Genomic DNA, 72,089 nt, shown 5'->3' on the forward strand with positions numbered 1-72,089 from the left:
CAAGGTAACTTCTTCTAGCTGATCTTCTACAGGGTGATTTGTTTGTAGCTGAATTCTCTACAGGGCGATTTGTTTGCTGCTGAACTCTCTACATGGTAGTTTCTTTGTAGCTGAACTCTCTACAATGTAATTTCTTCTAGCTGAACTCTCTACGGGTGACTTGTTTCTAGCTGATCTCTCTACAGGGTGACTTGTTTCTAGCTGAACTCTCTACAGGGTGATTTGTTTGTAGCTGAACTCTCTACAAGGTAACGTCTTCTAGCTGATCTTTCTACAGGGTGATTTGTTTGTCTCTACAGGGAAATTTGTTTGCAGCTGAACTCTCTACATGGTAGTTTCTTTGTAGCTGAACTCTCTACAATGTAACTTCTTCTAGCTGAATTCTCTACAGGGTGACTTGTTTGTAGCTGAACCCTCTACAGGGTGATTTGTTTGTAGCTGAACTCTCTACAAGGTAACTTCTTCAAGCTGATCTTTCTACAGGGTGATTTGTTTGTAGCTGAATTCTCTACAGGACAATTTGTTTGCACCTGAACTCTCTACATGGTAGTTTCTTTGTAGCTGAACTCTCTACAATGTAACTTCTTCTAGCTGAACTCTCTACAGGGTGACTTGTTTGCAGCTGAACTCTCTACATGGTAGTTTCTTTGTAGCTGAACTCTCTACAATGTAACTTCTTCTAGCTGATCTCTCTACAGGGTGACTTGTTTCTAGCTGAACTCTCTACAGGGTGATTTGTTTGTAGCTGAACTCTCTACAAGGTAACTTCTTCTAGCTGATCTTTCTACAGGGTGATTTGTTTGTAGCTGAATTCTCTGCAGGGTGATTTGTTTGTAGCTGAACTCTCTACAAGGTAACTTCTTCTAGCTGAACTCTCTACAGGGTGACTTGTTCCTAGCTGAACTCTCTACAGGTGATTTGTTTGCATCTGAACTCTCTTACATGGTGGTTTCTTTGTAGCTGAACTCTCTACAAAGTGGCTTCTTCTAGCTGATCTATCTACAGGATGACTTGTTTCTAACTGAACTCTCTACAGTGTTATCTGTTCATAGCGAAACTTTCTACTGGGTGATTTCTTTGCAGCTAAACTCTTTGCATGATTGTTTCTTTGTAACTGAACTCTCTACAAGGTAACTTCTTCTAGCTGATCTCTCTACAGGGCAATTTGTTTGTAGCTGAATTCTCTACAGGGTGATTTATTTGAGCTGAACTCTCTACATGATGGCTTCTTTGTAGCTGAATTCTCTATTAGGTACCTTCTTCTAGCTGATCTGACTACAGGGTGACTTGTTTGTAGCTGAATTCCCTACAGAATAACTTGCAATGTAATATAACTGTGTAAATTATACATGCAGCTGAATGCTTTATTAGGGTGACTGTTCTATTAGAGTATCTCGATCTCGCATTTGCTGCACGTAGTTTCCTTTCGAATCATAACTCAGTGATTTGTAATCCGATTCTTCTGTACTACTGCAAGAACTTTCTATTATGATTATTCCAGCTACATACTGATTTTCAGCTCGTTGCTCTAAGCGGTTTGCCTGGTAGACACGAAAACTAATAGTTTTTTTATTCATAAAAATCGATCGCGTAATTTTGACACAGGTTGGGTTTTGTGTCATATCTCCATGGTCTTTATCCCGATTGTTTTCAAACCACAAAAAGGCACTCCTACGATGGTTGCTCCATCTACATATTAATTTTCAACTGATTCCTCCAAGGGGTTTACCCTGTAGGCGTGACAGACCTTCGACCTTATTTTACGCAAATAATCGGTCATAACTCCGTGAATGTTCATCGGATTCCTACCAAAGTTGGTACGGAGATCCGCCTTAATGAGCCCTTTAAGTGTGCCAAATGTTAGCCCAATCCGAGCACGCATTCGTGTTTTATGGCGAATTTTGCGAAGTGTGCGAAATGAAGAAGATGAAGAAGAAAAAAAACGAAGAAATTAAAACGAAATTTTGTTCGCTCGTATCTCGGAAATGGCTGGAGCGATTTTCTTCAAATTTGGTATGTAGACTCCCCTAACTGGGCGGCACGTCTCTAGCAAATTTGGTTCCAATCGGATAAGGGATCACAGAGCTACATAGGTGTGAAAATTGCGTTTTCTTTCTTCCTGTTAATATACTCACGGTGTGGCGCGCCGGCTTCTTGGGCCGCACGACACACTATCGTGTGTCTTGATATATACAGTGTACATGTAACTTAAAAGATTAATGTTTACTTTTCTTGTTAGCTTTTTTCACCCAATAAATCACACACAAAACTATGCTGGTAATAACAATCAAAATGAAAAGGCTTCCTGCTGTTCCACTAATGATTCCAATATTCCTTCTGTCATTGCTATGTGCTGAAAAAGTACAATTATTATGCATATAATATATACAATTCGATTGACTGTTTGTATTACATATTGTACGTAGTAAATAAATAAATGTTCGTATTAGATTTAAGCAAACCTTCAAATGTATTAGCTTTGAATGTTGTTCTCAACATTCAAAATTAGTGGAAGAATACATGAGATTAACATAACTGCAAAATTTGAGATTCTTTTAGTAATACTGAACTCACTCTACATTAACTGGGCAGTGACCTATAGATGACTGGATTTGTTGGAGCAGGTATTTAACCTACCAATGCTCTCCCGTTGATCTACCACTGTCTCATAAAGTTGATAATTTTGAACTGCTTACATCAGTTTGTTTAATTGTACATGCATTTACTGAATACACTGTATATGACAGTTTACCTGGGGATTAGGGTGAATGTTTTACTAGGTTGTCTCAATTTTTATGTTTAACAACTGACCTTCTGATAAAGCTACCCCATCTAATAAATCAATAAGAGGTATGGTCCCAGTATTTTATTTCCTGCAGCAAAACTGTTATAAATAAAACTGTTCAATCCGTTTTGTAAAGTGTAAAAGCTAGCTTATGATAGTTACTCAAATTTAACAATCATATATATTTTAGAAATTATTTGATATGTACGAGGCCATAACAAAAATAATATAGAAGGTCACCACTGCTTAATCATCTCAGTGACTGTTCTATAAGAGTATATTTAATACATTTTACATGCTATAATGTTTCACTTTAAACATTATAGCCATCTTATAATATATTATAAGTTACTGTATGCTTATACTAACAATCAATATGATAACAAGTAAAAATTACATATATACTTTAATAGAACAGTCACTGAGACGATTGAGCAGTAGTAACCTTCTGTAAACTGTTGTTGATCTCGCACATCTTAAATAGGTAAATACATAAATTATATTAAATTTGAGTAATCCTATGTTGCTATTATAAGCCTATTGTATTGTAGCTACATGATGTACACCCATAGCTACTATTTCCATCTTGAATTGATGAAAATCACCCTGTATAAGTGCCAAAATAGCAGTTTTTAAACGTTTCTGAACTACTGCTATATATGCTTAAACAATAAATCCCAAAAATTTCACTCTGTCCAAAATTATAATTACAATTTGATGTCCAACATTATTGTGAACAAGTTACCATGCTCCGGAAACAGGCGATATCTGCAATCCCAGTTGATAAAATCTAATCTGCTTATATCATGGGATAACTCATGGATAGCTCTACCAATCACTGCCACACAATACCATATAAGTTGCATAGGAAGGGTAGAGATGGCAGCATTTGAACGAACATTACATTGTCCGAGCATCATTTTTTAGACATTGGCTTTCGAAGGTCATGCAGTCACCAGTTATTTATACATGAAGGTTATAGCTAGGTATTCATACATAATAGTGCCATGAATGATCAGGTCTCATTGCTTTTCTAGGAAATACTGCATTAATTTTGATAAAACATATGTTGGCTAATAATACCTGAGGTACTCTATAGCATATGAATGACATTTCGAGAGTCCTATAGCCCATGTTTTTAACTACCATTGATATTAATATGTAGACAACTACAATCAACATGCATTGTGTGAATAATTTTATATGTGAAGATGTGCATACCCATTATATAATTTTATTATGTAATACATAGTTACAGATACTATGCCCACGAAGGATTTGCCTGACATATGCCTGAGGGCTTGGGCATAATAATTATATACCAGTCAGTGGCCATGGAATAAGCAATACATAAAATAATCCAATAAAATAAATCTATCCACACTTACAACACGTACATTATAATGTATGCATAAGCAAATTTATAATTAGTACAGTATACATAGATGCTGTACCAAATCCAGCAGAATGCATAGTAGTGAAATTTCCACAAACTGGTTCACCAACTTCTGTCTTATAAGCTGCATAAATAGCAGTAAGACAAAAATTGTATGTTGTTCCACTTGTTAGGTTAGTGAGTGCTATTGATTGACTAGAAAAAGTTGCATTGATGTGTGAAATATTTCCAGTAGTAAATATTATATACATAGTAACATCACGGTCAGTTGTAGAAATACTGCACAAAGAGCACTCTAATCCATGGGAAGCATTGGTTAGTACACACACTAGTGTAACAGAATTATGGCGCACATCTTCTTCATCAACAGTTGTTAGTATATTTATTTCTGCAAAAATGCAATGCACTATATAAGTAATTGATATATGTACAAATAGCAAATACTGTTAAAAATTAAAACAGATGCGGAGTACTGTACAGTTAAGATATGTACTCATTCATACTGTATTTATAAGCAACTTTTAGTGGTTGAGTGACAATGTTACAATTTTAATCCAAACTATATACCAATACCCTTTTCTTCTGTTATACATACATACATAAATGTATGTACGTGTACAGTTTAAGTGGAGTATGCATGCATGTATGTATGTACAGTGGAACCTGGGGAAAGGGTGTTCGAATAGTATGTAAATTCGAACTTCCATACACTTATATACAAAGCTTTACTCAACTACTCTAATGAGGCATACACTTGTTGACAAAATACTCTAATTGAGTAGTCAATTTAGTGCTTGGATGATCGAGTGTTCGGTTAATCAGTGTTTGGATAATTGAGGTTCTACTGTACAGTAGAACCTCAATTATCAGAACACTGATTAACCAAACACTAACTACATGTGTTGGGAACACAAGAAGTGCTTGGAGTCAAGAAGAAGAAGTGCTTGTAGTGCTTGTAGTTAGAGCTTGGAATCATCCAAGCACTAACTACATGCATGCATACACACATATGTATGTACTACATACATATGTGTGTATGCATGCATGTAGATTGTGTAATAGGGTTATAGACATGTCCAAAGTTTAGGAATAGGGATTGCTGAATAAATCCACAAATCAAAAAGAGATGGCTGGAAAGATCAACAAGTATTGTGGTTATATCAAATAAACCCAATATTTAACTTTGCCAGCGTATGTACTTTGGTACTTTTGATGACACACGATTCTTCTTGGTTTATGAATTTTTCAGTTTCATAATTGTTGAGGTTCTACTGTACAGTAGAACCTCAATTATCCGAACACTGATTAACCAAACACTAACTACATGTGTTGGGAACACAAGAAGTGCTTGGAATCAAGAAGAAGAAGTGCTTGTAGTGCTTGTAGTTAGAGCTTGGAATCATCCAAGCACTAACTACATGCATGCATACACACATATGTATGTACTACATACATATGTGTGTATGCATGCATGTAGATTGTGTAATAGGGTGTGGGCAGATAAAAAGTTCAGTGTTACAAATCAATTCACTATGCCTGTGTACATGTCTGTGTCTGTCTATCCATCTGTATGTATGTGTCTATGTATGTATGTATGTATGTATGTATGTATGTATGTATGTATGTATGTATGTATGTATGTATGTATGTATGTATGTATGTATGTATGTATGTATGTATGTATGTATGTATGTATGTATGTATGTATGTATGTATGTATGTATGTATGTATGTATGTATGTATGTATGTATGTATGTATGTATGTATGTATGAATGCATGCATGCATGTATGTATGTATGCATGTATGTATGTATGTGTCTATGTATGTATGTATGTATGTATGTATGTATGTACGTATGTATGCATGTATGTATGTATGTATGTATGTATGTATGTACATACGTATGTATGCATGTATGTATGTATGTATGTATGTGTGTGTGTATGTATGTATGTGTGTATGTCTCTACGTCTCTATGTGTGTATGTCTCTATGTATGCATGCATGTATGTATGTACGTACGTAGGTATGTATGCATGCATGTATGAAAATTATGTTATATATATATATATATATATATATATATATATATATATATATATATATATACATAAATACATTGTACACATACAGCATAATTTTCAGCTGCAATACATACAGTACTTATATAAATGTATGTCTGTGTATGGTTCTATTGGCATGACATACAGTGCAGCATTCTTGTAGTGTCCAATGTGGATCATCAAGTTCCATCTAAGTACAGGGATGCATCATATGGATTGCCTTTTATTACATACAATTGTCTGAATTTGTGTAGCTGTTAGATACTCTTACAGTGTTGGCACTGGAGTATTATTATTATATTATTGTTATTATTTACCACTACTGTGAAACTTGCTCAGTGAAGGTTATACACAGATGTACAATACAACACAATCATACAATTATTGTGCTATCAAAGTAATTATCTAAATTATACTTAAAATTATCTAATGAGTTGCAGTCAATCACGGTGCTGGGTGATTTGTTCCACGTGGAGATTGTGTTTGGGATGGAAGAATATTTGAAAATGCCTTTTCTACAGGATAGCTGAATCAGTTTGTGGCAGTGATGGCATCTTGTTGATGTTATTGTTGATGGTAAAGTATATTGATGGTATGGAAGTTTTGCAAGATTGTTAAACATTTTATAAAACATATTATGTAACTGAGCTTTCATTCGACGGACTTCTAGTGGCTTCCAGGAGAGATTTTGCGGTACATATGAGACACTGTGAGTGGAATCATAAACATTACATACATATCGAGCAGCACTCCATTGGACTTCCACAATATTGTCTATAAAATATTGTTGCCAAGATGATCAGATTGTACAGGCATACTCAAGTTTGGGTCTAACTAGTGCTTTGCATGCTAGTTCTTTTGTGTCAGCTGATAAAACTTTGATGTTCCTTTGTAGTAATCCTAGCATGCTATTTGCATTTGCTATTTACTCATTAACATGTCTGATATTGACAGTTGTTTGTACATGGTAATAGAGTATCATAAAGTGAGTATTTATTGGGAAGGTACATATTGTGTTTGGGAGGGGGAGAAATGTATGCAGCAGCACTTTGTTATGTTAAACTTCATCTGCCATAATGAAGCCCATTCAGCAATTGAGTTGCAGTGGCGTAGCTACACTGGGGCCCACTGGGGCCTATGCCCCACCGTCAGCTTTCTAGGCTCCACCGTCAGTAAATGTTCTAAGTCACGTGATTCAACGCACTGCAATTTCTCACAACGCTACCACGCAGATTTTTATATGAAAATCATCATTGCAGGTACAATTCCTTGTTATTTCGCTATTACTAACATCAGCGGACAAAGAAAATAAAATTCCATTTAATTCCCATTATCATGTGATCGTGAGTTCAAATTTGAGTGAGTTGGAGGAAGGTGTCAGTAAAATGAGGCTGTACGCACTGTGATTATATCAAGTCAAGGTGATAACATACTACTCTATGACAGGTGTTGAGTGAGGTGTTCTTCATATCAAAACATTTGTCAACTTTTACTATACATTGTAAAAATCTGTAACATAAAAACACGCAAAAAATTACACCGACTGCTAAATACGGTGCCATAACTTTCACATACGTTCATTTACGGAGATCTACTATAGCTCACCAGAATCCTTAATCAATGACGATTTGAGTGGTATATGGGAATTTGTGAAGTAACTAAGAGAAAATGCAGGATAGAGCCTTGTATCGCTAGATTATGTGTTCAGGTACGTAACAATTTAGCAGAAAAACCAGTTTTTTAGTATGTTTTGCAATGTAACTCCGTACAACAATTAGTTAGGCACTTACTTCAGGAGGATTCTTAATCAGCAAGTGTTGATACGTAGAATGATACCAAGTTTAGCAAATTTGGTTGACGGTAACACATTGGTTTTCCCACCCGAGTAATTAAATTCACCATAGGAAATTGTATGGGGCGTGTATTATGTTGTAATCAACAGTAACTAACTGTTACTATGGTAATGATAGAGGGTTACTTCGGGCAGAATCGTGTAGAGCAATTCAAGGGCTTTATTTTGTTGTATAATGTCCTGTAGAGATTATGGGTGCTAATGGTTGCTTATTTGCATTTTTTGTATTTAGTATAAAATCCATGTATTTGGCATAGGGGAAGAAATAATGGCTGCCGACAAGGTTTTCAACCAACTGGTTTGACTAAGTAAGCTATGAATACCAAAATGACATGGAGTTGATTTTAAGCTATTTTATTACACAATTCATAAGATGTAATAGTAAAACTTGATGTTATGCAAAATTTTGTTTAGACCGCTTCGGTTTACAATTCCCAATAAAATGTTTTGATATGTTGATAGAAGATGTGCAATAGGTTTAATAAATGAAGTATTCCTTTAAATTCCCACTGCAAAAAGGTTGTGAATAGTGAGCTGATAGTGATACTAATAGTGATTGGAGATTGGACCTATGATACTAACGAGATTGTCGAGATGATGAGGCATGTGCTATTACACATTCCTTTTAATGCCCGCTATAGTTTAGCGGATCTCCAACACTGCAGTGCTGATGTGTGATATGTTGCTAGCTAATTAAAAGTTGGATCAAGAGTTAATCCATGAGAGCTGTGGAAGAAGAAATTAGGTAAAATTACATGCTGATCGAGCAATAGCGTGGGTTGTAGTGTAGATTAGCTGCAGAAACAGCAATGTAGCAGTATATTTAGCTAGCTAGGCACAACCATGCACTTTAATAAGATTTCTGTAAGAGTCCATAGTGAGATGGACTCATGTGCGTGTAGGTATAATTGCATGGGAGGACTTGATGTGAAGGTGTGCCCCACCTTGGCCCTACCATCACTAAAACTCTAGCTAAGCCACTGTTGATATCCTGTTGTAATTAGTCAGCATCATCTATGGTGAATGTTTGTTTGTAGATAATATAGCTATCCACAAAATCAAGACATGGTAGTGTGTCGTGCGGCCCAAGAAGCCTGCACGCAACACCCATGTGTATATTGACAGGAAGAACGAAAACACAATTTTTGCACCTCCGTAGCTCTGTGCTGCCTTGATGAAACAAGACAATTTTTGTTGTGGACATGCCCTCCAATTTCAGTACTCCACATTCCAAATTTGAATGAATTCACTTCAAGCATTCCCGAGATATGCGGCTTCAAAAATTGGCTTAGTTTCTTCATCTGTTTTTTATTATTATATTTTTATTATTACTTTTCTTCCTCTTTTCGCACACTTACAAAACCTGCTATAAAACGTAAATGCAATATCCGATTGCCTTGAAATTTGGCACACAGAACGGGGGGAGGGGGTATAAAGGCACATCTCTGTGCCAACTTTGGCTGGAATATGATAAACAAGCAAAGAGTTATTAGCGATTATTCACGGAAAATAACACCAATATGTTGTCATGCCTACAGGGTAAACCGTTTGTGGGAGAAGCTGAAAATCGGTGGGTGAATAGGTTAACTATTGAAACTCAAACCTTTTGTGGTTTGAAAGAAATCGAGCTAAAAACCAGGAAGATACAACGAAAAAACCAACAGTGTGTAACAATTATGCAATCGAGATTAGCTAATAAAAAGTAACTACTTTCCATGCCTACCAGAAAAACTGCTTGGGGTAATGCTTTGAAATTCACTGCACAGATGGAATATCATCGTAGAAACGCTCTTCAATGGTGTAGAAGAATCAGACATAAAGCCACGGAGTTACAACACGAAATCAAACTTGGTGTAGCAAGTGGGAGATACTCTAATAGAGCAGTCACCCTGATAGAGCAGTCACCCTTAAAAGAATTCAAGAGATCAGCTAGAAACTAGTAACATGTATAGAGATCAGCTACAAACAAATCACCCTGTAGAGAGTTCAGCTACAAACAATTCACCATGTAGAGAGATCAGCTAGAAGAAGTTACCTTGTAGGGAGTTCAACTACAAAGAAGCCACTATGTAGAGAGTTGAGCTACAAACAAATCATCCTGTAGAGGGATCAGCTAGAAGAAGTTACCTTGTAGAGAGTTCAGCTACAAAGAAACCATCATGTAGAGAGTTCAGCTGCAGACAAATCACCTGTAGAGAGTTCAGCTACAAACAAATTACTCTGTAGAAAGATCAGCTAGAAGAAGTCACCTTGTAGAGAGTTCATCTACTAACTAGTGACCCTGTAGAGAGATCAGCTAGAAGAAGTTACCTTGTAGAGAGTTCAGCTACAAACAAACCACCCTGTAGAGAGATCAGCTAGAAGAATTTACCTTGTAGAGAGTTCAACTACAAAGAAACCATCATGTAGAGAGTTCAGCTGCAAACAAATCATCCTGTAGAGAGTTCAGCTAGAAACAAGTGATCCTGTAGAGAGATCAGCTAGAAGAAGTTATGTACCTTGTAGAGAGTTCAGCTGCAAACAAATCACCCTGTAGAGAGTTCAGCTAGAAACAAGTGATCCTGTAGAGAGATCAGCTAGAAGAAGTTACGTACCTTGTAGAAAGTTCAGCTGCAAACAAATCACCTGTAGAGAGATCATCTAGAAGAAGTTACCTTGTAGATAGTTCAGCTACAAACAAATCATCCTGTAGAGAGATCAGCTAGAAGAAGTTACCTTGTAGAGAGTTCAGCTACAAAGAAACGATCATGTAGAGAGTTCAGCTGCAAACAAATCACCTGTGGAGAGTTCAGCTACAAACAAATTACTCCGTAGAAAGATCAGCTAGAAGAAGTCACCTTGTAGAGAGTTCATCTACTAACTAGTGACCCTGCAGAGACATCAGCTAGAAGAAGTTACCTTGTAGATAGTTCAGCTACAAACAAATCATCCTGTAGAGAGATCAGCTAGAAGAAGTTACCTTGTAGAGAGTTCAGCTACAAAGAAACCATCATGTAGAGAGTTCAGCTGCAAACAAATCACCTGTGGAGAATTCAGCTACAAACAAATTACTCCGTAGAAAGATCAGCTAGAAGAAGTCACCTTGTAGAGAGTTCATCTACTAACTAGTGACCCTGCAGAGACATCAGCTAGAAGAAGTTACCTTGTAGCGAGTTCAGCTACAAACAAATCACCCTGTAGAGAGATCAGCTAGAAGAATTTACCTTGTAGAGAGTTCATCTACAAAGAAACCATCACGTAGAGAGTTCAGCTGCAAACAAATCACCCTGTAGAGAGTTCAGCTAGAAACAAGTGATCCTGTAGAGAGATCAGCTAGAAGAGAGTTCAGCTTCAAACAAATCACCCTGTAGAGAGATCAGCTAGAAGAAGTTACCTTGTAGATAGTTCAGCTACAAACAAATCATCTTGTAGAGAGATCAGCTAGAAGAAGTTACCTTGTAGATAGTTCAGCTACAAACAATTCACCCTGTAGAGAGATCAGCTAGAAGGACTCACCTTGTAGAGTGTTCAGTTACAAAGAAACCACCATGTAGAGTTCTGTAATGAATATAATCATGTATTATATAAAATTATATAATTTGTACATTTATTGATAAAATCAGAAATATTTAAAGTATTTAACATCTGCGTCATCTTTTCTTCTTCCTGCGGAAAAGAAAAAAAGATAAGTTTAAAAAGCCCCAAAGTTGGCCATAGGCCGGATTTGGGGTATACAAATACAAAAAGAAGTGAAATCTAATCCAAAACAGCCAAGCTGTAAAAAGAGTGCGGCCCTCAAAAAGGTTATGGTGAAAAAAGATGTGAAATCCAAGGTGGCGGCCAAGAAATGGCTGTGATGGTAGGTTAATGGTAAAAATTTTAATAACAACAATTCAGGTGAACTTTGGTGCCACTTGGTCTTGGCACAAAATTCACCTGAATTGTCGTTATTAAAATTTTTACTATTAACCTACCATCACAGCCATTTCTTGGCCGCCACCTTGGATTTCACATCTTTTTTCACCACAGCCTTTTCGAGGGCCGCACTCTTTTTTACAGTTTGGCTGTTTTGGATTAGATAGTCTTATACTGCTATTACTTATGTAATCTGGCAAGTCATTTATGTAAACAAGGAAAAGTACAGGACCCAAAACAGTCCTTTGTGGGACTCCTAAATTAACAGGGATTGAGGATGAACAGGTATTGTTAAGAACTACTTGCTGGGATCTTTCAGTAGATCCATTGGTGCACTCTTCCTTGTATGCCATACCATTGCAACTTATACAGCTGTCTTTGATGTGGAACAGTATCAAAGGCCTTGGCAAAGTCTAGTGATATTAGATCAGTTTGGATGTCACTATCATGATGTAGAGATAAATCATGAAATAGGGAAATAAGTTGTGTTTTGCATGAGTGATTGTGTCTAAATCCATGTTGTCGTTCATTAAGTACGCTGTTTTCTAGGTGTTTTGTGATATATATATATATGAGAAGACAATATATGTTCAAATATTTTAGATACAATGTTAGTTAGAGAGATAGTTACTGGGTTGGGTGTGATCACCTTCCTTATATATAGGAGTTACATTTGCATTTTTCCAGTCACCTGGAACAGTACCAGTATCCAATGAGTAAGTAAAGATTGTTTTTAGGATAGGAGCGGTAGACTCAGCAGTAATAGCAGTAGACTCAGCAGTATTAATCCGAAATTTATAATTGCAACTATTATAAATTTTATAGAAAAGTGATAGTCTAGCATGGATTCAACAAAATTCCAGCCTGTGATTAGAGAGTTTCAGAGACACTATTATATATAATAAAATATTATGGATTAAATTGTTTGTTTGTACAACACCTGTGTAATGTGATATTGGGCTTTTCTCAATGCTTTGTTACAGATAGGACTGCCGCAGTAATTTGATACTGACATACATTTATAACAGTCATTCATTTTTGTGCTCCAGCAGACAATGCTTAGCTAGAAAGGCTGTTATAACTATTGTTATGTAATTATGCACACAATTTTCATTGCATTACAAATATCATTTAGCACCTGAATAAGAGAAATCATTAGTTTATTATATGCATAGGGAACGATGAACAAGATTTGTGTGCGATAATAGTTGAAAGTGGGTAACTACGTAATATTTTTATGAATATGAATATGTTAGGCATCCAAATTTGAATTACATACATATGTACACAGCTTTTACTGTCTGTATGCATATGCAAATTATACTTGTGCTTCTTTTGTGCCCTACTGTACATATATACACAAAATATCTTTACCATTAGTAGTAACTTCCTCGGTAGATGAAGCACCAATTCCAGCAGCATTATAAGCAGCTAAAGTAATTGTATACAACGTGTTAGTTCTATTTCCAATTGCAGTGTAAGTAGTTTCATTAATAGTATTGTTTCTGATCATCATTCCTCCAGTGGACACAGTTACTATATACTGAACTGGACCACACACTGGATCACTGAATGGTTCAGACCATTGAGCCACAAATGAAGTTGATGTAATCAGATCAGGTGGAATGGTTAGGTCTGCTATAATCCCTGGTGGACCTAAAGTATGTAATTGAAAAAAGATGACCATAAAATTATAATACTGATTCACAGTTACTGTATACAATAAATGGAGCTTTGTTGAAATGACCTCATTCTTTCAATGAACATTTTTAACTGTGGTTGTGTTTAATTTTATTATGTGACTGGATTTTGGAAAAATGATCCAAATCGCACATTAGAAGTTTCAGAATATAAATAGTTTAAAAAACAGCATAACTTGACAAGGGTAGCAATTATACATATCAAGACACACAGTAGTGTGTCGTGTGTCCCAATAAGGCAGCGCGCCACACCATGAGTATATTGACAGGAAGAAAGAAAACACGATTATCACACATATGTAGCTCTGTGATCCCTTATCTGATTGGAACCAAATTTGCTACAGACGTGCCTACCAGGAAGGGAAGTCTACATACCAAATTTGAAGAAAAGTTTCCCAGCCATTGCTGAGATACGAGTGGCCAAACGTTCATTTTAATTTCTTCGTTTTTTTCTTCTTTTCGCACACTTTGCAAAATCTGCCATAAAACACCAATGCATACTCCAATCGGGCTGAAATTTTTACAAATAAAGGACTCATTAAAGCGGATCTCAGTACCAAGATTGGTAGGAATCCAATTAACATTCACAGAGTTATGACTGATTATTCGCATAAAAGAAGGTTGAACTTCTGTCACGTCCACAGGTTAAACCCCTTGGAGGAATGAGTTGAAACTGCTATGTATATGGAGTAACCATGGTAGGAGTGCCTTTTTGTGGTTTGAAAAGAATTGAGATAAAGAACCATGGAGATATGACACAAAACCCAACCTGTGTCACTATAGTTTCGTGAATAAAAAAATTATTAATTTTTACACCTACCAGGTAAACCACTTAAAAGAGTGAGCTGAAAACCAGTATGTAGATGGATTATATAATCATCATATAATCATCATAGAAAGTCCAAGGAGTAGTATAGAAGAATTGGAGTAAAAGCCACTGAGTTATAATGCCAGATCCAAATACATATACAGTAGCAAGTGCGCAATTGAGATACTCTAATAGTACAGTCACCCTATTAGAGCAATTTAGTTTGTATGCAGTTCACCTTACTTACATAAATTATATATTTACTTCATTGTGTTCTATTATTACAATAATGATTGTTTTTATTCATTTGATGCTGTTTTTGTTGTTGAAGAAAAAAGCGCAGGACTTCATAGCTACCAGCAACTGTATACACTGTAGATAAACTGGATACTGCCTGAATGGAGAGTTCAGCTACAAACAAGTCACACTATCAGGAGTTCATCTAACCCATGAGAGTTCAGTTACATACCAGTTATCTGGTTAGACAAACAAGTCACCCAGTAGAGAGTTGAACTGTAAACAAATCACCCTGCGGAGAGTTTAACTACAAACAATAACCCTGTAAAGAATTCAACTACATATAATCAGTAGAGAGTTCAGCTACAAACAAGTCATCCAGTAGAGAATTCAGCCACAAAAAGTCACACTGTAGACAGTTTAGCTACAAACCAATCACCCTGTGCAGAGTTCAGTTACAAATAAGCCTCCCTGTAGAGGGTTCATGCATCTTGTATAGAGAATTCAGCTAGAAATATGTTACCTGTAGAGAGTTCAACTACAAACAGGTCACACAGTAGAGAGTTCAGCTACAGAAAGTCACATTGTAGAGAGTTCAGCTACCAATAAGTCACCCTGTATGGAGTTCAGCTACAAAGAAATCCCCCTCTAGAAAGTTCAGCTACAAAAAGTCACATGTAAAGAGCTCAGCTGCGAACAGGTCTCCCAATAGAAAGTTTAGCTTCAAACAAATCACTCTGTAGGGAGTTCAGCTACAAGCTAGTCACCCGGTAGGGAATTCAGCTACAAACAAGTCACCCTATAGAGAATTTAGCTACAAACAAGTCACCCTATAGAGAATTTAGCTACAAACAAGTCACCTGTAGAGAGTTCAGCTACAAACAGGTTACCCAGTAGAGAGTTCAGTTACAAACAGGTCACCCTATGGAAAGTTCAGCTACCAACAAATCGCCCTGTAGAGAGTTAACCTACAAACAAATCACCCTCTATGGAGAATTCAGCTACAAAAAAAATCATCGCGTAGAGAGAACAAATCACCTTGTGAAGAGTTCAGCTACAAACAAATCACCTGTATGGAGTTTATTTACAAAACAGTCACCAAGTAGAGTTTTCAGCTACAAACAAGTCACCCAGTAGAGAGTCCAGCTACAAACAAATCACCCTGTGTAGAGTTCAGCTACAAACAAATCACCCTGTAGAAAGTTCAGCTATAAGCTAGTCACCAGCAGAGAATTCATTTACAAACAAGTGATATAGTAGAGAGTTCAGATACTTCTGTAAAGTAACTACAGTAATATAACTAGTTACATAACTGTAGCAATTTGAAACAAGGATTAACTGTCCAAAATTGCAACAAGTTGTATAGTTACATTCTGTCAGCCTGTTGAGAAATGTTGATTATATAAAAAAATGTATGTTTAACTCTACAAAATCTTTACATCTTGTTTCTCCTTCCTGTAGTAAAGAGCAAGACAGGTAAAAAGAAGCCCCAAAGCTGGCCTATGGAGTATACAAATACAAAAAAAGTGATATCTAATCCAAAAAAACCAAGATGTAAAAAAAGGTGTGGCTCCCAAAAAGCCATGGTGAAAAAAGATGTGAAATCTAAGTTGGTGGCCAAGAAATGGCTGTGATGGTAGGTAAATGGCAAAAATTTTAATAATGACAATTCAGGTGAATTTGTTTCCAAGTCTTAGTGAAACTTGGAGGAAGTAGTACAAATTCACCTGAATTGTTGTTATTAAAATTTTTGCCATCTACCTACCATCACAGCCATTTCTTGGCCACCAACTTGGATTTCACATTGTTTTTTGACCATGACTTTTTGGGGGTCGCACCCACGTTTTACAGCTTGGTTGTTTTGGATTACATTAAAGTTACTTAAGAGATGCATCAATCTATTACCTTCCAGACCACTTTCAGTACTTGTAGCTGCTTGTAGAGTTTCCTGCCAAATAAAATTTAAAATCTGAGCAGTTGGATGAGCAAAGTAGTATTACGAGTGCTCACAAAGGGGAGGAAGGTGGGGGGTGGCGGAGTGGGCAAGAGATAGATTTTAAAATGGAGGCAGACCACGATTGGAGTCCAGACACAAGATTACAGGGTTGTGCTGGCTTCTTAGTGGCTGATATGTAGCAAATTCAACAGAAAAAATGTCTGGCAAAAATTATCAAGCCATCCACTAGTAAACTACTGATTCTTGCCAAGCCAGGCCCTTCACAAGGGCCAGAAACTGCCATTTGAGCTCTCCACACCACCCAGAAAGATGTCTGTTAAAAACAGCCTCGAGTAGTTTGAGTAGTACTCAGGGTCAAAACTAGTAGTACGATATTGTAGGTGGTGTTATTTTGATTTTGCCTGATGTGTTATTGGATTGGTTTTGTAAAATCTGATCACATATGTGACTGGGCCTGTGAAAATAAGGCATGTGGGAACATGATTTTTTGCTAACTCTTTCACATTTTCATCACTCATAACTTTTTATACCATTATGATATAGCAATGTAATTTTCAGTGCTTAGTAAGCATGTAATTGGCTTTATGATGCAGGTTACAGAATGTGAATATTCAGTTTCAGCACTGAGATGTGACCTGTATAGTGATGGGGTGTAGTTTGTGCCCACATGCCCTGTTTTTGCAGGCCCAGTCACATAAAAATGTAGTTTTATGGAATTGTGTTGTATATGGTTTGTGAGATACTGTATGATGGTTTAAAACATACGTACAAATTGGAATCTTCATGAAATTCAGTATTGCAAGGAAATAATTACACATAATAGTTAGACGTCAGGAACCAGGGTTCTACGGGATTTAGAAAACTCGAAGACCCTGGGCTGTAGCGCCCTCACTGCACTTGGGCGCTGCTAAGGGCCTAAGGGTTTTCTAAATCATCCCGTAGAACCCAGTGGTTCTTGACGTCTAACTTATTTAGACTACAACTCGTTATTGTACCTTGAGTTGACAGCTGCTTGTAAACGAGAAACATGTAGTTAAATACTAGAAACAAGCCCTCTACACCTCCCTATGTGGCGGGACCTCAGCATGGTTGTTGCTACCTATTTAAACACCCATGCTTTGCCAATGTCACAGGTGCGTAGTGTTGGGCGATATTGCATTTTCAGTAATCTAGATATTTGAAGCCAAATAATCTAGATTTTCGATTTAATCTCGATATTTGTAACAACTACAGGTGCGTGCTATATGTTTCGAAGTACTGGACTACAACTCATTGTTGCTGTTGTTGTGCCTTGACAGCTACTTGTAAACAAGAAATGTAGTGTTGATTACTACAAACAAGCCCATTACTCCTCCCTCTAATTCAGCATGGCTGTTACTAACCATTTAAATGCCCATGGGTTGCCAATGTTACAGGTGCATAATTATTGTGTTTCGTATCGCCTCAGAGTGTGGTCTCTATTGAACATGAATTTGGCACTATGGGATTTAGACACCACATTTTCAGCCAATCAAATTTCAGAATCAAACTTGTTGTAGTCTAAATAATAGTTATACGGGCACAATGTGGAGTCCATGAAATTTATAAACCCGAAGGCCCGGGCTGTAGCGCACGAGCGAAGCGAGGGCGCTACTAAGGGCCTGAGGGTTTATAAATTTCATAGACTCCACATTGTGCCCGTATAACTGCTTTAGACTCTATTTCACATTACACTCAGATTACTTACCTCATCCACGGCTGTTTCTGCTGTAGACTTGGCAAAAGCGGCTGGTTTTCTTACGATAATACTAGCGCCATGGCAACTATACCTCGAACTATACGTCCTCACGTGACAAAATAATTGCGCTCGTTAAATCACTACACGTGAACAACGCATAGCGATTGGACAAACCGGATTTTGAGCATATGTTATATTGTGCGTGAAGGCGTGGAGTATATTAGAAAACAAGGTGGAGTATATGAGATTTATTACCCACCCAAAACAGCGTAAATAGAGTCTAAATGCAGTTAGTTAAATTTGCATGTTAGGTGATGATCCCTTTCTTTGTTTAAGCACTGATATAATAATGATCCCTACTACGTAGTTTGTAGCTAAATTCTATTATAATTTTTCCTTGCATTTATTTGTTAACTTTTTGTACAGATGTAGCATAATAGTGAACTTCCATTACTGTAACACTGCATCAAAGGGGAGAATATTATAGCCTACAATCAATCTGCTATTATTGGAGGGATGGTGTGATAATGGTTGATGATTACCATTTCATTCTTACATGATTGGATACATGAAACAATGTTGTGCTATTGTATTTATTATTCATTTATTTAGTTATTTATTTATTATTAAACTGGATAGACAACATTGCTGATACACCCAGGAAAACCATAAAGGACCATTATAATTCACAATAATTATTAGATTAGGTAATTTGATGTTATATTGAAATATATAGTTAATGAATCGGATGCTACTGTAGCTGGTGGTAATGTATTCCATTCCTTAATTGTTCTGGGGAAGAAACTGTTCATATATGAATATGTTCTGGTAAACGGATGTATAAAAGAGGATTGGTGATGAATTCTTGCTTGAATAGGACGTGTTTGGTAGTATGGTGATACTTGAAGTGCGATAAGGTTATTGTTAGCTTTGTAGAGTAGAGATAGTCTTGACTAGCTTTCTTGCATCTCTCTTCCAAGGCAATTGTTGGAGCATTGATGTTACTGTAAATCGACACCTTGTGTTGTCAGCAACAAGAAGTGGGATACAAAGGAGGAGGTAAGTCCATGATGAATATATGTGACCAGATTTGCGAAAAGGGGTCTTCCACACACATCTATTTCTATGTACATACTGCAGTATGCCAAAATGTACTTGTTTGGCTGAAGCAACATGTAACAAAGCCTGTAGCCTTAGCTGTTAGTGAGTTATACTTGACTAATATGTTGATTAGTCAGTCAGTTGAAAATTTCCACTAAATTAAAATAATAGCACCTTATTGGAAGCTTTTTGAGTACTACTTTTGGCCTATGTAACTGATACAACTGCCAAGGTACAGTGTATGTATGTACCATGAGGATACCATATTGTGAAGTTAGTTTCTGGTAATGCAGTTTTTTTTTTCATGTGAAAGTTCCAACCTTCAAAATCCGATACTGCTATAATGTATGATAACTTTGACCAGACATGGGGCCAAGTACATTTAAAAGTACTTAAGTAAAGTACAAGTACTTTTGAATTTTCCAAGTACAAGTACAAGTACTCCAGCAGCAATCAAGAGAGTACTTAAGTAAAGTACAAGTAAATGCTGGAAGTACTTAAGTAAAGTACAAGTACATTTTACTGTAGTAAAATATATGCTGTATTCAGTGTATTGTAGCATGTAAGTGTGCCTAGGGGGGGGGGGGGGGGGGGGGTTGGTTTTTGCCAACTATTCTCTCTCTTAAACTCTTAAAACGCACTGACTTGAACAACAGCATTGGCGACATCATTAATCATGGCAACATTATACACAGTAAGGTTGGGGAAGGCAGTAGAAGAATCGCAAGAAGTTGTAAACTGCACCTTCATACAATTTTGATATTCTCATTGTACACCCACTGTGTACAAACTATGTACAATGTTTGCAGTACTTACAAGTACTTACAAGTACTTTAAGTACTCAAGTACATACAAGTACTTAGCAAAGTACTTGTATGTACTTGAGTATAAGTACAAGTACATTGGGGAATTTAAGAAAGTATTTAAGTAAAGTACAAGTACTTTCAAATCTGTACTTAAGTGTACTTAAGTATAAGTACTCATGTACTTGGCCCCATGTCTGACTTTGACAGTAAAAAAGATTTAAAGGTAAATACATGTACAGCTACATACCAACTTTGTTGTGAGTCTTTTGAGTTACAATCAACACACTTCAGCTATGATGCAATAGCTACCATCATTCATATAATATCTTGCTTCACTACTTTGTATTGCTAGAAAATTCTATATATACTTCATTTTAAAATTAATAATATTGTAATTGTATGTGTCACTGTGACCGCTTTATTAGAGTACCTCGATTGTTTTGAATGAACTACGTATTGGAGTAAGGGGTGGTGTGCCATATATAGTCAAAGTCACAGCTGATTACAGTTAGATCATTCAGGGCAGGTTCATGGGGTGCACTGATTGCTAAATGTGAGGCATGTGTTCTGATTCTTTAGGGATGTGGTAGGATCAGCGATCACGTATTCCACCTACAGTGACTTAAGGGGGAACGATACTAATTCCTATGGCTTCACGTGTAAAACGATGGTTTTCGTTGATCTCTGCTTGCTTTCTTCTCCCATTTCTATCTGAATCAGATGTGTTCATGGTATATACATACAAGTATAAGAAAAATTATGAATTTTAAATTAGAGTAGGGACAGTGTATAGTGCTGCAATAAAAAGTACTGAAACAAGCTGGATCAGAGTAGTACATAATGTCCAAATACTGTAAAACAATAAGAAGTGAATATCCCTACTGTGCTACACTCAATGCACAGTAGGGATATTCACTTCTTATTGTTTTACAGTATTTGGACATTATGTACTACTCCAATCCAGCTTGTTTCAATACTTTTTATTGCAGCAATATACACTGTCCCTACTCTAATTTAAAATTCCTAATTTTTTCTTATACTTGTTTGTGAAGTTTTTTTTTGCAAGTTCATGACCACTAAATAATCTGCTTTTCACAAAACCAACCACAATATTTAAAAGAGTTAATCACAGCACTATTATACTAGATTATGACTTATACAATAACAACTAATCAGTGGGTATGGCTCTAATAGATAATAGATGTGGATTCGTGCATATATCTACGGACTGATGAATGGACGTGGCTACCATATGTCTACAGACAGTAATTTACATAAGTGGGAGTGGATTCATGCATACCTACAGACTGATGAATGGGCATGGCTACCATATGTCTACAGACAGTAATTTAAGCAAGTGGGCGTGGCTCACGCTATGACGTGTAGTAACACATCCACATTTAATTTAGCCCGTGGAGTCAGACCTGAATAATCTGTAAAATGGGACCTGGATTACCCGACTCAGTTTAACATTGTTACTCAATAAACTATATTTATTGACTTACACATTGCTATATAGTTCACTGTGAGTTGCTCTCTCTGATCAATATCAACAGCGAGTCGCGTAAGCGTGTGTTCAAATAGTTTGGTGCAACCGGCAACGATGTGTATTCAAATAGTTTGATGCAATATACACTGGTAGATGGAAGCCGTACTGTGGTCTATTAACACTAGGGATGCGGAGATTATGCTGGCATAATTTCGGGCATAATAGGTATGTGTGGAAATCAGGAATTATGCTAGCATTTTGAGGTGATTATAAAGCTTTAACAGTAGGAAAATCTGCAGATTGCACAATTCCGTTAAAAAAGATCGAGATACTCTAATAGAGCAGTCAGAAACTCTAATAGAACAGTCATTGAATATTATTTACTCTAATAAAGCAGTCATATTGAAATGAAATTCTCTAATACAGTAACCAGCTAAAGAATTCAAGACTATTTGAAGCCTAAACATCAATGAAAATGGTCTGATACAGCAATAAACTGGCATTATTAGCCAATTATGGTGGCATAATTTTGGGAATAATGGGCAATTCTCAAAAGCATAATAGGTGATTTTTTGAGCACTGCTCAAAAGCATAATGCTCAATTTTTGGAGCATAATAGCCTCATGCCTAATTAACACTCAGCGGTAGAACCTTGACTGATGGCCATGGTAAAGAAGGATAAAAGGTAAGACAATAGTACAAGGATTGCATGATTATCAATATACCGAACGTTGTTTCTTAAGCAAACTAGAAACGTTTCTGCGAAAGAATTAGGGCTGTAGCTGTAGCTGGTTTTCCGCTATGCTTGACTGAAGACGTCAGACAGGCAGGCAGGCAGGCAGGCAGGCAGGCAGGCAGGCAGGCAGGCAGGCAGGCAGGCAGGCAGGCAGGCAGGCAGGCAGGCAGGCAGGCAGGCAGGCAGGCAGGCAGGCAGGCAGGCAGGCAGGCAGGCAGGCAGGCAGGCAGGCAGGCAGGCAGGCAGGCAGGCAGGCAGGCAGGCAGGCAGGCAGGCAGGCAGGCAATAGAAAATTCTATTGAATAATTGTTTTTAAAAACTCTGTAGCAACCTGACGGAAACGTTTCAGGTCAATCTGAAGACACTTTTGGGCTTGGTTTTACCCAACCAATACTGTCATGTCATTGTGAGGAAAAATCGCAGCAGGTTTTTAGGTTATATCATGGATCGCCACCACACCTTCAATGTCCCTACTATACAGTACTATCGTACTGTATAATATATAATAAAAATCATCATCTACTGTAACAGCTAACAATACTGACTATACAACCAAGTCTTAGTGTTTTAGGTCAAAATAGGGAAAATAAACATAATTCTACAAATTTTGGATCTAGTCTCTCAGTTTTGGTTCCATGCTTCTTAAGTTTTGTCATCTGCTACCTGAGTATATTTGTAACAAAGTATGAAAGTAATTTTTGAAGTACTTGTTCAAATGAACTATTGAATTCTCTTATGAAAAACAGCAATCTTCTCAAATTTAGTTTTCTGAAATTGTAGTATAATAGTCATACTTAAAATCTGTTTCCATACAATAATACTGTACTATTACAAACCACTACAAAAATTATTGGGGAGTTTCATTACTAGCTGTAGGAGAAGTATCAATTTTAACATAAAAATTAGTGTTTTGTAACCAAGCCATTATTTGTATAGAATTCCATTCAAATTTACACTAAACAAAAGTGCAATGTCTAAACTACAGTACAACATGTGTTATTCATCAGGTGGGGAACAGTATCTGTGTTGGTTTTAAAACTTCATATAGAAGCATGATTTCATTCAAAGAAGCCATACGTATTACATAGTTGCCTACCCTATTAAGCATTTCAAATAGTTTTGTGGCATGTACGAAATTATGCTCCTCTAAGGAAAACGTTGATGAGGAAATTTAATGCCTTGGTATGGTTTACTTGTATGAAGAAGAAGATGACCACAGGTATATGTAATTGAAGATAAAAGGAATGCAAAGAGTTGAAGGAAATACTCATCGGAACCAGAAAAGGCACGAGTTTGTTACAGATAGTGGAGTGAAATAGTGGCAGTGTGCTGCTTTATTTGGGCTCTAGCCTTGTTTATTTATTTAAGGCTTTACAGCACAAGTACTGAAGGTCTGTAGGACACCTGGTCCTACAGCCTGTTTAAAGTTGTTACATAAAGTGTGCTTGAAAAGGTGAAGAAACAGGAAAAAATCTATGACTGGACCTGGGCAGCCTTGAACCTGCAGCCATCTGATTAACCTGTGGCTGTGGTCAGGCAGGCAGTCAGGCAGTGAGGCAGGCAGACAAAGTACGGGTTTGACAATCTTTTTACATTCAATATCTGCTGCCATCTGTGAGTCTTTTCTTATTTTTATAAGTTAGGGCTATCTAATCAAAAACAGCCAAGCTGTAAAAAAGGGTGCGGCCTCCAAAAAAGTCAGGGTGAAAAAGATGTAAAATCCAAGGTGGCAGCCAAGAAATGGCTGTGATGGTAGGTCAATGGAAAAAAAATTAATAACAACTACAGTATTTAGGTGAATTTGCATTGCCTCCTCCAAGTTTCACCAGGATTCGGCACCAAATTCACCTGAATTTTCTTTATTAAATTTTTTGCCATTAACCTACCATCAGTTATTTCTTAGCCGCCACCTTGGATTTCACATCTTTTTTCACCCTGACTTTTTGGAGGCCATACCCTTTTTTACAGCTTGGCTGTTTTTGATTAGATATCACTCCTTTTTGTAATTTTATACCTAAAGCCAGCCTATGGACAGCTTTGAGTATTACTTTTAACTTATCTTTTTTCTTTTCTATAGAAATGAAGACAGGGGGTAGCCAGGATTTTTTGAAGGAGGGTTCCAGCATTGAGTTACTAGAAGCAGGGGTCTGGAGGTGCAGCCCCCAGCTGCTGAGAGACTTTCAATATTTTAATAAATCAAAACTCAGCAAATTGCTACATTTTATGCAAAAAGTACATTAATTATGATGCATTAAGTGCCCCTGGGATGAAGGTAGTACTAGATAAAGTCACCTAGTGGAAACAGACAGCATAACACATAGAGACACATATAGTAATCTGTAAGTGATCGTTATATCTCACTGTGGTATAGGAGCCATGAATCCACTGATACAAATGACAATCAAAACAATATAACTATACAAATATGCATAGCATGAATTCATTTTGCATAACACAAGTGATAAATTACTGGAGCTCTATATCTTTAAACACTGCACACCAAAGCTATAGCAGTATAAGGTCATGCTAAGTTTTGCATTTAATGTTGGAATGTCTGATAAACTTCATATGGACATGGATATTTACATGCATGTTCTATTAGAGTATACCTGACTGCTCTATTAGAGTATATCAATCTTTTTAACAAGTTTTGAAGAGGGCTCATGTTACCTCTGTAAATCCTTCCCTGAGAGATGAATGTAAGTTTTATCAATTGTTGTGCTGTGTCATTACACTATATTGCTCACTCATTTTGTCCTGCCACACTAAATGGTGTGTTAGGATCCTGCTTGCAGAAGTCTAAATTTTAAAGGGGGTTCCTGAACCCCCCAGAACCCCCCACCCCCTCCCTACGCCCCTGGAAGATTAGCTATGGATATAATGGAGAAATTTTACAATTGTTTATTTAGCTACACATGTATACATACATTTAACATTGTTATTCAGTAATTATTACAATTGTGTTGATTAATCATTAATTAACTCAATACAGGCTGAATTGTGTTCGCAAATGAATAGCTACTCTACAGGGAAATGTGTATGTAGCTGAAATTTCTACAGGGAGATTTGCAATGTAGCTGTACTCTTAGACTCCATGGTGAACAATTTGTAGTTGAACTCACCACAGAGTGACTCATAACCTAACAGAAAGGATTGCAAGATAGCTGAACTTTCAAAAGGATAGTTTTCTTTTAGATGAACTCTCTACAGAGTAACATGTTTCTAGCTGAACTCTCTACAGAGTGACTTGATTCTATCTGATCTCTCTACAGGGCGATTTGTTCTAACTGATCCTTCCACAAGGTGATTTGTTTCAAGCTGATCTTTCAACAGGGTGATTTTAAATGTAGCTGATCTCTCTACACGGTGACTTGTTTCAAACTGATCTCTCTACAGGGTGACTTGTTTCTAACTGATCTCTCTACGGGTTGATTTGTTTCAAGCTGATCTTTCTACAGGGTGATTTGGAATGTAGCTGATCTCTCTACAGGGTGACTTGTTTCTTGCTGATCTCTCTACTGGGTGATTTGCTTGTTTCTAGCTGATCTCTCTACAGGGTGATTTGTTTCTGGCTGATCTCTCAAGGGTGACTTAAAAACGTAGCTGAATTATCTGCAAGGTGACTTGTTTCTAGCTGATCTCTCTACAGGGTGATTTGTTTCTAGTTGATCTCTCTACTGAGAGATTTGCTTCTAGCTGATATCTCTACTGTGTGACTTGTTTAGAGCTGATCTCTCTACAGGGTAGCTTGTTTCTGCTGAACTCTCTCTGCAGGGTGACTTGTTTCTAGCTGATTTTTCCATAGGGTGATTGTTTCTAGCTAATCTCTCGTTGTGCTTAGCTGATCTTTCCACAGGGTGACTTGTTTCTAGCTCTACAAGGTGATTTGTGTCCTGCTGATCTCTAAAGGATGATTATATAGCTGATCTCTCTACTGAGTGACTTGTTTCTAGCTGATCTCTCTACAAGGTAACTTGTATCCAACTGAACTCTCAACAGGGTGACTTGAAATATAGTTGAATTCTCTTTAGGGTGACTGGTTTCTAGCTGATCTCTTTACAGGGTGACTTGTTTCTAGCCAATTTCTCTACAGGGTGACTCTAGCTGAATACTCTACACGGTGACTCAATGTATCGGTAGTTAAACACTTTGCAGGGTGAATTGTTTCTAGCTGATCTCTCTACAGGGTGACTTTATTGCAGTTGAGTTCTATACAGAGTGGCTTATAACTGAGTTATATCCTGTACAGGACATAGTTGAACGCTTAAATAGAGTAATTTATTCCTTAACTGACTGCTTTATTAGGGTGACTGCTATATTAGAGTATCTCAATATCGCACTTGCTACAAGGAGTTGATTTTTGTGTTATAATTCTGTTGCTTTAAGTCTGATTCTTCTACACAATTGAAGGGCCTTTCTAAGATAAATTTTCTACCTGTACACCAATTTTGAAATGGTTCTCCTGAACGGTTTTTCTAGTAGGTGTGGCAAGTGATCGTTTTTGTTTTCTTTTGTTAGCTAATCTCGCGAACACTTAATTGTTACACACTATTGGTTTTTTTTTGTTGTATCTTCGTGGTCTTTAACTTGATTACTTTCAAACTACAAAAGGTTTGAGGTTCAATAGTTAACCTAACTACGTACCGATTTTCAGCTTCTTCCCATAAGCGGTTACCCTGTAGGCGTGACAACATATTGGTGTTATTTTTCGTGAATAATCACTAATAACTCCTTGACTATTTATCGCAGGCCTCTCAACTCTCATGATTTGGTCGTGAGACACACGATTTCAGCCTTCATATCACGACCGCTTGCTGATCTCATGATTTCTCACGATTCTTAATAAAATTTGCTAAGGCACGCTAGATCTCCTTGATTTAAGCCTCAAAATGTCTTGTAGCAGGTATCACGTGATCAGTTAATTAGAATACTGGGGCGCCTCTGTATTTTGAGATGGAAATTTTGGCAGTTTCCTGTATTTTGAATGTGTCACGAGTCACTTTACTGTCGAACTCAATGAACTGAGCCCTATTTGAAGGTGAAATCCTTTGAGAAAAGACTCAGCACACATGAAAGGTGAATGAAATCCTACCAGTTGTGTTATTACAAATGTTTATTGCTTAATTTCGGTTGTTGTGAGGTGTACTTGTGTGGAAAATCTGTGCTGAGCACTAAATCCACAGCTGGATACTAATTACTCAAGAAATGAGAGGTGATTTCAATGATGAATTACTGCACCAGTACATCAGCTTAGTTTAATTAAAAGACTGATATCACGTGATTCAACGATGGAGCAAAAATAGTAGGTTCTTGTCACATAGTAGGCTACACTATAGCGTAGAGATATTATAAGCTGCGGTAAACAGCAGTATTGCACTCACATAGCTAGCTAGTTGTGCCTTTTAAAACAATTTTTTGTTAAAACAAATGTATGTGCACCGAGACCCATCACAAAGATGGTAGGCTTCACAGCTCCATGGGGATGGGTGGCTGGCTTTCTCACAACCAGGTCTGCTTCCAGGTTGAGCGGCCTGTTATCGTATTCCAGCCAAACTTGTTACCAAGATGCGCCTTTATACCTTGCCAAATTTCAATGCAATCGGATATGGTGTTCGAGTTTTATGGCATGGGGTGGATCCAGGGGGCCAGTGCGCCCCCTTCAGAATTTTTTATAGTGTTGCTCATTGAACATAGGTAGGCACTTTAGACATAATTCAAACATTTTTATGCAGTTAATGACTATGTGTAATATAATAAATCTGTCTCTACAAATTATTACCCATATTGACATAGCACAAGCAGAACTAGGTGGGATAGGGCATGCACCCTCTATATTGAGAGATCAAGATACTCTAATAGAACAGTCATTTACTCTAATAAAACAGTCAAGAGTAACATAATTATAAATCACTGTTTTATCATTTTGAGCTATAAGCCTGTTCAAAATTGAGTTATTGACTCTATCCACACCCTAGTGACTATATTTAGAAATTCTCTGGAGATACAGCTGCACACCAAATGCCAGGATTATCTATATCCTTAAAGTTTTTGTGATGCTTGTGCAGGGGACCTTATGCTAATTCAACTTAATTTCAGCCAAAATTAGCACCAAAATCATTCTCAAAAAGTCAAATTTTCAAAATTTCTTAATAAACTTTATAGCTAATAACAGCTCAGTAGCTTCTAGCATTGAATTTTCATAAGCATTTACAAATTTTAGTCAAAATTGCCAATCTCAGAATGTTAATTTTTCAAAATTTCCTTAGGGAGCAGCCTAGGCCTTTACACTAATTCTGGTTTTTAACTTAGTATCTTCCAGTGTTTGAACTATCAACAAATTTCAGTCAAAATTGTCACCAAATTCAATCTCAAAATGTTAAATTTTCAAAATTTCCTAGGGGGGCATGCCCCCAGACCCCCCTAGAAAGCTCATGCTTTGCATTTCGCAGAGTGTGCTTCACACACTGTGAAGTGACTTCTACCTGTGTGCCCCCCTTAGCAAATCCGGGATCTGCCCCTGTTTTGAAAGTGTGCGAAGAGGAAGAAAAAAGGAAACTAAATCAATTTGTGAAGTCAAATATCTCGGGAATGCTTGAAGCGATTTTGCTCAAATTTGGTATGTGGAGTACTGAAGTCGGTGGGGGCGTGTCCACAGCAAAAATCATCTTGTTTCATAAAGGTAGCACAGAGCTACGGAGGTGCGAAAATCACATTTTCTTTCTTCCTGTCAATATATTCACGGTGTTGCGTGCTGACTTTTTGGCCACACTACACACTACCGATTCCATAGATGATTATTATGTATAATGTTTCTATGATGTTTTTGCCAGCAGCATTTGGGAAGACCACATTCCTTTAGAAGGAACAACATTGAACAGTATTACCATACTGTTTGTTATTACCGGTCTCATTTAATCTTTAAACTGGTATATAACAGATTATGGGTTCTTCTAAGTTAATACCACACTATATGAATGGTATATAGTGCATTATTAAATCCCAGTGCGTGGGAGTATCAAAGCGCCGTGTTGGGTTATAACTACCATACAGCTAGACAGAGCGGCGCTACTACTGTACAATATATTAGTTATCACCCAGTGATAACTAACTTATCACCCTGTTGCAGAGCCACTCAGTCTCTTTCGTGACATCATAATAACCGCGAATGGCATTGTTTACCAATGGAACAAAGAGCCAAATAAGGAAATATTGATACAAAACACACCAATACAGCACTTAAAACTAGCTAAATCTTACAAGAAAACTGTTAATCCTTTTATTTACACAATAACACTACAAGTTACCAATACAATAGTTTAACAAATGTCAAGAATAGTCCGTGACGATTTTCGCTCCAGCAATCACTCCCAACGGTCACTATGGTGAAGAACTAACTTCCTCTAGCTTCATCGTTCTATCTCGGACTATGGTAGCCACTTGTTCAGTGGTCTTTATTTTTCTCTTGCACACCACGCGACACGACCATACCAACTTCTGACGAAGGCGAATCATACCTGGAACCGCTGCTTCATAACACCGCCCTTCGCTACAGTTTGTAGGCAGTATGTAAGGTCTCTCTTGTAGCTACGAAGTAGAATCTCCACACAATTCAGACGAAATCTTGAGCACAGTGACAGGAACTCAAACCGGAACTTAATTTACTATCCGTAAACTTCTGCGCACTCCCGCACACTGGGATATAAAATAGTTATATCCCGTATACTCGGATGATATCATTGTTATTACACTCATCCTTGGCTCCGCCTCGGACTCGTGTAATAACAATGATATCATCCTTGTACCAGGATATAACTATAACATATTACTAGAAGCACAGAAAGCAATAACTGTTACACAACACATTACACTCCCATACATGCATGCACGCATGCATACATACATACATACATACATACATACATACATACATACATACATACATACATACATACGTACATACATACATACATAATGTAATTTATTGCAATGCAAATAGATTGAAGTTAACATACCTTGGTGTGGGTGTAGAATACAGTGTAAACCTATGTGCCATACCATAGTAAATGAAGCCAACATCCTTTAGTGATAAACTAGCCTTTCGAGTAAAGTAAATTAAATTCAGCAACACAGGCTCCATGAGATGAATGCAAGGTCTATTAGAGCATTGTACATTAGCAGAGTAGCTCAGTGCTAACACCACAAACTGAAATCAACACATTTGTTTCAGGTTAAACCATGAACCAATCTTGTATGATACTAGAAATGTGATGACATCATAATGATTCATCGTATAATAAACTAGCTTGACAGGTTTAAGATGACAAGACCATGCCATAACGCATGGCGTGTTCGTAGACCGAAAATTATCATTTTATGTTGTGTGGGTTGCATGCTGCTTCAACAGGCACCATATATGACTGTTACATGTTCCTAATGTGTATAATGTCACCATGCATGTATCCTCCCTTCTATTATTAAGGCAAAAAATTTACAGGTATTATATTACCTTTCCATGTGTGCACAATACCAACTAATGTGGTAGTGTTGCTATAACAGGGTGATGGGGAACTGAGGAAGTTTGGGGAGAATTTGGGCTGATGAAGTGCTAATTATCTGTGCATGGCCAAACCAAATGAATTATGCTAAACTTAACTTATATGATTATTCAGTGATTGCTGCTATCACGTTGAGTTGCTATGCACATAGAGTACATTGCTGCAATCTTGTACTAATTGGAAGATATATTTTCTTCATGGTCAACTGTTAATCATTGTGCCATATCCACAATGCTAATCTGCGTGGCCTGTGCAAAAGTTATTACGCACTACTCCAACAATTTCTTCAGTTGCCCTTTCCCCAAAGTACGTAATTGTTTATAGATATCTGTATGAATGTTTATTTGTGTTTTGTGCTGTTATGTACATTTTATGGCAATTGTACAATGTTACGTGGTAGATATTTGCATAAGTGTTTGCTTGTTTGGTGTTGTTGTGTACACTTTATGGCTTTGTGGAAAATGTTATTGTGGTAACAATTAGGGCAAAAGTAGACAAAGAGCTAGATGTGGTGAAAGAGTGCTGTGTATAGATGGGAAAGTACTATATAGAGATGTGTATTTTTGTATGCACGTATATTAAATACAGGGTAAGTGGTTATTGCACGCTGGGATGTGCACTGCTCGAATATGCCGAGTGTACACCGCCCGGGGTGTTGCCATACCAATCAGCATGCGTACGTACATACATATGTATGTACGTACATATGTACATACATGCGTACATATGTATGTACGTACGTATGTACGTACATACATACATACGTACATACATACATATATACATACATACATACATACATACATACATACATACATACAATACAGTACATACATACAGTAGCTACCTGCAACAATGAGATAAGCCATGTCACTAACAACATTTGTTATTTTACATCGGTAGATATCCCCATTGTTATCACATGTTATGTTAGTAATTGTGAGATTGTCAGTTAGCATGTCTCCATTGTAAGAAAAAGTTCTTGTGAGGAGAGATAATATCGGCACAAATGCAGGTTCTTCTGATTCACTGGACACCTGTCTTTCCCATCCTACACTATGTATAGGAAAACCATCCCTATCCACTACACAACTAAACACTGCAACTCCTCCAGTACACACTGTGACATTACTTGGCTGGGAAATGAATTTCACTATGACAAGAAGGTAGTATGTACTGTATGTGTGTACACTGTAGGTCTACATACTTAGAACACAAAGCAAACAAGTTTAAAGCCATAATACTACACCAACAATACAATAGAATTAACAGTGTTATAATATATTCTCAATGTAACAAAGCGTATGTTTGTATAATCTATGAGCACACTATTTCAATCTTTTTCCTCAAAATGTGCTGGCTTGAACTTTATTAATAATCTGCAGCTGAAATGGATAAACTAGGCCATAGCTGATTCATAGTATAGAGCATAATAGGTAACAAAAGCATCAAGCATAATGGGGATCATTTAATAAAATATAATGTGCAATCAGCAGAAATATTAATATGCATTATTTATTGATATTATTAACTCTTGGTTGGTTATGCAGATATACTCTAATAGAGCAGTCATACAGCAGTCAGGAAACTCAGCATAATCTTGATTTGAAAGAATAATTTTGAGCATAATAGGTTTGATTTTTGTGCAATGTTCAAAAGCATAATAGGTAAAAATAGGCCAGGGCCTAGATATAGCCATACTGTATTTTAACATAGTACTTTAAACTGCATACATAAAGCCTACATGGTGTTGAGATACAGTACACTAGGTCATAATGATGTTTGTTGTAAAATCTTATATACTGAATAATATGATCAGAGTGTAAAAGGTAATAGTAGGGACCACAGCAAAGATAACACTTTAAAAAGAGATTAATGGATCCACATTATTACTTTACCTATACAATTACATATTACTGTAGCTATCTTACACTATGTATGGTAAGTGCAAACAGAAAATGGACAAGGTGTGGAACAAAGCTATGTACCTGAGATCACACCTAGCTATAATATTTTCATTATCCATATAATTAAGTGGCCATGCATTACTTGGTACTACAGTACTTGTCCACTGGATTTTATTCCACATCCTAAATCTGCAAGAGATTTAGATTTGAGGATGAGTATCTACACACTGATTACTGTGTATCTAGGAGTCCTTTCTCTTTATGACACTATCAAGCTTGGTGCTTTGGAGCAATTAGCAACCATCATTAACACTACTGTATAACACTGTGAACTATACATAGTTAATCATTTTATTTGTATAACCTCCTGGGAAACAGCTACATAGCTAGTGAACTTACAAATAATACTATAAACATGATTACACTGATGAAAAGAATAATTTGTAAACAATCAAAGCATTATTTTGACTTCTAACTACAACGAAATGTATCAAGAATACATCTGGTACAGCCAATTAAGTGTATGATATAAAATACAGGGGGTTTGAACGTTCTATACTTGACTGCTCAGCTGTATAAGGTTGCTGCTCTATTAGATTAGAGTATTTCAATTTATATTTTAAGACGAGAGCTCCTGTCTCATCTGTGGACCCTTCTCTGAGAGATGAATGTAAGTTTTATGTTGCTACTAATTGTGGTGCTGTACTGCATGTTGTCACTTATTCACTTTTGTGCTGCCAACTTAGCATCTAAGATTCCTGTTGAAACCTTCAGAAGCTATATTTCAAATGGGAGTTTCCTGAAACCCTTGGAAACCCCTCCCTATGCCTCTGCAATGTACATAGAAAATTCCTTGATGTTACCAGCCTTTTTCTTGTCAGGAACTGTTTGGAAAGGACACATCTTTGGAAAAACATGATTATTTTACAATGTACATAAATGAATCCTCGATCATATTGTAGAATATATGATGACTAAAACAAGGTTAGAAATAAAGAGCAGTGCGGATGTGGCAATGGAATGTTATTAAAGAGTACAGATTAACATGTACAGTGGTTGTGCATAGTCTGGTAGGCAGTGGGACTACTCACAACACTCTTAGTCCATCAGCGGATTTTTTCAGAAGCTGTAATAGCTACACAGTTGTGAAAGTCATGACTGTGTGCTACAGACAAATAATTTTATGAAAATTTTCCTATTACCGTGCATGTCTACTTTTGACATTGGTACCACACCCCGTTATTATTGGTCATTGCCTGTAGCAAAAAAAACTATATACCCTAATAGTCAAAGAGCGGTTAACCACTAACAGATAATAATGTATATATCTCCTTTAAAAAGCTGTAGCTAATACAGTAATTTATCTGTAAAAACACAGTGAGAACAGTCTAAAATGCTATAGCAGACCTTCTATAATCTAAAGCACTATTCCTGGGGAGTATGTATGGTCCCAGATCCCAGAATGGCATCCATATAACTGCTGTATTCTTCAAATTTCACTGTGTAATTTCATTTTAAAAGTTACCCTATCAATCCCCACTCTCTGGTTTGCTGCATGCTAATGTTATAGGGGTTAGAAAAGCAGCACTTCCCTTGGCTTCTCTTAAGTTGCTTATGCAGTGTAAGTCTCGTTTGCCCTTTAAAACTTGCAAGGACTGTGACAATAGCTCAGCATACAGAGTAAATTTTGTGTTACAGTTTACATCTTTGGTGTACTTCCAACTAACATTTATTTTATGTGCATGACACAATTATGTTGATGATCTAGAAGCCTAATGTGCTGGTAAGTCTGGAAGAATAGTTTGTAAGCATTTTTGAGTGTCTCAAAGTACTTTCAGTTACTCGCTTATCCAGCATGTCATGGATAGTGCTGTAATTGCTTACAACCTATTGGAGTTGGCCCTCACTGTTATCACTACACAACGTACAATTTTACTACCATGCAACTTTAGATAAAACAGTACTAGAGTGCCGCATGAAAACACCATGTACAAGGCAACTCAAGATTCAAGCAATGATGTATGCAGAAACATAATATGTAATTATATCTCAGCAAACAGATCCACCTGATTATAATGGAGCTACTTTGTAATGCAAAGCAGAAAACAGACTGAATTGTCCATGTGTCAGCAGGACATATTTAGGGGTTCTGGAAACTACCTCTGAAATTTTAGCTTATGGGGTTTGCAGCAGGAACACCAAACTATCTCATAATTATTATTAGTTTGGCAGCACAAATGTACAGGAACAAGACAAGATATAATAGCTACAGTGTATCAGGAAACTTACATTGACTCCTCAGAAGTGCATATTAAGGGAGAACAAGACCAAGGGTATGCTTTTATAAAGATTGAAATACTCTAATAGAGCAGTCAGATGTATTCTAATACAGCAGTCCAAAGGAGGTACGACATGCATTAAGTGCTGTCAAGAAGAATTCATGTTAATTGCATATTTTGAACAACATGATGATATACATGTAGTTGATGTAAGATTAGTACAATTTCAGTAGATTGGAAATAAATTTGTTGGATCGTATCAAAATACATCGTTCAGAAATGTTGAATCAGTACATCTCTACTTATGATTTTTACACAAGCCCATTGTAGGTTACAAGGAAGCTGAAACACCAGCGATAACGTGCACCTGGACTATTAACACTCTTGTGTGGGGGTCCCAAACTGATGCAGCATAATGATAGGATGTACCATGATCTTATGTACACATGTGTTAACAGTAGTCCAGGTATATGGTCATGATCACCTGGACTATTGTTAACACTTGTACGTAAGTGTACAATCAATTAAGGTGTCATGTTAGTGCTTTTATGTACTGGATTTCAATCCACTAGAAAGTTTCATGAATCAATTACTCAGCTTTGCTTTGTGCTTTACTAGCATCTCTTCAGCACACCTCGTACTTTATTATCCATATGTAACACTAATGGCAATGCTTCCACACACGCACCCACGCGCGCACGCATGCATGCACGCACGCACACACACACACCTTTTCCAACTACCAAAAGTGATTGATTAGCTATACGTGACTGGTCTTATTACCCATGACAGCAGATTAGATTTTTCACCAAGAACACAAAGCTACATTAATTAATCAACTACCAAATTTCATAATCAAAATCAGCAAGTGCTTTTACCAAGCACAGTGATGATCCATATGAGCGGTCTGGGCCGGGGCCCCAATAGAGTTCTGGCCAGCCTGGAATGGCTGTATGTGGCTGTATACGTAGCTCTGTGGTATTGAAAAGTACCTGTGCTGTAAATGTTCTTTTATTTTAACCAGTTTTGAGACCTGGATGGTTCATAACTTGGCCTAATTCATCCCTACACTTTCCACTTTAATTTTTTAGACAGTCCCTTGCCTGCCTCTGGCCCCCCTTCCACCCTTTTTGGAGCTCACCTGGTAGAGTCAACACTGAGTTAAAAACTATCTAAAATGGCGGGAAACTTGAGTGTTCGCTACTTCTACTGTGGATGTTAAGAAATTAGGTGTAAAACATGTGAAAATTTGGCACATGTAGCTTCTACCATTGGAAAGCTACAACACACTAAATACTTAAAACCAACATTTCTCAATAGGTGATAAGACCAGTTATCTCAAACTGGGTCATATACTTATGGACATCACTTCAATGTCTTATCTCACATGTATTAAGGGGCACATACAGCTATCTCTACTAGTCTATTGCTTTAGTCATCTACATGAATAACACTGTTTTTACATGGTTACTCAAAAGTGAGTTCAACCCTGGTTGACTTTCAACCCAGTTTCTGTTCACATGCAATTATCAGATGATGGTATTTATTGAGTGATAATTGTCTTCTAAGCACCTTATGTATTCACCAAAAAACTGCAACTCGTTTTTAGTTTACAGACATGAGTTCAACCCCGGTTGAACCCTACTGCTTCGTAGAGTTGAACTCGGGGTTCAACTAGGGTTTAACTCATATAAATGTGTTAACCAGGGTTGAGCGTAGGTTTAAAGTGACCATATGCAAAACAGTAACTATTAAGAATTACTGTATAATTAAGAACTCTAGTTAGCCTGAAATTGATTCTTCATGGAGGGATAGCCAATGCCCCCACAAAACTCAAATTGTGTATGAGCACCCCAATAATTAAGGATTTCATCAGTATATATTTATTTTTTCAACAAATGATTGTACTATAAAATAGTTATCAGGATGTTTTTGCTTCTACCTGTGCAGGAAATTGGCTGGGGATCACAAGAATATTGACAGAAACGCAGATGTGCTTAAGTCAGATAAATTAATGACACATAAAGTAGTCAATTAGCTAGTTCAACCATTATCAGAGCCATCCTAGAAGCTTCACTCAAAACCATATTCAATTTGATTGAGTTTTGTCATGATTTTAGTTGCCACAACGATAATCAATAGCTATATACAGTAATAATACTTATGCAGCTCTTAGTGACATTCAATTCACACATGCATTCTACATTTGTAGCTGTAAGTACTCATATGAATTATGGTAGCTGAATATCATGTAGTAACCTCTCTCAATCTGTGCTTGAGCTAAACCAGCAGTTCTCGCTGTAACCATATGCCAGGAACAGAAATGTGAGATAATGTCACCTGCAGTGGTGTACAGAAAGCAACCTTTGTACTGATTTCAATTACTAATCTTGTAAACTGAAGAGCTGGCATGGCAAATCAAGCGAATATACTGACTGCTAAAATGGCTAGATAATGCTTTTATCATTTTAATGCTACATAATTTATTTGCATGGTGCTAAACTAACTGAATTTTTAAAAAAGTGTACTATTTTACCTAGAGAAGATGGACAGATATGTATGTTAAGACCATTAACACTACAGTGCACTTAGTATTAATGCTGGCATCAGGGAACTCACATGGTCACATTAATGCGAAAATGTGCAAGTTTTAACTATTGTGCAGGGGCATAGCTAAGCAGTGGGTTTTGGATGGTTTGGGCGAAATCCCTTTCAGCAGCAAAGTTTTTAAAATTAAAAGTCATATTAAACTTTCAGCCTTGGAAGTCACAATAGGTGTACTCACGCTATCAACAGCGGCACCCTGAGAACAAATAATACTAAAGGTCAGTGAATCATTAATGATGAAACAAAGGGATTCTATAGGGTGTATCACATGAGCAATTTCGCACAAGATACCTTGTGGAATGGCAGAGATCTGATTGTGAAAATGGTGGAGATTAGAAGGGCAGCAGCTGCAGCAATTGTGATATACACGTCAGGTTAGTATAAATATATGATATATTTATATGATATATTTACACTGATAATGTCTGTTTAATGTGATGTTTAGTGCCATGAGGCAAGCACATGATATCTCAAATGTATTGGAGTACAGTACAAGCCAGCCTATGACGAGTTCAGAGAAGAGCCAAGAAAATTTGTACTTGGAATAACGCTTTTCCAAGGGTGGATCCTGGAGAACGGCGGTGTGTAGTCTGACAACACCTGCCCCTTCACATAGAGTAAGGTTCTGGTCACTCTAGCATTCAAAATTTGTAGCGTGTTACGGAAAACAGGTAAGATTGCATTGTTGGTAATTACTAAATATTTGTGACATTTACCATAGATACATTATGTGTGAAAGAGTTTGTCACAAAATTTTGTGATGATTGAGGCTACTTGTAGTCACCAATAATATGTTTTTTTTAGAACAAAAAATGGAGGTAGTGAAAGTGCCTTGTAGTTAGAATTGATGTACGTGTAAAGCTTCCCAATCAATATGGAAAAAACCTTGGTTCTGTTAGCAGCCATTCATTAATATATCTCTCAAACTACTTACTTTGTGTGGCTGTTAGACATGCTATTCTTGCTGCCATTATTGTGACTCACTGTTAATTGTAACAGCATATTCCATTGTTACAACTGTGCAATGCTAGAGTGACCAGACCCTTCCTCTCTATGTGAAGGGGCAGGTGCTGCCAGACTAGGCGGTGTGCTAGAAAATTAAAATTGGAAAATTATTATGTTATCCGGAAGTCAAGATTAACTAGTTCATTAATAATAAGTACAGTAGGATTATAGTGCTCATCAACAGCAACACATACACACACACACACACACACACACACACACACACACACACACACACACACACACACACACACACACAGAACATGGCCTAATTTTAATGCTACAGATTGTGCATGCATAATTTTCGTCTCCAAACTGGATGTAAGGGAACACTCTGGGAATTTACCAGATATTCCACTTCCACCCCTGTTGTGGTCAATTTTTGATTTCTTAAATTTTATTTTGTATAGCTATAGACAGTGGCGAATACAGGGGGGTTGCAATGGTTTCAATTTACGACTTGTCGTGTGGGTGATAAAATCATCACAAGTTATACATAGAGTATTATATTAGGAATTTTTCCATTGGCAAAATCCCATACTTTTGCCTTAAATCACCTGTATTATATTAGGAATTTTTCCATTGGCAAAATCAAATACTTTTGCCTTAAATCACCATTACGGCATTCAACAGCAAGTATTTACTTTTTTTTTTGTCTTCGACAGCTACGCTGAAGTTGAGTGGAACCTGAAACCCCCTCTGAAATTTCTGGATCCGCCACTGATCGAGGGGTCCACAACAAGCTGTAAATCTCGTAGGCACCATCGAAAATCTTTCTGTAAATCTGTAAATCTTAAATCTTTCATGAACACATTTTCCGTATACTAACCGTATATTCTCCGCATAATCTCATTTTTTAAAAACCGCAGGTGCAAACACGTTTAACACCTGCAGGTCACAAAGCTCTGTTCGAGGTTCTGCAGCTCAAGATCGGCTATAAGTGAGTGATTTAAGGTTTAACCAACCTGAGAGTTAGTGGAGCGGTGCTGCCAGCGATAGTTTTAAGGTAGTCTCGTGTGGCCAGACTGCTTGCGGCGAAGGAGCTTATCAATTAGAGATTTTGCAATGTCAAGTTTGGAAAGGTAAATACAATTTTTTGAAATGTTCAATGTATTCAAATTATCTTTAGCTCCACCTTGAGCTCCGCACAATTGTGCAACTCTAGCGAGATTTCAAGCAAAACTCCATGTGAAGTGTCATCTTTGATGAAGGCAAAATTGCCTGAACATGTTGTAAATTGCCTCATATCTGAAGGCTATGATGATTTGGAAGTTGTGTGCTCAATGGATACAAGTGAAACTGAAGGGAATTCAATCAGCACAATTGAAAATTTTATCCAGCGTAAATATGCTAATTGTACAAAGCACAACCCTTTTCATCATCGCTTTTTGCATTTCCACCGGGGCAAAGAATTCGTATCTGTAAATTTGTGAAAGAAGTTAAGAAGTTGAGAGAAGCAAATGTGAAGAGAGCAGGATGAGATGAGAGGAAGAGGAGTAAGTCAGCATGCAATGCTGCATCAGAGAAAAAGTGTGAAGAGGCAATTTCTGAGGAATCGAATGCTGTTACTGCTGTTGAAGTCTCTAAGCAAGTTCGTAACTGTTTGCAGAAGTGGATATGCAAACAAAGCCAAGAGCAAGACAGTGACTAATTGGGGAAATTGCGTGAAGGTGAGCATTACTCGATACAAATATTACAGAAAGGTACTCTTGGGGAATTTTCAGTGTCAATCAGATGTTTGTCTTGTGGGACATCTGCCCTACTACATCAAGCAAAGTCATCAGTTTTGGTTTCTAACTGGTATCGACATGCCAAATTATGTTTCAAAAGTGAAGGTGACAGCAAGCTTGTGCAATTGCGTATACACAAATTTTTACCAGGTAAATGGAGTGATTGTGACACAAGCATTAAGAGTGCTGGCCATGGGAGTAATGCAAATTCAAATATTGAGTCAAATCCTATCACTGTTGAGCCCATTGTTGATTTAATAAATTCAGATGAAGCTCCATCTGAAATACTAAGTACGTCCAAGGCTAGAGAAATCTCCAATAACCAGGTATTTTAGATGGTCCCTCTTTCCAAGAAAAGGAAAGAGGGGCTAAGCAGAAATGCTTTTCTCAGTGGTCTTGGACTTTTAGGAAAAAGCGGCTACTAGAAAAGGCTGGTGCAGATCCATTGCAGTTTCGTATCATGGACTATTGGAAGGTTCTTGATAATATTGAAAAGTTAATGAAAGAAAATGAAAAATTGTCCTTATTGCTTCAGAATTCCACAATTTTTGATGTTGTTTCTGATACCTGTGAACCACCTAGCTGTCTTCCCTCTTGTACTAACATTTTGAAAGAGATAATTCATAGTGCTGAAAACAACTGCAGGAAGTACCGAACGCACTGAAGGCATCCTAAGATACTCAAGAAGTTTGCCACAGCACTGTTTTTATTTGCTGGGCCTTTAGCATATGAATTCATTCAGCGTAACATGCCAGAAGCATTGCCATGCGTTAGAATAGTTCATTCTGCTATCTACTCTGAGTATAATACCATTCATGAGGGAGTCTTCCGGTTTGATAAACCGAGGGAACACCTTCAAAGATATGGAGCCCCAGCGATTATCTCAATTGGTGAAGATGCTACATGAGTGATTGGTAGGGTTGAATATGACAATGAAATGGACAGATGTGTAGGCTTTGTTTTGCCTTTGGATGGTAATAGTTTGCCTATGGTTGATTCGTTTCTTGCTGTATCTTTCACGGCTATCAAGAATATGTTTAGACAGAACTCTGTGGCCAAGTATGCATATGTTTACATGACGCAGCCCTTGTGTAGTAATGTACCACCATTCTGTCTAGCTTGTTTGGGTACTGACAATAATTTTCTGCAGAAAATGTCATGGTTATAGGTGGAGGTATATATCAGAAGAATGCATGAAGCGTAATATTTCAGTGCTTAGTTTTGGTGGTGATGGAGATACTAGATTGATGAAATGCATGAAGGTAGCCATATCACTAATGACACCCCAGTGTAAACCTCTGTCCTGCAATATTCCATCAAATAAGTTGGCTAGTACCCCAGTTATCCCACAAAGTTGGCTTGGATGGTTTCATATCACACCAGGAGAAATTGCAATTGTGCAGGACACAGTACATCTGGCAGTAACGTTGAAGAGTCGCCTACTGAAGCCACAAATTATACTGCCAATGGGATATTTTACTGCGACTGGTAGGCACATACAAGCACTTAAGACTACTTTTCAGAAAAGTCAGCATGGCTTGCGAGCTAAAGATGTGGACCATAAAGATCGCCAAAATTTTCAAGCTGTGGTGAACATTACCTCTGCTTCACATTTATTATCTGAGATCCCTGAGGCAAATGGTACCAAATGTTATGTAGAGCTCATCAAATGTGTGATTGATGGTTACTTGGGTAAGGATTTAGCTCCATTGTGCAGAATCGAAAAGTTGTGGTATGTGGTATTCTTTATGCGATATTGGCGGAGATGGTTGTTGTTGAACAGTAAGTACACATTGAAGGCTAATTTTATTACATCCAATTTGTACTTCTGCATTGAGCTAAGTGCTCATGCATTGATAGTTTATTTGATGGTGGTCCAAGACCAGATTAATCATATTGATGATGGATTGGCTCCTAGGCTCACAGTGTTGTGAGCCCACCTTTAGGAGCCTGAGTAGTATATATCAATTTTGGTCTCCTAGGTTTGCTTCGCCGGCTGTATCGAATGCACATACAGCTTGCTCTGCAAGCTGAAAACATTGAACACATCGTTTTTCCAATGTTAACAAAGCATCAGCATAAAAATGTGAATCCGAAGTATTCACTTTTGGACATTCCAATGATAAAATTTTTGAATCAGTTCAGAGGGCTCAGGTTAAAGCTAAATTGATGATTGAAGAACTTGGAATGGCCGGTCTGTTTAAGAAACATCCTATGTGGAGCTCTAAGGTAACTATTATTGGGATTGATGGTGGTAAAGAAAACAGCACAGATCACGCAAACAGTGATGATGACAGTGATGCAGAAAGTAGTGATGAAGTGGAGGAAGCAGAAGAAATATTACAATCACAAGATAGTTTGAAGAAGACGTATGCACTGATGAAGCAGTCACAATATCTGATGACTTTAAAACTATTTTTGCAAATGAATTAGTAAAAACTTCAGCATCGACAAAAGCTAGCTATCAAGCAGTCGCCATCTTCAACATTACCTCTTTATCAATGTGTTGAAACCATGGATGACAAACAGATATCACTGAAGCGAAAATGTTTGCAGCTGCATACTGTACAAGTCTAGCTCATGGACAAAACCCGAGTTCATTTGTCTATGATTAAGCTGCTATGAGGACTCACTTAGTAAGATGCCTTGAAGTACAGAAGGTTGAGCCTTTTCCAATAGTCAGACAGCGAAGAACTGGAACTACCAGATTGACCACAATAGACATTTTCTTCTCCTGTAGATACCCTGACAATGGAACGAAAATGGTACTTTGCAATAGATGCAGATTGGTTTCATTTTAATTGCATAACTAGCCATGTTGGCAAAGATACAGAATGGTACTGCAAGAATTGTAGCAAATGAAGAACTATTTATATTGATTGTATCATTGTATTGATTAGCTTATTTAATAAATTTAGTATTAAAACAATGCTGTGGGGTGCATGAGTTTACTTAGAGCTTTTTATCAGGTTTACTTTCAAAAAGTTGGTCCAGCTTTCCTCTCAACCCAGTCGAATATTATAAATCCCTTATAATTCCTACCAACATGCATACATTAATTCTTGTTAAGCAAGTAGACTTTCTTCATAGATCAATACCCTGTAAAGAAATTTTAATATAATAGCAAAAATATCACTATTCATCTTATAAAATCTTAGTAAATCTTTTAAAGTCTCAGTAAATCTTTAAAATCTCAGTAAATCTCTAAAAATCTTAGTAAATCTTAAAAATCTTTGTAAATCTCTAAAAATCTGTAAATCTCTATAACAATCTTAAGATTTATAAATCTTGTAGGCAATTTTGCTTGGTTGCTGACCCCTCGCCACTGATAGAGGCAATGAAACAAAAATGAATTCAGTAGCAGTTCAGCGAATAGACACACTATGGCTAGTAGTGAAAAAAAACCATTACTGGTGAGAAACTCAACACGTAGCTGTAGCACTTCTTCACAGATAATTCTTTAATATAGTCCTTTATAATCAGCTGCAAAGTTCCTATGTACTTTGGGCAATATCAGCTGCTAAGCGCAGCTGTCTGCATCCCAGTAACAAACAAAAACGTCACTAGCATATCTAGAAATCTATTAAGTGCACCTTTCATCACATGATGACACGCGACTACTTGTGTGTGCGTACAAAAGTACCTTGAGATTCAACGAGAGTAAAACAAAACACCACTACTGATATTACGGTGAAGGCTGAGAGAGATGGCATATCCAAAGTCGTTGTTGTATCACTAAAACTTCGAATAGGTAACGTTGGAAACGGGGAAACAAGAACCACAAAAATTTTAATTTTACAATAAATTGTTGGGTGTGGCTGCGTACCCAAAACACGTGGCCTAGTTATAAATTACGTGATTGGCTACCTTGGAAGCCGGAAGTATGCGAGTATATTTACAGCAGCTGTTTTGTTAAGCGAGACTGCCCGCTATTGCGACGTAGTCTCTTTCTTGGAGCAAGCTATTCTGCAGTACACGTTAGCCAACCCATATTTCTGTTGATCAAGTAGAAGTGATGATGATGAGGTTCATGATTCCAGCGTTGCTCTGTGTTTCTGTTTTGAAAGTTTCACATGTTGAAGCCCAAGGTACATTTAGCTAGTGGCCTGTGCATAAATAGCTACTAAATAAATAAAAATACAGTAACAAGGTCCCTGATATGCATGTGCGTAGCTATGTGTTGTAACTAAACCAAGTAGAATTGAGGCCTCCTCGTGGCTGTGGCTACTTGTATACTAATGTCTTCGTTGTAGTGTGTCAGTTATTGTGTGATTAGTTGATTGGTGGTTGGTGGTCTATCCTAGCTGCCTCCAAGGTTCTTAGGACAGTAAAACCATTACTGTACCTGGATCTGGAGTGAGGCTAGCGGGATTTGTCTTCTAATTAGGGATTGAAATTTTACAGTTTTGTATTTTCTTGAAAAGATTTGGTATGATACAATACCAAAAGAATGCAGTTAAAAGTCAACCAAAACTGCAGAAGTGTAAGTATCTCAGTATACAACACACAGTTTGTACAAATGTAGCTACCATCTAGTTTTACTATATGATGCCGGTTTACAATACAGTAGTTTGAATTGCATCATATCAGTGGTATATTTCAGATCAGTATCATACTATTGACTGATAGCAGGTTACCAAATGATACAGCTGTACATATTGTTTGCACTTTGTATGGCTTTCCTAAATTAACTACATTAATACATACTTACTGTGACACGGTTGTACAATCACACATAGCACAATAATATTGTGTCATAGGGATATGACATAATATAAGGCCAAACCAAGTTGATTCTTTGATTCCTATTTTCTAGGTGGGCAGTATTCACTATGACTAAAACCTTGTGCAAAATGTTAAAAACAAACCCACTACTAACATGATAATGAAAAGTTTGCAAAAATCCTTGAGGTGGAATATAGCTAATGGAAAGTTTGTTATATGTAGCTATTTCCATTAAAGCATAGGGACAGAAACTGGAGTTGGCTTACTTGTAATAGCCTGGATTGACAAACGGAATAGATTTTATTATCTTATACTTTAGACACTGCAGGTGACAGTAGTAAACAATAGCTATAGACATTGAAACATGGCATTGCATGTAGCTATGAGGCCCTGACATGCTGTATAAAGCTAAAAATTATTGCTTATAGGCAACAAAATTAATATAGATAATATAAACTCTACACATATATCTTATAACCAATTAACAATGAGATTTTTTTGATACATTAAAACTATTGATTTTGTTGGCATTCAAATCGCAAACTGTAAATACCACAAAAGTACATTAGGTAAATAAGATGTTATAATGTGATTTCAGCTTCATACTATGGACACTAAGCTATGCATTCATTTGGTGCCTGCAGACATACACTGTAAAAAATGAAGTGTGTCTGACACACCAAAATGTTGCAATATACAGCCAGTTGGTGTGTACATTGTGACATTTTGGTACATTTTATCTTTACAGTGTAAAGCATAGTGCTGTTCCAGCATAATATGGAGAAACTCAAATTGTTACTATGTATACCATTACAATATACTGTAAAATTAATGAATATCAAAGAAAACTAAAGATCTGAATCATCTGATAGAACAATCATTAACCTTAACTGTACATTAAAAGACACGAGTTTATTATACATAACTAGTAGCTCTTGTAAAATCCTTTCCTAATAGTTACAAGCATGTGCAAGAACTATTAGAATAGTACAACAAACAAGTATGAGATTACAAAGGAATTCACTTATAGGAAATTATTACAAGTAAGTCCATAATACAAATAATCAGTTGCTTATGCTACTGTAGCTCAATAAAAACCAGTTTGCAGAATTTTTGAGAGATTTATGTATTTGGTGGAAAAACTTTAAGATTATGCAACTATGTCTGCAGCTCCTGCATTGGCATTAGTTTTTGTACATTGAATATTGTGTATAGTAGTGCTTCTACACTGAATGCACTTAATGTCTTTTGTAGTTAGCATGTTGTTGATTCTAGGAAGCTATTGTTACTTGCTTTATGCCCAAAACTGTACATGCAATGTTGAAGTAAAATGGAAACAATTGTGTGAACAATACTACAATACTGCATTGTATAACATACAGGTAGATGAAAAACAAAAACATGTTTATTCAAAACAATAACCATCCATAATAAGTAACTAGTTAACTTATTCTCTTCCGGTTTTAGTATCATACAGTACTGGTATATTTCTCATAAAAATTATCAACCATAAACCAGCCACACAATTTGTTCACAGTACCTTTTAAATGTCATCAAGCCAAAACATGCTTTCAGTGTAGCCCTAAATGCTCCAATAATTGATTGACTTACAACTACTGTAACTACGTAACTAACTAATTAACTAACTAATGCCTTATTGTATTTCAATAACAGCTAAAGCTAGGACTTGATTTTTCACTGTTAAACATTGCTTCTGCCCATATATGTACAATGCATACACCGTGGACTAAAATACATTATACCATCTTGTCCCATTTCCTTTTTTACTAACAGCACAGTGTTAATTTTGCAGTATGATTTTGTACTGATAATTGTCTGTAAAATTTGAGCCAATCTTCCAACAGTTAAAATAACCAAACTGTGGTTGTAGGCTTATCGTTCTCTGTGTGTATAGGGCTGTGTATAACAGACAGAAATGTCTAAAATTATATACACGAAATGGCTCCATGGTTACTTATTAGTAATTAGTATAAGGCAGTTTTTCTTTACTGTGATGTTGTTTTTTAGAAGTTCACTGAATTATTGTATGTAACAAAATGTTAGCGAGAACTGTATGATGGAAAATTAGTATAGGATAGTAGGAATCATTACAATAAAAATTGCTCCAACAAGAGAATCATTACTTGAATTATTATTAATCCCCATGCTGATTTGTTGCTATAGCTATATGGAGTGAATTAAGTAGGGATTAAATTTGTGCTTCAGGTGATGATCCCTCATGTTTTATTTCTACAATGTAGCTTGTGAACTCCTCACACTTGTCAACCATCATTATTATACAGATGTAGAGTAATCATCATGTACTACTACAGTACAGCTATTGATGTGCACTATAGTGTTCATTTCACACTTTGATTAAATGTGCTAGCTGTCTTATTGATTAGGCACTTGGAAAATACTTATTTGCAAAGTATGCAGGGCTTCTATAGTACACCTGCATACGGGTGTCTTTCCCAGTAAGTCATGCATAGTAGTTACAAGCCAAGGTTTGGTTTTGAATGCAATTTTTTTACAATAAACTGCATTATTGTTTTGTTTACTGTATGTCAATTTAACTGTAAAGGTAAAATTTAAAGGAGATTTGACTGCATACCCTAAGTTAAATTGTAAAGCAATTTTAATCAAATGGCAGACTGCAAAAGAGAAAAACTTTTGAAAACAGATTGGATATTGAGATATTTTAGTCAAATCACTGAAGCAGATTGCATGTAAAGAGATTAAAGATGCACAAATACAAATTGGTAAATTTTGACTTTATAGGCTAGCTACTATTCGTCATGCTGCTTGCTATTTAATTTATTAGTTTGACTTCAATTTTACAACTAGTCTATCACCATTTACAACTAGCCAACAGTAATTTACAACTAGCTTTTTGGCCACAACTTTAGCCTCTTTTTTTAACCCCTGCTTGAAAATATGAATCATCCAACTATTATCAAGAGCCATAATAGAGAGGAGAGTGTCTAACTCAGTATTGGGTCATCAAATATGAACCCGGTAAGTACATAGTGGTAATTGTCCTGAGTGACCATATTTTAGCCATATTCATTTTAAAGAAGCCCAGTAAAACACTTTGACACCCCTTCACAGCAAGGCTTCTTTGAAATGACTATGTGGACTTACCGGGCTCATTTTTGATGGACCAATACTGAGTTGGATACTCTCCTCTTTATTATGGGCTATTACATGTATTAAAGAAGAGTTTTTCAGTGCACCTTAGTTAACTGACACCACTATTGAAGAAGTTAACAAAGTATTCTAGTTTACTGACAGTGCCTTATTGTAAATTTGGGAAGCTGAAACTGCAACCTCAGGATAAGAAGTGAAATGATGGTTAACATCCTACGTCAGCTGGCTTGCATGCACTACTGCTTAATGGCATATATTAGAACTATGTGTAGTTTGGGATGAATGGGGCAGCCCAGTACACTGCTAGATGCTAGCTAGGTACTAAATACACCTGCATTTGCCATAGTGAGGAAGTTAGCTGCTGTACTTCTATTACTATAGCCAGTATACTTAGTCATATCAAGTGTGCCCAATTTCCCCTGGGAAGCTGGAAGTGCAACCTCAGGATAATAAGTAAAATGATGGGATATGCACGCCAAGCTGTAATAAGGAGCTCCATGACCATTTATCATCTTCTCATTAGTCTGAAAAGTATACTGTAACCGTTGTGACTGTATGTCTTCTTATCCTATAGTATGTTCATGTTGGGCTGAATCCTCAAAACATTTAATAACTCATGGATGCAATTACACATGATCTTGAAATTTGGCTCATTTGTAATACTGCTTGACCCGCTAAAAATATTGCAAAACCTTGTTGTTCAAACGTTTGACATAATTTTTACGGCCAATCAAAATTTTCACAATGCATTTCCTATGGGGAAGCCATATAACTACAGTGTCCATTACAGCCCTTTCCTGAACTTGTAATGAAGCCAAACTCTACATGTCTGTTGTTGATACCTTTGCTGTTACCAACAATCATCTGGTTGGCTGAAATGTTAACTCTGTATTGAAAAAATCCAAGTTTTAGCTGTTTTTCAGGATTCAGCTCAATGTGAACATACTATAAGCCTGCAGGTCTGTCTTCCCACTTCTATAACACTGGCACTGTAACTGTTAGTTAACTATGAATCTTTAAAATATTTTATGGTTTCAAGAGTGTAGCTTTTAATATTGACAACAATATTGAATACCATTACTCGCACACTCATACAGATTGGCTAGATGCAGAAAGCGTAACAGAAATAGATGTACCATCAAGAGTATAGCTTTACAATTTATTTATTAGCTAAGGCTTTGCAAAAGGTCTGAAGGTCTGTAGAACATCTGGTCCTACAACCTGTTAAGATGAGATAATAAGTGTGTTTGAAAAGTTACAAAAAGGAGAAAAATCCATGACTGCATGGACCTGGATTCTGCAGCCATCTGATTTACGCTCAAATGCTTACAGGAGTCTGCCAGGCAGTCAGGATGTTTTCTCCTTGTCAATTTCATGTAATTGTGTTGGTTACATGCATCTATGCTGCATAGGTACATAGTTCATTATATTCACAGACTTTTTAATAGTTTTTTTTTTGTATGCAGATTATTTTATGCTTTGTTGTTGCATGCATTCAAATTGTTAATAAAAGACTCTTCACTGCTCTGTTTGAGTGTATCAATCATTGTAGAATATCCAAATCCAACAATGTTGTAAAGAAGCATTTTGCTATAAATTCTATATTGAAGTGATGGCCTATACCAGATGTTTTCTGCTTGGTTGTTCCTGCTCCCACTTTCCTTTCCTTTCCCATCCCACTTCCATTTCCCTAGATTTCTATTTACCACCTGTTGAGTGTTATTGGCAGGTGGTCTCCTGACAATCCTATCTAGCCTTCAGATGTTGTATACCAATGATATGTGAAACACTAAATTATACAAGAGTAATTCACTAGTGCAAGGAACATAATTTTTATAATCAAGACACACGGTAGTGTGTCGTGCGGCCCAAGAAGCCGGCGCGTAACACCCGTGAGTATATTGACAGGAAGAAAGAAAATGCAATTTTCGCACCTCCGTAGCTCTGTGCTGCCTTGATGAAACAAGACGATTTTTGCTGTAGACACTCCCTCTACCTTCAGTACTCCACATTCCAAATTAGAGCAAAATCGCTTCAAGCGTTCCCGAGATATGCGACTTCAAAAATTGGTTTAGTTTCTTGGTTTTTTTTTCTTCTTATTTTTCTTCCTCTTTTCGCACACTTACAAAAACTGCTATAAAACGCGAACGCTATATCCGATCACCTTGAAATTTGGCACACAGAAGGGGGGTATAAAGGCGCATCTCTGTACCAACATTGGCTGGCATACCATAAACAGGAAAAGAGTTATGATCGATTATTCACGAAAAATAACACCAATATGTTGTCACGCCTACAGGGTAAACTGCGTATGGGAAGAAGCTGAAAATCGGTGGATGAATAGGTTAACTAATGAACCTCAAACCTTTTGTGGTTTGAAAGAAATCGAGCGAAAAACCAGGAGATACAACGAAAAAACCAACAGTGTGTAACAATTACGCAATCGAGATTAGCTAATAAAAAACGACTACTTGGCACGCCTACCAGATAAACCGCTAGGGGGAATGCTTTGAAAATCGCTGTATAGAAGGAGTAATCATCTTAGAAAGGCTCTTCAATGGTGTAGAGAATCAGACTTAAAGCCACGAAAACGAAATCCAACTTGGTGCAGCAAGTGCGAGATCGAGATACTCTAATAGAGCAGTCATCCTAATAGAGCAGTCACCTTGAAGAGAATTCAAGAGATCAGCTAGAAACAAGTAACCTGTATAGAGATCAGCTAGAAACAATTCACCCTGTAGAAAGATCAGCTAGAAGAAATTACCTTGTAGAGAGTTCAGCTACAAAGAAACCATCATGTAGAGAGTTCAGCTGCAAACAAAACACCTGTAGAGAGTTCAGCTACAAACAAATCTCCCTGTAAAGAGATCAGCTAGAAGAAGTTTCCTTGTAGAGAGTTCTGCTACAAACAAATCACCCTGTAGAAAGATCAGCTAGAAGGAGTCACCTTGTAGAGAGTTCAGTTACAAAGAAACCATCATGTAGAGAATTCAGCTACAAACTAGTGACCTTGTAGAGACATCAGCTAAAAGAAATTACCTTGTAGAGAGTTCAGCTACAAAGAAACCACCATGTAGAGAGTTCAGCTACAAACAAATCTCCCTGTAGAGAGATCAGCTAGAAGAAGTCACCTTGTAGAGAGTTTAGTTACAAAGAAACCATCATGTAGAGAGTTCAGCTGCAAACAAATCTCCCTGTAGAAAAATCAGCTAGAAGAAGTCACCTTGTAGAGAGTTCAGCTACAAAGAACTATCATGTAGAGAGTTCAGCTGCAAACAAATCACCTGTAGAGAGTTCAGCTACAAACAAATCTCCCTGTAGAAAGATCAGCTAGAAGAAGTTACCTTGTAGAGAGTTCAGCTACAAAGAACCATCATGTAGAGAGTTCAGCTGCAAACAAATCACCTGTAGAGAGTTAAGCTACAAACAAATCTCCCTGTAGAGAGATCAGATAGAAGAAGTTACCTTGTGAAGAGTTCAGCTATAAAGAAACCATCATGTAGAGAGTTCAGCTGCAACGAAATCACCTGTAGAGAGTTCAGCTACAAACAAATCACCCTGTAGAGATATCAGCCAGAAGAAATTACCTTGTAGAGAGTTCAGTTACAAAGAAACCACCATGTAGAGAGTTCAGCTACAAAGAAACCATTCTGTAAAGAGCTCAGCTGCAAACAAATCACCTGCACAGAATTCAGCTACAAACAAATCACCCTGTAGAGAGATCAGCTAGAAGAAATTACCTTGTAGATAGTTCAGCTACAAACAAATCACCCTGTAGAGAGATCAGCTAGAAGAAGTTACCTTGTAGATTGTTCAGCTACTAACAATTCACCCTGTAGAGAGGGCAGCAAGAAGAAGTCACCTTGTAGAGTGATCAGTTACAAAGAAACCACCATGGAGAGTTCTGTAATAAATATATATATTATATATATAATTTGTACATTTACTGATAAAATCAGAAATATTAAAGTACATCTGCTTCATCTTTTCTTTTTCCTGTGGTAGAGAAAAAAAAGACAGGTTAAAAAAGTCCCAAAGCTGGCCTATTTGTGGTATACAAATACAAAAAGAAATGAAATCTAATCCAAAACAGCCAAGCTGTAAAAAAACAGAGCGGCCCTCAAAAAGGCTATGGTGGAAAAAGATGTGAAATCCAAGGTGGCGGCCAAGAAATGGCTGTGATGGTAGGTTAATGGTAAAAATTTTAATAACGGCAATTTAGGTGAATTTTTTGCCAAGACCAAGCGGCACAAAAATTCACCTAAATTGTCGTTATTAAAATTTTTACCATTAACCTACCATCACAGCCATTTCTTGGCCGCCACCTTGGATTTCACATCTTTTTTCACCATAGCCTTTTTGAGGGCCGCACTGTTTTTTTACAGCTTGGCTGTTTTGGATTAGATAATATATATATACAATGATTAGGCCCATGTCAACAGTGGCCAATAACAAGTAGCAGTTCTACTGTGGAAATTAGCTTAGACTTTACTAACTAGCTCTACAATTATTCTAATACTACTATAGTATGTTCACGTTGAGCTGAATCCTGAAAAACAGCTAAAACTTAAAAGTGGATTTTTTCTCAACAAAGGTAACATTTCAGCCAACCAGATGATTATTGGCAACAGCAAAGGTGTCAACAACAGACATGTACGGTTTGGCTCCATTTAAAGTTCGGGAAAGGGCTGTAATGGACACTGTACTTGTATGGCTTCCCCATAGGAAATGTATTGTGAGAATTTTGATTGGCCATGAATGTCATGTCAAATATTTGAACAAAACAATTTTGAAACATTTTTAGTGGGTCAAGCAGTACTATGAATGAGCCAAATTTCAAGATCGTTTGTAATTGCATCCGTGAGTTATTAAATGTTTCTGAGGGTTCAGCTCAATATGAACATACAGTACTGTAGCTATAGACTATTGTATTGCAACAACAGTTTTATTTCCAACCCAAAATCCCAACAGTACAATAGTACTGTATAGTAGGGACCACAAAGAAGTAGGCATGACCCATGAAAAAACATCACCCAAAAACCAGTTTCACTTTTCCCAGATGACAATGAGGCAGTATTGGTTAAGCAAGAACTAAGCCCAAACAGTCCTTCAGATCAACCCAAAATCCTTTCAACAACTTGCTAAATGAGAACTAACTGACACCTTCAGCAAACGAGCATAACTCAACAACGTCTAAGGTTTTGGGGCTTGATTTTTTCACTGTTTGATGTCACTTCAGCCCAAGAGGTGTCTTTTGGCATATATACTGCAGTACATACAATACATTCTTCATGGACTTACCAGTGTCCTCCTTTGTGTCCCATTCATATTTGCTTTGGCGCTATATAGCACCTAATGGCTTCCTTTCATAACGGAAATCGTCCATATATTTCATAGTAGCCTACTTAAATTGCAGAAGTGTTATTCAAATAGTTCTTTATTCATACTGCTGTGTAACAAATGGGTTGAACATAGCTGACAATGCAGCATAATGGATACTTCACTTTTCAGATGATAATTAATATAACTGCGGTGCGTGGTGCCATTTCTTTCTTTTGATGCGGTATGCGTGGGTTCACCAGGCATAATATTATTTTTAAAGTTAACAAACAAGTACACAAAAAATTAGAACTTTTAACTATATACAGTAGGGACCGTAACACATAGATAAAAAGTACAGAAACAAGCTGGAGTATTGCACAATGTTAAATCCAGCACAGCAAAACAAGAAGTGTGTTATCCCTACTGTGCATTTCTGTTATGGTATCTTGAGCACAGTATAACACTTCTTATTGTTTTACTGTGATTACATAGGTGGTGGAGGTGGGGGCCATGGCTCCCCACTTTTGTGGGACAATGTTTGCAAGAAAAGATTGAGATACTCCAATAGAATAGTGAATAGTCAGTATGTAGATACTCTAATAGAGCAGTCACAGTATTCAGAGAAACAGTGTAGCAAGCTACTTAGCTATGTATCATGTGTAGTGAGACATAGTTGGTGGAAGGTATCTATTGTCTGCAGGTAGTTACCTTTTTTTCTGGTCTTCAGTTTACAGCTGGCCTGGTCCCCTCACTCTTTGGCCTGCTCCACCGCCCCTGATTTAATATCATGCACTACTCCAGCTTGTTTCAGTACTTTTTATCGATGTGCTGTGGTCCCTAGTGTAGTTGAAAATTCCAACATTTTTTGTGTACATGTTATTAATGAGTGAAATGTGTAGTGCTGTAGATTGTAGAATTTGTTTAAGTGGACATTATAGGTGACTAGATATCCCCACTAAATGTCATATGTGTCCTTATCTTTAGTATCAGGGATGGCCAAGTCATGGCCCAGTACAGTATAAAGCATTATTCATCATGTGATCACTCGTGCTAGGCCATGATATTAGATTACAATTTTACAGCACAACATCAAAGTGCACATAAAGGTCTTCAATCATTTTAGGTCTCTTTTGAAGGCCCAGCTACTGTCCAAACATCAAGTTATGCAGTCATGACATCTTCACAATAGCATGGCTTCTTATTAATAATAAAGCACCAAATATGGTACAGTACAATATATTTTTCTGTGTTTAGGTTTGTAGTTATGTATTATTGGTAAAAATTACACCTTTTTAATAATAGAGCAAGTGTGTAACTACTTATGTTGCACATTTACTGGAGGAGTACATGTACATTACAGTTTATCATTTAAAATCTCATGCTCTTGTTACAGTAACTATAATAAAACAACCAAACAATGTAACAGTGTGCAATGGAGGAGAAGCTGTATTCAGCTGTGTGATCAGAGGTCCAGGAATTGCTAGAAATATCATTACAACAGCAAACTGGCAAATAATGATAATAAATTTTGGATTTGTTTCTGTAGTGAATAATGATCGTCATGGAATACATCAAACGGTTAGAAATGACACCCTAATTGAAAGATTAATCATTACTGACGTCTCAATGAATGATAGTGGTGTATTGTATCGATGTATGGTAACTGAGTCTGTGATCAGTAATAATGTTTCCATTTTCCTAGCAGGTAAGCATGAGCATACTCCAGAAAGCATGAATTGAATGTCTGAACATTTGATGCTATATATTATGCATGGTAAAATATTACATATTGTTAAATTGAGCTAGAAAGGAAACCTTCAATAATGCTATAACATCCTAATCTTTTTAATTATTCCATTATGCTAACTACTACACAAAACATTGATTGAAATATTATAATAGTAACTGAAGATTCAGTGAATAACTCACTTTGCACACACATGCGTATACTATACAGTATGTGTGCATTATTTGATCATCAAATTCTTTGAAATACAGTTGAGCCCACATGCACCTAACTATACTTCATAAATCTTCATAGCTCTATAAAGCACAGTTATGAATGTAAATCGTCAACAGTTTACTGTCAGCAACTTAGTCTATAAAAACAAATCACATTTACAAAGATTACGCTAATCACAAGGCTTGTGGTATGCTACAACAAACAGGCTGGCAATAAGTTGCACCTGGAGGAGTATTTTAACATGAGTATAAATTATAGGTGTGTATGCAATCTTAAAATTAGCTACCATGTTAGTTAGTATTATACACTAGGCTTCAAATTCACTACAAAAAATTTCTATATTTTGTTCAGTATATGAAAAATAAAATAAAATCATACTCGGTATTTGGCTTCAGTGCTATGTAACAAAGTTACCATATGCTTTATTAGAACCTTATTAGAATCTTGTATTTATGAGTTATACCATGGCCACGAGAGATTTGTGGCCTGATATATATACCCAAGCCCGAGGGCCACAAGCCCAAGGATGCAGGCATATATCAGGCAAATTTTGAAAGGCCATGGCATAAGCAATATGTACCACTCAGGTATACGTGAAAGAAGACAAACCTGCATTCACCACATTACTTTTATACAGAGGATTGTAAACATCAATTGTTGGTTTAAATTGTGGGCACAAAAAATAACTGATTGTGGGTTTTTCTAGTAGTAGTGATTCCATTTCTAACCAAGTAACCACTTTGTGGATACCTAAAGTAACCTAAGGTGCGTACTAAAATAAGTACTTAAGAGTATAGGTTGAGAATGTACATGTCTGAGCCATTTTATCATATGGTTGAAATGTGATCTGTAGAAAAATGATCTCCACACTGCGAAAATTATTATTTAGTGATGCTCAGTAACTGTACTATGCAATGTTGACTCACTCAATTATTTTTCCTCCAAGAGAATGCTTAGCCTAACTAATTAAACTAACATGTAAACTCATAATACAAAACTTTAAGCACCTCAATATAAAGGGAACTGATGCTTTGTAACTGCCTCAGCATCAAAGACAGTGGTGGTCAGGGCAATACATAAAATAATTATAGTCTTGTGGTTTGCTTTGATCTGAAGTGTTAAAGTGGTATATATGCATGTACAGTATGTATGCATGTGTGTAGTGTATTCAACACTTATATATTACATAAGTAATCTTAAAAGCTGACTAAAATAATGTGCTCATTCATAATCATTTGAGTGCTTTAGTGTGCATTATAATATTATGTGTAACTCCTGCAGTGTGCCTGTATGTCCAGAGCCGCCAACAGGGAGGGGGGGGGGGGGGGGGTAGGGACAATTGGGGAATTTTTCCCAGGACGCCAGCCTGAAAGGGGCCCCAGGAGACCCCATCAAGAGTCCCTTGAATAACTGCTAAAAAGATCGATATATTCTAATAGAGCAGTCAATATCTAGATACTCTAATAGAGCAGTCATAGTATTCTTCAGAGGACAGTGAAGCAAGCTATGTATGTAGTTATAAATAAGGAGATATAGTTTATGAAGGGCAGCCATTGTCATTGTCAGCATGTAATGATTTTTTTTGGTCTTCGACTTACAGCTAGGCTGAAGTTGTGGTTCAGAGTGGAACCCTCCTTGCCTCTGGCGCCCCACTTTAACTCTTCATCCTGGGCCCCTTAATTTCTCTGAGTGACCCTGTGTATGTCTTGCACATAATTAAAGTGGTATATTGCTGATTCACATGTGAATTTTATAGTTAGAAATTCTTTACTGCATGGTTTCCATATTAACAAACACTGCAATCAGATATCATTGTCATGAATTTAGACATGGTGTTTGTACAGCATGCATTGTACAGGTGCAGCTAATGTTATGTGTGAAACTGTTCTATATAGCTACATACAGTACATTAGTTATCCTGCAATAACAGGTAACAATGAAAATGCTCTCTTTTTATGCAGCTTCACCTACAATTCTTCCAACTGTTGCTGAAGTTCAACCATTGACCAGTACATCATTCACTGTTAATTGGACACCATCAGATCCCAACTACAACTATACAGTAATATGGACAAACCTACATACTGGTGTGATGTACAACAGGACAGTTCCAGGGAATACAAACAGTTACACTGTAACAGGATTGAGTGGTGATGTAAACTATAATGTGAGTGTAGCTGCTGTGAACATGTGTGGAATGATGACTAGTGATCCTGTTACTGTTTTTGGTGAGTATACAGTACAAACAATTATACAGTAGTAAACAGAGTATTGTGTATTATTGTCAAGGTAACATCAGGGGCATAGCTAGGATTTCTGGAAGGGGGTTCGGTTTTGAAGTGCACAAATGTCTTTAGGGGGAAGCCTGGCTACTTCCCCTGAACCACGTTTGAACGAAAATGATTGATACACAAAATATGTCCTTGGGAAGTGACATTAAAGGTTGCTGTTTTTGCATCTAACTCTAAAATCTACACACTGCTGTTTATGCAGCTTATAGAAACTATAAACCTATTGTAATACTCAACTGACATAATTTTATTGACAGCCAACTTCACTGAACTTCTTAGCAGATGGGAACCATCCACATTTTTAGGCTTGCGCCAATTATGCTGGCACAGTTTCAAGCATAATAGGTTGGCAAAAGCATCAAGCATTATGCCAGCATAATGGGATGATATTTTCAAGAATTTTAATTAAATGGGCAATGCGCGTGCCAAAACTACCACACAACATGAACAAACTGTATATTATTACTGCATTTCACATCAAAAACCTTGCAGTGCTATTAGTTTTACTATTTCTTGACTGATTTTTCACACTTAATGGTAATAATATCGAGATACTCTAATAGAGCAGTCACCTACTCTAGTATATACAGCAGTCAGGAAATGCAGATATACTCTAATAATATAGTCAGCTCTCAAGCATAATCTTGATTTTGAGAGCATACTTTTGAGCATAATAGGCTGGATTTTTTGAGCACTGCTCAAAAGCATAATAGACTGTTTTCAAAGCATAATTGACTCAACCCTACACATTTGAATCCCTTATAGTTGGCAACACTTTCTTCCACATTATTCTCGGTCAGACCTCCTGTTGACTTCAGACTTGGCTTGTACTCCAATATATTTGACACATCACATGCCCGCAACATGTGAAAAATAAACAGAATGTTCAACATGTAAATATACACCAAATATTCATGGTTTGTGCTAACCTGACACACGTATAACACAACCACTCAAGTTTATTGCAGCTGCTACCTGGTAATATGTCTCAACCAACTGAACCAACAGTTCTTCGCCATTTTCACCTTAAATCACATTCACTGTCGATCACGTGAATCAACACTTGATTCAATGATGATTCAGCATTTAAAACAATGCGATGTGACACAAAAATGTAGTACAGAACTGTGCCAGTGTGCATGTAGCTACCAGAGAGCTCAGGGCTGTAAGTGGTGTGATTTCAATTTTAAAAATTCTGCTTCTAAAAGAGGGGTTCACCCGAACCCCCTGGCTATGCCCTTGAATATCACGTACTCTTAGTCTCTTAGTTTCACAATACAAAGAATTACAGTAGTGAATCCGAATAAAAACTTTTAGAGGTTAGTTCAATTGAAGGCATACATGTTAATTGTAAATATACATTTAGATACCTATTTGTGGTACGTGATAGTAAACAATCAATAGTGATGATTCAGATCCAGGTTTCACACTTGTGGTTTCTAGGTTATGCAACACCTGTGTACTAGGAATATTATTGTATTGGGTATTGGTAACTACAGTACTGTATCTACTACGTAGACTACAACTAAAAACCAAAAACTTTCTTAAGCTACAACTAACTACTCCACACAAAGCAAGCAAAAAGCAAAGCATTCAGCTGCCATGCTAGCACAGTCAAGCCTACACAGTGCACTACTCAAGTGCTATGGGTCAGCACAGGAAAATCCTTCTGGGCAGGATTAGTAACCGTGCTATGTCTCATCACAGGTGAAGGTTGAAGTCCCAATGGACCTTCGCCCACTATGCGAGATATGGACAGTTGCCATTTGCTTCTGCAGCTTACACTAGGTATCCATTGATGTTACAGCTGGGTGGGCTACTTTCTCAGTTGACACCAGGCCAGGCTATGCTGCCTTACACACACACACACACACACACACACACACACACACACACACACACACACACACACACACACACACACACACACACACACACACACACACACACACACACACACACACACACACACACACACACACACACACACACACACACACACACACACACACACACACACACACACACACACACACACACACACACACACACACACACACACACACACACACACACACACACACATACATGCACACATGCATACATGTGCACATGCACACACAAGCTAACTACTTAAGTAAAGTCTGTCATCCTTTGAGGATTAAGCGCACTGGTGACGTATCATCTATATAATGCCACAAATTATCCAGAAGTTGCTGTAGCAGTTATAGCCTAAGTTTGTAACTGTTTTTCTGTCTACTACATACAAAATAAAGAGTGGAGACAGCATATGGAGATCAGACACCAAAGGTCTCACAGTGAGCCTGCTTGCTTTGAGGTTACTGTCAGGTACTGTTGGTGAGGCTAGCTAAGGTCACCCAACAAGACACTGTGAACACGAATGGAGACTATAGATAAATATCAGGATGGTCATTATCCCCTGGCCAAGGTTTAGATACCATACCCACTAGTTCCTGGATAACACCAGAAGCAAGGAATAATCATATTCAAGGACAACCCAGGAGACAGTCACCAAACTGGTTGATAACAGGTAAGTACAAAAAAGCGACAAAAGCAACAAATAAATTCCATGCAACAAGCAAAGTGCCAGGAATAACTGAATACAGTGAGTCATGTAACTCAGCCCAAGCTTCCCAATCAAATAAGCAAAGTGGCTTATGACCAAGTATCATCACATTTGCCACAACACATAATCCTACTAAGGCACTCTTATAACTTAAAGTAAAAGCATGAGAGATTAGCTCATACTCTAAGTATCACAAATTTAGGAGACATGTTTCATTAAAAGAGATATGCAAAGACATAACGTATTCCCTGTTAAACAAGAAATATGTCTGTGACCAAACTGCAGGTCAGCAGGTTGATTATAACATCAATATTCCCAAGGAGCAATCTTAGAAAATTCTCAGAGATGCAGTTAAGAAAGGCTGTGTGGTTGCACAGCCTTGCAAGTACTGTAAACTATCACTGTCAAGTAGGAAAGGGAGTAATGTACAGCATGAATGGCTGCTTCAAATCCACCTTAGATGTGAATGCTTGCTTGACTGCAAGGAAGGAAAACAACACCAGAAAAGGTTGAGCAAATTAGCAATACAAAGACTGGCAAAACAACAAAACATATTACCAACTGTAATGGACCGCCATTCTTTTCTGTGAGCTGGTAAAGGGGAACCCACAAGATTCTAATACTGGGAAGGTTTACCAGAAAGCAAAGAGTTTATTAGGTGAGTGAAAGTATAAGGACAACCTTTAGCAGATGGTGCAAGTGGCCACTGGCAGCATCAAAAAAGATTAGAGCATAAATCCCAGGATTAATTCTCATGACTATTGCTTAAGTTTTGTTTTGCTCCACAAATGGTTCATGTGATTTATGGAAGAATATACAATGCATTTTCATATTGTGAATCATTTAAACAACTGGATGGCATCTATTACAACTATCACTTTCACTGCATAACATTACCACACTTTTGGTGATTTAGCTTAACCTGGTTGAGTTTGAGATACACTTAAAAAGTATCTGACCACCCTAATAATAACAGTTAATACAGCAGTTAGGTAATTTTTTATGGCATGCTAATAGAACAATTACAGCTTGTTATAACTATAGCAGTAACTCTTTAAAAGGTAACAAACTAATGCAATTGTAATTTTAAAATGAAGTACTGTACATACATATGTATTGCATGTATCTTTAACAGTTACTATCAATATGAAAAAATAAAGACAATATGTATACACCTGAAAATTTCTTCAACTTGAAAAAAATATAACTGTGGGTTAAAGTAGGGGTTTCCCCATAAATTACGTAATATAACCATGTCTCTTGTTTTAAACTGTTTGGTGTATGGATCCCTGAGTCACTTTTAAATTAAGCGATAATCATATTTGTTATCATCCCAACAGTTTTATTTTATTTTGCTGATCGTGTTGAGCCATGGCTAAAAAAAACATGTACACTTTTATTATCACACCTAGCCCAAAATTAGAATAAACATAATTATAGTAATACCATTTTAGATGTTCCTAACCGACCACAATTTGCATACTGTGTCTCCTACCAAGATCATCCAACACTGCAGATATTTTCTCAGGTATGATCATTGCTATGTTTATGGCTGTTGTATGCATGCATAACAAGTAACCTTTTGTAGCCACGCCCTACGATGTATTTATACAGGTTGCAGTTAACAACCCAAGGATGTCATTGATATTGCAATTTTTAGCAAGTTACCAAACTGGTACTCCTACAGTAATGGATGCAACATGTAGTGAAATACAGAATAATATACAATACAATTGTACTGCAGAATTTACTGTTGACATAATTCCTTCAGTTGAGATAATGCAATCAGTAAATGTTACAGTCAGTGGTCCCTATGGTAGCAGTTCATCAACTATGGAGGTTGAGGAAAGTATGCAAAAATTGTGCATGTAATGCCGTTTTGGTTTCAATCAATGTATGTGACAAGATTCTAAAAGGGGTATTGTTATCTGCTATTGGTTAAATACTTTGTGAGTTGACAAGGCTGTTAGTGAACACAAAGATCCTATATAGAAACTTAATTACCCAGGCTCTCTTGATGTGTCCTTTCCATGCACGTCCATGCAAGTACAGATGCATAATTTGGATACTTTACATAAGTAGCTAGAGATCACAGAAATAAAAGCAATGAACAAGTGAGATCATCTATGCCTGCAGCTATACTATAGTGGACACTTAATCCCTACTTCAGTCATGACCAAAGTAGGCCTAGGGATTATAGCAGCAACCTCCATTCTCTACTCAATTCTACAGTTTATATTTCTTTATACTTGTGTATATACTTTGTACTATGATTTAAAACCAATGAACCCATAGGCAGTAGAAAGAGGGACTAACCCCTCTCAGAATGATATCTTACCGGATTATTCTTCTTGTAGTGGGACTGAAAAGCGTGAAAAGATCAATATACTCTAATAGAACACTCAATACCTGCAGTAAAAGTGTTTCACAAAAAGCATTCCTAAAAGTAACAAACACTGTTTTCACATGGACACTCAAAAGTGAGTCCAACTTGTGGTGAATAACCCACATTCAACCCAGGTTCAACCCAGTTTCTGTTCACAAGCAATCATCACATGATGGCATTCATTGAGTGATAATTGTCTTCTAAGCACATTATGTATTCACCAAAAACTGCAACTCACTTTTACTTTGCATACCCTAGTTCAACCCGGGTTGAACCCAACTGCTTTGTAGGTTGAATTTGCTTATGATATTTTATGACTTCGAGATTCAACCTAGGTTAAGAACCTCATATGAGCGTGTTAACCCGGGTTGAATATGAGTTCAACCTGTGACCATATGAAAAGGGTAAAAGATATCTACAAACCAATAACCTCTTACATTTAACAGTTGGTACCTTAACACTATACCAAGTGATTCCAAGTGCATAAAGATTGTTTTGTACTGCTTATAAATGATGTATACTTGTATTGTATTGTTAGTAACACTAAAAACTGCCTTTAGAAACTTTGTGGAGGACAGCAGTGGATAACGAGAGATTGTTTATAAATTAAAGAGGAACGTGTAGGGATGAATTAGGCCAAATTAAGGTCTCAAAACTGGCAAAACTGAAAGGAAATTTACAGCTCAAGTATAAAGATATATATATATATATATAGACACCCTCAGGCCTCAGGCTTGTGACCTTCAGGCTTTGGGTGCATATATCAGCAAACCTCTTGCAGCTGTGGTATGACTATCACATAATACTGATTATTAAGTATTTTAATGTGATCAAATATCTTAAAGTTGCTATCTAAACTCATTTTGTTCATATATACAGGATTCGGATCACTGTTAGGTGTAACTCAAGGAGAAACGTTGGAAAATTCAGCTGAATTGGTTTGTACATTAGCTTGCTTTTCTCCTAACATACACTGCAAACTGTCTAAAATTGCAATTGATGGTAATAAGTGTGAGTTGACCTCAAACTACACCTCAAGCTCCATTTCAGGATCATCCAACAGTTATGATTATCCAACACAGAAGATCATAATATATGACTTAGCCAGTGGTAACAGATATAATTATTGTATAACTGGTGTGAGTGTTAGCAATGATGAAATAGTGGATGTTGGGGAGCCAATATGTGGTAGTTTTACAACTAGTGCAGCAACAAGCAACAACGAGGATGGTATGTGTAAACATGGATAATACATATTATTATGTACAGATGTATAGGGATGTTTCTTTTCTATACACAGTGCTAGTGTATCATATTCATACATCACATAATCTCAGTGCTGATTAATATTTGCTACTGAACAATGCATCCTGTTAAACCCCTTGTACAGTGTAGATTCCTGTTAGAGATCAAAGAAGGCAAACAATCCATGACTGACAAAACAAGTTTTATAACCCTTCCAGATATCCAAGTTTCATAACTCAAAATTTCTTAAGTCCTATGTCTTTAATGAACCTACAGTACTTGAAATTTATACTATGCATCAACTTTAAGCTGGCAACATTTTAATTTATAAATCACAAGATTTTTCTCAAGTTGTGCCAATGGAAAAGGCTATACAACTGACCAGGTCACATGTATTTAACATCTCAATAAACTTAGATTACAGGGTAAATAATAATATATGTGTTTCATAATTAATTTTGCATAAACCACAATTAATACCTTTTCTAGCTCTACAGTTTGGCAAATGCATTTATACATCTGTAGCTAATTGGGAGACATCAAACATTGAAGTTCTATCTCGAGTTTAAACAAGATGCCATACTAAAGTTTGGTGGGAAAAATAATTTGTCAATTAAGCCAATTAGGCTTTGGGTAATACAGCCCAAAATGTGTTTTCACAATCAGAATTGTGCTTGCAATTGAACTGACTGTTTTATTAGAATACATCATTATTGATCTTGACTGTTGTACTAGAGCATGCAACTGCTCTATATTAGAGCATCTTATTTAAGTGTGAACAATCAATCAAGATAGATTCCCACCAAACTTTTTCATGTCATATACAGTAGTTATCCCATTTTTCCTATAGAGTCATCATCATCATCATCATCAAATGTGGTTGCTATGGTTGCTACAATATCATGTTCACTAACCTTCATCTTAACACTAACAATAACTGCTATTATTACATTCATTGCCACATACATGTGTATGAAGCAGAAACCTGATGTTACCAGTAACCAGATACAGCCAGCACAGAAAGCATTTTATGAAGAAATAAGCCCTCCACATGTTACTAATCCACAAAATTCACAAAATTCAGTATACGATACAAGTTGTAGACAGGCATCTCAAAATCTCAAGAATTCATCTAGTGAAAATGGATATGAGCTAATGGCTAGTGTGAGAATTCAAAAAGATTTAGATAATACAGCACCATCTCATTGTGAAAGAGTTCATGAAGCATCAACTGAATGTGGCCGTTATGTCCAGATTATGAAACATCCAATTTACAACAACATTACACCTGGTCAAGCTATTAGTAGTGATGATGGGGAAGGTGATAATTCAACTTGCAACACCAGTCAGTGATCAAATAAAGAATAGAAAAATAACACTTACGTATGTGTAAATATATAGCATAGTTATAGTATAGGGTACATTGTGTAACAACTGTTTCTTTATGTGTGCACTGCAAGTTCACTTTGTATACAGTAGACTGTTGAGTTGATGTACTGCAATATAGGTATACAAATGAAGGAGCTATATAGCTTTGAAAATTAATTATAAATATACAATACAATGATTTATTCAAAGTAATGAACAGGTACACTCAGCACTTCTGCATGTATTTCAATGTAAGACCACAACACGTAGATGATACAGTATACCTTTTATAGCAAGTGCAAGTAGTTACATTGGTTATAAGAACTATAACTAGCTATATAATAATGAGAGGAAGGGGATGAGGAGGAGAAAGATAGGAATTAAGTGCCACATATAATACTTCTGTGCTGAACTGAGTGTATAGGGGAAAATTTTACGTAGGCCCAACTGAGTGTTTATAATTAAGTGATCTAGGATTTAATCAACAAGTTGGAATATTGACTTAATAGTGAAAATCCATCTCTTTGTCAGTGGTTTTAGTCACTGATCGAGGATGTTTTCTTGGGCCTACGTATATGGATAATGCCTTTGATTTCTCATGTTCACACACATCTGATTTGCAGTATTACTATGCACCAACATAGTGATAATTGTTAAGAAGACATCACAAATGCCTGTTGGACCTGTTCAACACAAACCATTTGACATGTATATTGATATGATGATGTGACAACACTTTCAGGTAATGCGTTTCAGTTCTATTATTATAATTATATTTAGCTTTGTTTCTTGAATAGTTACGTTCCAAGTTCATAGAAATGGATGTCTGTGTACGACCAATTTTGCAAATCTCAAGGGGTGTGTGTGCCCCACTATAATCGAAATAGAACATCTACAGTGATTTCATTCTAGAACATGTGTGCAAGCTGTCTTCTTGACATGTCTCACCATTGTTCCCAACTTCCCATGCAACATCCTACCATACCAATTGCTTATTATTATGAAGTTATTATGTACATATGTATAAACATAATATAGATTATATATTCTCTATCTACTATATATATAAATAATCAAATGCAAGACCATTCTGAAAATAGCTTTTATTGCTAACTACTGCACATGGTAGATATTTTAAATTTTAGCTACAAACTTATGCTTGGATTCCTTTTGTAACTAAAACAGTAGCTAATTCTGTAATTTTAAAAAAATCCTTAAAGCTAACAATACGTAACAGTATCTAAAACCTCTGTACTAGAAGTTCTATACTTAATAATTGTTTGATCTCTCAACCACCAAGTTTTTCTTCTACTTCAACTATGTACATACACCCTTACATGTATTCACTACTAACTCACAAACCCATGGTTTTCCTATGAACTCAAATTCACGGGTTATTCATACTTATGACCCTATGAATACTTTCTGTTTCATAGGCTATGAATTTTATGCACCCTATGAATTACACATGAACTGTCACATGAAAGCACCATGACTTTAATGTGAATTATTATCCCATGAAACCCATATGAATTGACCATGAAGCTATTTCCATACAATGGATGAATGTCATGAATACTCCATGAAGTGCACTGTAAAATTTACATGAATGTCTCATGAATTTATTAATGAATTTTACATAAATCTAGCAATGAAATTTACATGAACATCCTATGAGATACCATAAAGTGTTCTGGATCTGACATCAGGAAATAATGTCTATGCTAGACAGACAATGCTATGTTAATCACAAAGCAGCAACTCCAAAACACCTACAAATTGAAGTTCAATGTAATTACAACTTAATCATGAATTACGACAGTTGAAAGACATTATATTATACCCATGTCCCGTAATACGATAATGGACCACAAATCTGCCAGTATTATTATGTATTGCTATTTGGATTTTATTTCATCTTTAATGCTTATTGCTAATACTGTAGTACTCTTCTTCTCTGCTTAATTTTGGATAAATGCTAGGCTAAGCACATCTTAGCTGTATCCATTACTATGGTTACAGGTACCTGCCTCTCAAATAATTATTTTTGTGGGTGCTATAGGTACTTCAGGATGAGTGTTCAGCTGTTTTATTTTTTTTTGCTTTTTTGCCCATGCACACTTAGATATGTATTAACAAATGGGACCAGTACGGCTGTGTTTAATGTTTAAGTCTTGAATTTACAAATCATTTTGTTTACATATAATGTGTGTAAGTTAGAAACTGTTTAGTATGTGTACAAATCAACTTAGATATTTATATGCTGTTAGCTACTCTGTGATCCCAGAACTTTCAAATAAAAGTTTATCTGCTCCCAAAATGCTACTCAACAATTCATGACAGCGAACATTAGCCAGTTCTTCTAATTTAAAGATTATCAAACAAAATTTCTTGAGGGCACACAGGCAACTAAGTGAACATGTGTAGATTACTAAGTTAACACGTCAGGTGACTAAGCAAGTTCGTAAACTATAGGTTAATTTTAAAAGATGTATGTAAATGCTACAGTGACCACTGTACTGATACATCAAATAGATCTGAATGTGTATCTTGTCATACCCTATGGCTACTTTTGCTAATTGGAGCCATCAAACACAGAATGGAACAATTTGTATTGATTCGACACTACTCACAAGACATCATGTGTAATTAAATTAGTCTTTGATTCAGGTGTTGGAAGTATGGCAATACCAATAACTGAACACATTTACTTTTCCTATTCTCTCCCTTGGTCTCACCGATGTTGCTGCACTAGCAACATGTAATAAAGCAATGTAGCACTTTCAAAGTGTTCTATGTAGCTCATTCGATCTGGTCTGTCTCACTCCTTAGTGGTAACCTTCGAAAGTTTGTAGCATAGTACATCTTAATAATATTTTAAAGAAATTTCCTTGTATTTTGATAATTAGCATTTCAGGTGAGCCTTCAGGTGAACAGCCAGCAATTCCAGACAAAACAAAACCAGCCCCAAGAGTCAAATAGATTCGTTACTATAAACTACACGCTGTAAACTACTTCAATTATTCAACTAAAACTACTATTACTTTCACCTTAACTTTCACTGTTGCTATGACTGACTGGTTACTAAGCAGTATCGCGTGGTGCGTATTGATTAGAGTTACTAACAATTCACGAAGTTTTCATAGACTGTATTCCAGACAAGTTTCATAGGTTGTACAGGATTTTATGGCATGGCAAATCATCAATGCGATATAAATTATCTACTATTGTAAAGTTCATGTGCATTTCATAGAGTGCCGCCAAGAAATGATAAAATTGTTTTCATAGGGTTTCCATGGCCATGTAAAATGGAAAGAAATATTTTCATAGGTAACAAAGCAATTCATGCACTTTTCTTAAGGAATACAGGATCACTGATGTCTCCCTTGTGTGTAAATCCATAAGTATTTCATAGATTATTGTAATAAATTCATGGGAATTTCCCGACACTATGAATATACCGCGAATGCTTTTCAGGGTAAATTCATGTGTAATTCATAAAATTCACAGATTATTCATGGTGGTTTCATGGCTAAAAAAGTTACTGGTGATTATTATTGAATTCTTGAGGATGTACATGTCAGTAATTATATACCGATAGACCTCTTCACCACCTAAACTATAGCTCCCCTAAAGTAAAATTGAAAAAATTTTCAGGCCAGTTGTCATATTTCTGGTCATTTTTACATCAATATCAATTCAATTAACCAAAATAATTGTACAAGATTCTGGGGGTTGAAACCATTTGAAATTTCAAACTTTTGGGGAGCATGCTCCAGATATCGAGCATGACATATCAATTTAAGAGTGGGCCTGAGTGAGATGATTACCCATGCAGGTCAGTCACTGCTCTCTGTATCACAGTAGTGCGGTGCACAAGGACCTCTTTACCCATCACACATGATTACATAGTGAACAACCACATATTTGAAGTATCTGAACAACACTCTTATCTGGGTATCCTGATTAACAGATCGTTATCGTGGTCCTCACACATGTCCACCATAGTAGCAAAGGCAACAAAAACTCTGGACTGTAACCTCAGTAATTTCTCAAGAAAACTTAAGGAATCAGTATACCTCACAATGGTTACATCACAAATGGAATACATGTCAGCTGTGTGGGATATGTACTATAATTCACACATCCAAAAATTAGAAAAGGTACAACATTGTGCAGCCCGATGGATTTATAATAATAACTACAATAGATTTAGCTCAATCTTGGTAATGTTAAGTGAATTATCCTACCATCTCTTGAGACCCGTTGTAAGATGTCTAGACTACAAGCTCTACTCTACACAAAGCACTATATCACCAGCTTGCAGTCTCCATTCCATCATATCATTTACCATCAATGAGAACAACTGGATCATACCACCCATTACATTTCATAATGCCTTCTTCATCCACAAGGTCATATCAGAATAGTTATTTCTCCTGAACTATTAAAGAATGGAACACCTTGCCACTACATTATTGAAACCTCTGACTTTGAATCACTTTTACATTCACATTATTGCACTTGTAATCAGATAATTGGTTTGTGTATTGTAACTTTCTTTTTTTTCCTGAGCATGCCAGCAGGGCTGACTGCTCAGTGTAAATAAATTAGATAGTAGATAGTAGTATAGGTGCATTCTAGTGCAGGATGCATAGCTAGCTAAAAATGTGGTATAGCTAATATGTTGACTTTACAGATGATTGAGATTGGCTTAGACTTCTCTGAAAAAGTGCTTTGGTGGAGTTGGACCTCAGACCAAGACAAACTATTTGTATTTGTAGTTTTTAAGGATAAAGGCTTATTTCTGTGCATCCATAGACAAATTATGTGCTTACAGTAGCTATTGTAATTATCAAATAAGCAATTACTGTAATGTCTGTCCAGTTAAAATCATTGACCGAGGGAGAATCAACAATAGATTTGGGGGTAACAAATTCCAATCATTGAATACTCTGTTACTATAAAAATTAGATCTTGTATGTGAATTAGTGTGATGCTTGAATAATTTCTTTGTGTGACCTCTTGTTGCGGTAGAAGTGGATGGGGGTAAATAAATGATTATCTATGTCATGACTACCTTTGAGACTGTGGTAGAATTGGTACAAGTAGATCAAATCACTGCTTTGTCTATGATGCTGTTAAGATGGTAGGTTTAGATGTCTTAATGTGTCATAGTATGATAAATGGCTGATAGATGGAATCATTCTGGTTGCTTTACGCTGTATTCTTTCAAGTTTTTGATTTTCAAGTGTGTAAAAAGGTCCCCATATGACATTGTTATATTCAACAATTGGGCGGACAAAGGTTTTATATAGCCATGGCATCAGAGTCTTTACAAACTAATTGTAACAGTTATTCCTTGTTGGATGGAAGAGTTAGCTACAAATTACTGAAATATGTAGCTGTAGTTATGAATGAAGATGACTTGTGGGTGATACAGTTGTATTAATGAAGCTAGCTACACAGTTGAGATGCATTAACCATGTATGAGCCCGTTACATTAGAATGTCGAGATCGGCAACAGGCTTTGCCTCCAGTGTTCGCCTAACTGTTAGATAAGAACAATAATAGCTAGGAACAAAGACAACAGGATTGCATCCCCAGCTGTAGAGCAGCTCATGTATTTTCGACCCCCATGAGTTTTCGGACGCGATATTTCCTAGAAGAGCAATGAGAGCCGATCATTTATGGTACTATTATGAAGACCTATCACTATAACCTCCAAGTGTAAAATTTGAAAGGATTTGGTTATATCGTGTGGCTGCAGTGACCTTCGAAAGCCACTGTCCAAAAAAATGGATGCTCGGACAAAGTAACGTTCGTTCGGACTCCTCCATCTCTACCCTTCCCATGCAACTTATATGCTATTGTGTGGTAGTGATTGGTAGAGCTATCCTTGAGCTATCCCGTGATATAAGCAGATTAGATATTTATCAGCTACAGTTGCAGCTATCGCCTTTTTCCGAGACGTGGTAACTTGACGAATCGTCGGACACAAAATTGCAATTATAATTCCGGACACAGCAACTTATTGCGATTACTTTGGCATTTTTTGAGTTTAAGTATAGTACTAGCTAAGAAACATTTGAAAACAGCTATTTAGGCACCTGTGTAGAGTGATTTTTTATCAATTCGAGATGGAAATAGTAGCTACCTCATATAGCTACAATACATTAGGCCTAGAATAGCTACATAAAAATGCTCAAACTTAGAATAATTTATATATTTGAACTTACTTGAGACAAGGGAGGTAAGAAATAAACCACAACAATGCACAGAAGGTCGCCACTGCCTTATCGGCTTAGTGACTGTTCTATTAGAGTATATTAATTTAACGCAGTTTTTAAACTGGTTTTCGCATTAATTCACCCTTAGATAGTCTGCATATGCATAAAATTATACTATGGATGCAATTAACGAAGT

At 36.7% G+C, this 72,089-nt stretch overlaps 1 protein-coding gene across 1 annotated transcript; it reads right to left on the bottom strand.

Annotated features, from left to right (window-relative positions):
• Positions 1-4,134: 4,134 nt before the first annotated feature.
• Positions 4,135-44,397, bottom strand: LOC136260632 (uncharacterized). Its single transcript, XM_066054444.1, has 4 exons — positions 44,270-44,397; positions 31,946-32,251; positions 13,367-13,648; positions 4,135-4,569 (listed from the first exon to the last, which is right to left on the bottom strand). The coding sequence occupies exons 1-4, from the start codon at positions 44,337-44,339 to the stop codon at positions 4,184-4,186; spliced, it is 1,044 nt and encodes a 347-aa protein (XP_065910516.1). The 5' UTR covers positions 44,340-44,397; the 3' UTR covers positions 4,135-4,183.
• Between the last annotated feature and the right edge of the window lie 27,692 nt (positions 44,398-72,089).

This window comes from Dysidea avara, chromosome 1 (genome assembly GCF_963678975.1).
Source record: "Dysidea avara chromosome 1, odDysAvar1.4, whole genome shotgun sequence".
Lineage (NCBI taxonomy): Eukaryota > Metazoa > Porifera > Demospongiae > Dictyoceratida > Dysideidae > Dysidea > Dysidea avara.

Coding starts and splice junctions, on each gene's coding strand:
- LOC136260632 (XM_066054444.1), bottom strand. CDS start 44,339: ATGCCATCTCTCTCAGCCTTCACCGTAATATCAGTAGTGGTGTTTTGT. Junction 32,252..44,269: donor TACTCTCGTTGAATCTCAAG/GTACTTTTGTAC, acceptor TTCTTGTCATAG/TGAAATTCATTTCCCAGCCA. Junction 4,570..13,366: donor CGAGGAAGTTACTACTAATG/GTAAAGATATTT, acceptor GCATTTTTGCAG/AAATAAATATACTAACAACT.